Source organism: Nuphar pumila, chromosome 7, assembly GCF_984573655.1.
Source record: "Nuphar pumila chromosome 7, dmNupPumi1.hap1.1, whole genome shotgun sequence".
Taxonomy (NCBI): domain Eukaryota; kingdom Viridiplantae; phylum Streptophyta; class Magnoliopsida; order Nymphaeales; family Nymphaeaceae; genus Nuphar; species Nuphar pumila.
The window spans coordinates 20857336-20929424 of NC_143255.1; the positions used below are offsets into that span (position 1 = coordinate 20857336).

Here is a 72089-nt window from a genome sequence, read left to right on the forward strand (position 1 = left end):
TGGTCAAAATCTGAATTTTCATGAAAGTGTTGCTAATTTTCTGAAATTAGGACAAAGTTGCCCTTTAAAGGGAACGTTTGAAAGTAAGAAAAAGGTAAGAAAAGTGTAGGTAGGAAAGAAAAAAGTAAGATTTTTTTTTATCATTCCAAACAAGAGATTTTTCTCTGAGTTTTTTTTAAAGTGAAAAAATATTTTCTACCAAAAAAATGTTGATTTAACACACACTCCCCACCACTCCACGGGGCCATAAGCAAGCAGCCATCCCCAAGAAGCAAGCTCCCTTTACAGGACACAAAATTTTGTTCTAAGAGAGCTTCTCTCAACTTTGTAAACCATGCTCTTGGTGACTGTTTCAGGCCATAAAGAGCTTTTTTTAGTTTACACACCATACCAGCCTTTGGCGGGGCAACACCTGGAGGTGGTTCCATATAGACTTTTTCGAGTAAGTCTTCATTTAGAAATGCATTTTTTACATCCATCTGATATGTTTGCCATCTCTAATTAGCGGCCACAGACAATAAAAATCGAACTGAAATCATTTTTGCTACAGGAGCAAAAGTTTCATTATAATCAATGCCTTCAACTTGGGTATATCCCTTTGCCACAAGCCTAGCTTTGTATCGTTCTACACTGCCATCACTTTGATACTTTATTTTATAAACTCATCGACATCCTACTAGTTTCTTATCTTTGGGAAGTTTCATGAATTCCCAGGTATTATTCTTCTTTAAAGCTTTTAACTATTCTTCCATAGCTTCCTTTCACTTTGGATCCCGATTGGCTTCAAGAAACGTTCTTGGTTCAGTTTGGTTATAGATTTGGGTAATATAAGCGTAGTACATGGGATTCAATCGGTCTAGCTTGACATAATTTTCAATCGGGTTTGAAGTCTGGAGGAGGGCTGAGCAATGCGAGTGGACCTCCTGAGGGGTGCAACATCAAAAGGAGGAATTTCACGGGGAGTATCGCATGAATCATTGGGGCTCTCGGTTTCATGGTTTATGGGTGAAGGATTGATATTTTCTTCAGCATAGAGGTTTGGTAGCACGATCTCAGTTTCATGATGTGAGGTCTCCCCCTCACGGTTAACTTCACCATCGAACACGGATGTAAGAGGGATGTCAAATAATGGTTCTTGTTCATAGAAATGAACATCACGAGAAATGTACCAGGTTTTTGTGGAGGGGTCATAACACTTAAAACCTTTTTTTATTGAAGAATAACCGAGAAACACATATTTTACGGCTCTGTGTGACAGTTTGTCACGATCCTTCTGTTGGAGATGAACGAAACATTTACAACCAAATACTCGAAGATGGGTAAGAGTTACATGTTTATTGTAGAGAACTTCCATGGGCACCTTGTCCACAATGGAGTTGCTTGGAAGACTGTTGATAGAGTAACATGTCGTGGATATAGCTTCAACCCAGAACTCCTTAGGTACGTTCATATGAAACATTATGGCCCGGGTTACATTTAAGAGATGGCGATTTTTCCTTTCAGCAACCTCATTCTGTTGGGGCGTTCCTGCGCAAGTATTTTGTGGAAGTATTCCCTTTTCATTGAAAAATCACTCATCGTGGCATTGATGAATTCACCACCATTGTCGGATCTGAATGACTTGATCTTGATGTTAAACTGAGTAAAAACCATGTCATAAAATTCTTTAAAATATTTGGCAACTTCATGCTTATGCTTTAGAAAATAAACCCACGCCATTCGAGAATGATCATCAATAAAGGTAAGAAAATACATAAAGCCAGCATGTGACTTAACTGGTGTTGGGCCCCAAACATCACTATGTATCAACTGAAAAATGCTATCAGACTGACTTCCTGATTTAAGAAAGCACATTCTAGTAGATTTAGAGTATTCACATGCATCAATTGACTTATTATTTAAAACAGATTGTGAAACATGTGGGAGACGACTTTTCAACACTCTTATTAATGGATGCCCCAGATGCTCGTGCCACAACACGCTATCATCCTCTTTTGCCGTAAGAGCCTGAAGATCAGAGTCCAAGATATAGAGCCCATTGTGTAGAGATCCTCTACCAATCACTTCCTTCGTCACTCTGTCATGAAACTCCATACCGTCAGCAGAAAAAATAGCTATACAATGATGATTTTTTGTGAGTTTGTTAACCGATAATAGACTGGCAGGAAATGCAGGGACGTATAAAACTTCATGTTTTTTATTCAAGAAATTGATTTCATCGGTTCCCAAAACGGATGATTTAGACCTGTCGGCAATACAAACAGGTTGTTTATATGTTGGTCGGTAATTTTTTAGAAGTGTCTTTTGCCCTGTCATGTGATCAGTTGCTCCCGTATCTATAATCCAGAAATCTGAGTTAGTATGAGCAGTCATGGCGAGATACGTACCTGATTTTTCAATAACTTGTTGATCGGTAGAAGTAGTCGTGGCCAGACTCGCTTGATTTATGTTTTGGAAAAACTTTTCTAGGTCATCAATGCTTATGGAAGCAATATTGGCTTGCTTAGCTGATGAGAATGAAGGTTGTGTAGCTCTCGGCTTCGATGGACGCCTGTTGAGATCCCAACACCGTTCTCTAGTGTGCCCGACCTTTTTACAATAAGAACATCTCATTTTTGGGCGTTGATGGCTCGACATCTGAATTTCACTGAAGTTTGGAAGTTTATCACTGATGTTGAAATCACGTTTGTTTTCAGCCTTGCATGTCACAGTTTCATGCATCTGATCCGGTTCTTTTGCTTTAGAAGATTTACCCATTACTTGTCTCCTAGTTTCCTCTCTTTGAATAACTTGACAAACAGAGTTGAATGAAGGAAGGGTTTGTGACATCAAAATATGACTTCTAATAGTGTCAAAATCCTCTCGAAGACCCGCAAGCATGTTAAAGATTTTATCTTCTTCTAACCTTCTCTTAATCACTTCAGGATCGATCGATATTGGTCGATATTGAGACATCTCATCCCACAACCCGGGAAATTGGCCGAGATACATATGATACGACTTATCGCTTTGTTGAAGGTAGGCAATATCTTGTTGGATTTGATAAATCTGAGCCAAGTGATTTTGCTTTCCATACACTTCCTTGAGACTAGCCCACATTTCTTGGGTTGTTTCAAGGAATAGCACTCATTCCACAATAGTTGGCCCAATCGAGTTAAGAAGCCAAGACATAACGAGATAATTTGAGGATTCCCACTCGTCATAGCTATAATCATTAAGATCAGGTTTAGAGATTTTACCATTCACATACCCGAGTTTCCCTTTTCCACTAAGAAACAGACTTGCAGCCTTCGACCACCCAAGATAGTTTGATCCATTTAGGGGAACGGATGTGATCTTCAAAGTGGGATTTTGATCATGAACGATCCACCTTGCTGATGATAACTCGATGTTCGAAGAGGAGCCGTCAATCAACTGCGGATTACCGCTGCTACTCATCTTGAAGAAGACGAACTTCCCTTTCGCCGAATGCTCTCAAGAGCGCTCTGATACCCTGTTGAAGATTTGGTTGCATACGATGACTATCTCAATAATCAGAAACAAAGAAGAAGAAAAGAAGATACGTGGTTCGGTCATGGTAGACCTACATCCACGGGAACAGTAATGCTATTTTTCTCATATTCAATGGAGGTACATCAACCAAAATATAAAGGAGGGTCTTTCCACATTTGATGGACCCTCTTGACATATCGGATATTAACAGAAAGGCATAAAGTATACCAATAACCAAAAATATCTCCAGCACCAAATCTGGAGGAGATAAACCAGCACACCAAAAGATATCACGCCATATCTGTTATATCCGTTAATAGGATGGTCCTCCCCAGAGAGGGGACGGCCTTGCGATCACCGTCCAACTCAGGAGCCCTGCATTCACGCCGCACCCACTCAGGTTCCCCTGCACATCCCTCACCACCTCCTTCAACCCCCTCTCCGAGACCCTCAAGCATCCTTCCATGTCCAGCCACGCCAATCTCCTGCAACTCCTCCCCAGACCCTCCAATTGCTCGTTCGAGAAGCCCAACCCACCCGCGTGCAGTATCTCCAACTCCCCCAATCGCCCCCCACACCACTAATTCCCAAGCAATTGTGCACGCTCAATTCCTCAATCTCGCTGCAATCGGAAAAGCTCAACCCTGCCTCCAAACTAGCACCTTCCATACCAATCTCTTTCAGATTGGTGGCATTCGTCAAAATAATATGAAAGTTCGGGTCGTGAGGTAATGACTGGTATTGATGAATATACTCCACCACCATCCTTCTTCTCTCTCTTTTTTAAACATTTAATTTTTTATTTTTCTCATTCTACACAAAAGTGTAAAACTTTTATTAAAAAAAAAATCATGTTATCAAAACATCTCATAAGCAAAGTTTTATTTTTCTATGAAAACATTTCTTGCTTCCAAACGTGCCCTAGCGAAAGCTTCCCTCGTGACTATTTCTTTAACGTAACAAGCGGGAAAGCCCGAGGCGTTCGCTGCGTAATGGTCCTCCGTCACGCGACGTGGTAGTCAACAGAGAATGGCTTGATGTAGAGAGCTACAAGAAAATTATTTAATTTCACGACCGGAAAAGTGGCGCGCCTGAGCGAGTGTCAGGAAAGATCCACCTGCGGCTAGATTCGGCGTGCACGGACGGACCACGCTCACATTTACTCCAACACATCTCCTTCTCGGAGTAGCCGTTTTTTTTTCCAAAATATTGTTATCGTACGTATTGTTGTGATGCAGATTAAGAACAAGCTGTGACTTTGGCTCACTGGACCCGTTTGAATCCATCTTAGTTTCTCAATCCAGTGACCAAAAGGGACCTTTGATTAAAAATAAGTCCGGTAGTAATCACTTTAGGGAGAACATCGTTATTTCCACCAAACTAAAGGGTATTTTCATTATCAGATCTCTCTCTCCACGTGAAATGCCAAAAAAAAAAAATTGCAAAAGAAAACGTCAATAAAACATTTATTAAAATATCCGTTGGTCCAATCTCTCTCTCCTGCACACTCGCACTCACGCTCTCTGAGACACCTCTGCTTGTGTCCGTGTGTGTGAAGAAACAAAGAAGACGACGCTCAACAAAGAAGGAAGAAGGAGAAAGGAGAAAGAAGAAACAAGATAAAGAAATGGGAGCTCCTAAAACCCTCTTCCTCTTCCATCACCTTTCCCTTTCCTTCTTCTTCACCTTCACTCTATTGGCATCTCCCTCCCATTCTCTTGGCTCCGACTTTGAGGCCCTCATCTCCTTCAAGGCCACCGCCGACCCGTCCGGGAAGCGCCTCCCCGCCTGGAATCCGGCCATCCACTACTGCAACTGGACCGGCGTCGTCTGCACCGCTCAGGGAGACCGTGTCTCCCGCCTCGTCCTCGAGGGCCTCAACCTCACCGGCGCCATCCTCCCGCTCGCCTCCCTCTCTCACCTCCGCGTACTCAGCCTCAAGCGCAACGCCCTCGACGGACCCATCCCCCACCTCTCCAACCTCACCTCCCTCAAGCTCCTCTTCCTCTCCCGCAACCACCTCTCCGGCGCCCTCCCGCCCTCCTTCTCTCTCCTCACCCACCTCTTCCGCCTCGACCTCTCCTACAACGATCTCTCTGGCGCCGTTCCCACCTCCCTCAGCGCCCTCACCCACCTCCTCACCCTCCGCCTGGAGGGCAACCGTCTCTCCGGCGCCATATCCTACCTGAATTTCACCTCCCTCCGCGACCTCAACGTCTCCGGCAACCGCCTCGCGGGACCCATCCCGGAGTCCTTCTCGGGGTTCCCGCCCTCCGCCTTCGGCCTCAACCCGGCACTCTGCGGCCCGCCGCTACCCCGCTGCAAGGCCATCGTCAGCGACCCGCTGTCCCCCTCCGCCGCTGGCCAGATCCCGGCGATAGTCTCGTCGATGCCGAGCACAAAACCGGGCGGGAGCGTGGCCGGTGCTGCCGCGAGCGCGGCTCCGCCTCCCAGGCATGGCGGCCGGATGAGTCGGGCGACATTGGCGTCCATAGTCGCGGCCGACCTGGTAGTGCTGGTGGCGGTGGCGGGCGGGGTCGTGTGCTTTATGTGGCGGAGCTACGCCGGGAGGCGAGCCGGGCGGAGGGTGCGGGAGGGGGAGAAGATCGTGTACTCGTCGTCGAGTCCGTGCGCGCGGCTGGGGTCGGGTGGTGGGTTTGAGAGGGGGAGGATGGTGTTCCTCGACGGGGCGAGGCGGTTCGAGCTGGAGGACCTGCTCCGGGCCTCGGCGGAGATGCTGGGCAAGGGTGGGCTCGGCACGTCGTACAAGGCCGTGCTGGACGACGGGCAGGCGGTGGCCGTGAAGCGGCTGAGGGAGGTGCAGGTAGGTTCGAGGCGCGAGTTCGAGGAGCGCATGGAGGCCATCGGTCGGGTGCGCCACCCCAACCTGATGGGCCTCACCGCATACTACTACGCCCGCGACGAGAAGCTACTTGTCTCCGACTACCTCCCCAACGGATCCCTCTACGCCCTCCTCCACGGTGAGCCGCTAGCGGTTTCCCGGCACCCGGAAAATCGTTCCCCTTTGTTTTCTATTTTTTCCGGTTTCTTTGTTTTTTCCTGGTCCCGTCTTGTCAGTTGAGACAACCTCGGTATCGGGTCATAATGACGAAAATATCCTCGTCACGTGTTTGCCTCCCCTCCGCATCTCGTCCACTGTCACCAAATCTCGTTTTCGAGAAAAATTTCCTTAAAAAGATGGGATTTTATCGGGAAAATATCGATACGGAAAAGATTTTAGTGTAAATATAAAAAACGATACAAGGAAAATAACGCTGGTTTCCGTTTTTCCCGGCAGGTAACCGTGGGCCAGGCCGGACGCCGCTAGACTGGACGTCGCGGATGAAGATCGCCATCGGCGCAGCCCGTGGCCTGGCTTTCCTCCAGCACGCCTGCCGCTCGCCCCGCCTCTACCACGGCAATGTGAAGTCCACCAACGTCCTCCTCGACCGCTCCGGAAACGCCTGCGTGGCGGACTTCGGCCTCACGGCTCTTGCCACGCCGGCCGTGGCCGCCCGCCCGACCGGCTACCGCGCCCCGGAGGTCACCGACGGCCGGAAGGCCTCGCACAAGGCGGACGTCTACAGCTTCGGCGTGCTCCTGCTCGAGCTCCTCACCGGGAAGTCACCGGCCGCTCCACCGGAGGAGGGAGGCGTCGACTTGCCGAGGTGGGTGCAGTCGGTGGTCCGGGAGGAGTGGACGTCGGAGGTGTTCGACCTCGAGTTGATGCGGTACAAGAACATCGAGGAGGAGATGGTGGGCATGCTGCAGATCGCCTTGTCCTGCACGTCCGTTTCTCCAGATCAACGGCCCAAGATGGCCCACGTCGTCAGGATGATAGAGGAGATACGGGGAGGGGAGCAATCACCTTCCCACGAATCGTTCGACTCGGTCTCGTACTCGCCCTCCGTCTCGGAAGACAATGTCAGCCACGAGTGATTCATAGCCCGGTTCGAATCGGTTCGGTTGGGTTCTTTTCTTCCCCTTGGATTTTCTTTTTTTTCTCTGTTTTTGTGAGTGAAGAATTAAGGATGTACATTAGAAAAGTTTACGGATTTTTATGAAATTTCTCAGCATGGTCTTTCTGTTATTGCTTTTTTCAGCATTTGTTTTCCTTTTGTTATTTGTATATTTCTTTTGTTTAAACCTTAAAAGTTTTAGAAGCTTCAGTTTCAAGTTATATTATCTATCAAATTAGAAGTTTGATATCGACACAAGATGGAAATGAGAAGTTTAGGGAAATGCTTTGTTATTGGCAAAAAACGATCATTTTTCTGTGGTTGGTATTTCATATTTTGCAAAAAAATTGTTGTTATATATAGTGTTGGTATCTTAATAATTTTGTACTTCTTACACGTTGTTAGTACAGAGGAAAAAGGGCTTCATTATTATACCACTTCTCTTCTTTTTAGGCAACTCCATTAGTACCTTGATTAATAATGAAAACTACAATTAATGGTTCATGAGGACGGAGTTAATACTCCTTGATGCAAGTGAGAAGAATAGATTAGTGGTCTTCTGAGAAAATGCTGTCCTAATAGTAGAGAGGTTCACGAGGAAGAAGCTGTTTCTCTTAGCACACCTTTAGCATTGGCAATATGTAACAGTTTAACAACCGAAGTGTGTTGCAGGTTTCTACAGATTTTGAGGGTTTCATTTTTAATATGAGGCTGCGAAGAAAATGAAATCAAGAAGGGCAGTTGTTTATACCTATCGGGCTTGAAAATGTTTGGGAGAGAAAGGTTTAGAATGGTTGACAAATCTTTTTAACAAGATTTGACGGATAAATAAGATACCTAATGAGTGGAGGAATAGTATTTTGGTGCCTTTATATAAGAATAAAGGTGATATACAAGATTGTACAAACTATCTCATGAGTCATACTATGAAATTTTGGAAGAGGGTGATTGAGTATAGGTTGAGGAAGGTTGTCATGATATCGGAGAATCAATTTGGTTTTATGCCTAGAAGATCAACTATGAAAGCTATATATCTTCTTAGACAACTTATTGAGATAAATAAAGAGAGGAACAAAGATTTGCATATGGTTTTTATTGATTTGGAGAAGGCATACGATAGAGTACCTAGGGACGTTCTCTGGTGAACAATGATGAAGAAAGGTGTTTCTCTCAAGTACATTAGTATAATTAAAGATATGTATGAAGGAGTAGCAACCAATGTCCGCACTTGTGGAGGGGTGACAACCAATTTTTCTATAACAGTTGGGTTAGATCAAGGATTTGCTCTAAGTTCTTTCTTATTTGCTATAGTGATGGATGAGCTTACGATAGAGTACCTAGGGACGTTCTCTGGTGGACAATGATGAAGAAAGGTGTTTCTCTCAAGTACATTAGTATAATTAAAGATATGTATGAAGGAGTAGTAACCAATGTTCGCACTTGTGGAGGGATGACAACCAATTTTTCTATAACAGTTGGGTTAGATCAAGGATTTGCTCTAAGTTCTTTCCTATTTGCTATAGTGATAGATGAGCTTACGAGATTAATTCAAGAAAATGTGTCATGGTGTATGTTGTTTGCTGATGATATTATTTTGATTGATGAGTCTAGAGCTGGGGTTAATGCTAAGTTAGAATTATGGATACATACATTGAAAGCAAGAGGTTTTAAGTTGAGTAAGAGTAAGACAAAATATATAGAATGTCGATTTAGTAAGCAACGAAGTAGTGATAGGAGTGTAGTGAAGCTTGGTGAGCAAGAAATACCGGTGGCTGATTGTTTCAAATATTTGGAATCTATCATTCAAAAGTATGGAGAAATTGATGATGATGTAAATCATAGGATAAAGGTTGGGTGGATGAAATAGAAAAGTGCAACTGGAGTGTTGTGCGATTGTAGAATGCCATTGTGGTTGAAGGAAAAGTTTTATAGGACGACTATTAGGCCCGCTTTATTATATGGTACAGAATGTTGGGCTGCCAAGAGACATCATATTTGAAAAATGAGTGTAGCTGAGATGTGTATGCTGAGATGGATGTGTGAAAATACAATAAAAGATAAGATTCAGAACGAGGAGATACGTAAGAAGGTAGACGTTGCACCCATTGAAAATAAGATGAGAGAGAATCGTTTACGGTGGTTAGGACATATTCGGCGAAGGCCTAATGATGCTCCAGTTAGAAGGATGAAGAAATGAAAAAATATATTAGTTAAAAGAGGTCGGGGTAAGCCTAGGAAGACATGAATGAAGATGATAGAAAATGATATGAATGCTTTGAACCTCACCGAGGACATGGCATTTGATAAAAATGATTGGAGGAGAAGGATTCATGTGGAAGACCCAGAATAAATTTTGTTTTTGATTCATATCGCCGACCCTAATTGTTTTGGGAAGAAGTTGTTGTTGTTGTAGTAGTAGTAGTAGTAGTAGAGGATGATGGTGTTTAATAATTGGGACAACTTCATTCCGGGGCCTATCTTTGACCCCTAATCTCAAAGATGGGCTTCACCTGTGAAATTCCTAAAATGTGTGGTCATAGGTTTCCTGAAAACTGTCAAATGGTTTGAAAATATGATTCTTTTGGTCTGTGTATTGTCATTTGTGATGGAAAAATACTCTTGCATCTTCAGGAGGGAGAAAGAGTGAAATATTTTCAACCTTTGGTTACCAAGGTTATTGTTATAATTTAACTTGGTCTCTGTAATCTAAACCTTTGTTTGGCAGTTTTGAAACCGATATCAGAAAATTCAGAATCGTGAGCCCCATTTCTGATATTAGAGAGTCAATATTGGCCCCTAATTAGAAATTTCCCTTTAATGATTTGTTGCAGATTACTTGTACGTGCAAATGAAACGTTTTGGAATATCACCAAATATAATAATTAAAATAACATGGGTGGCTCCAACTGCAAAATCAAAATTCTAAAAGAAAAGAATAAGATATATGAGAACAAGTCTAGCCGAATCCAAGTTTCTCCTGGTCGGTCAGTCGTCACATCACACCTAAATCCATGCTTCATAATAAAAGTCATATATTTCAGCAAAAAGGACCAGGGAGTCCCTCAGGTCGCTGGATCTCCCTTGGGAGGGTGGGATCATAACATTTAAAAAAGACAAGGAGCTCCCCTTTTTTTTTTTGTAATGTGGCCAGGGACTCTCCCAATTGATGTGGATGTTGTTTCATGATTGTTTGGTCCTTCCGGGCACTAGTTTAGTTTGTTGATTAAAATGATCAGGAGATCCTTATTGTAAAGTAAATGGACCGGAGAGTCCTAGATATATCAATTCAGGATGTCTTTGCTGCAGATGTGTATATGGTATAAACTCATACACATCTGAAGGCCCAGGATCGAATCCCTCTGCTGCACGGGGTGACTGTTGTTTTGGTAGGAGTCCGCCTAACCCCATTGACAACAGTCTTTGGATCATATCTTTTTGACAAAAAAAACACCTTATATAATTGGCCATTGATTTTTGAATAACTAAAAGAGCATGTACACACTAGACACTAGATTTGGGTGATTCAAAAGTCGATCCAAACACATCATATACATCATATGTATAAGGTTAGATTCACTTAAGAACATGAGCAATATATTATTGCTCGTTTCAAAACTTTGATGCCATACGCACATGGGTACCAGAGACGTTCTTAAATCTGCTTGTTCATAAATCTGAATGTTATTCCTTACCACTTGGCCCAGAGAGAGAGAGAGAGAGAGTTGCATGATATAAAACAGTAGAATGAGGTCCCTCTGGCTGTGGGCACTGGACAGCCTGTATTTCTAAGACCAGAGAGAGAGAGAGAGAGAGAGATGAGCTAAGGGTAGTTTTTTTTTTTAACCAGCCGATGTCGCATGCACTAAACAAAACACCGCACGTCGATCGGATGCGATCGAACGGCTGTGGATGCAGCACCACTCTGTGTCTCCTTATTCCAATGTGTTCAGGGTGTCAGATAGGGCAGTCAATAGCTTCAGTGCAGAAGCAACAACCTCCTGATTTTAACCGGACTGTATTATGTTTGGAACCCCACAAGTGGGCCCTACAGCCTTTTGTCTAGTCACATAGAAGGGTTGATGTCTGCTGCGTGCTGAACTCAAAGCCTCCATCTGGATATCCCTTACTTGTCCCCATGCTCGAAAACAGAATGCATTCATTTTATCTGGTACATTTGGAACTAGGCCATGTGAAATCCTTTCATCCTCCAACCCAAGTTTTCTCGTCACTCTGGTTTACTAGCTGTGAACATTTAATCATTTAATTCTTCAACTGGACCAGTTTGAATCAAATACTCATATCTACGAGTGTCAATAGCTCAGGTTTGTTTAGGACTCAGGTAGAACCAGATTTGGATCAGATTTTTGGGTATGGTATTGGGTTCAGACACAGATTTTAATCGGATCCACTATACAAAAAAAAAAAACGTACCCAAACCCGATAAGAACTACATGAACCAAACCCTGTAAAACCATATTTTTAACCATTTTTACATCGCAAAATTGTGGGTCTTAATCGGAACTCGGGTCAGGTATATATAAAATTTCACAAACTATACCTGGGTCTACGTATTAATCGGACCTTAGAGTCTTGACCCGAGCCTTTTTACTTATCACCATACCCGGATCCTATAGAGTTTGGTTCGGGTAAAGCAGGCCCGTTGACACCCTTACTCATATTAATGGTAGGCCAATTTGGTCTTCTAAAACGGACTAATCAAATGATTATTTTAAAATATATTTTAAGAGAGCAAAACAATTGTTTAATATTTCTTATTGTTTAATAACACTTAATCTGATGGTAAAAGCTTGTCGATTCACAAAGGATTCAATTCGATTCGATTATTATTCTTAGGTTTTTTCAAGAAACCAATTTACCAAATCAATTTTAATAATATTGGTACTTTTTCCATTGTGTTTGACATTGCAGCGATGGATGCAAACTACAGGTATCGAGCTTGCGACGTCCTTTAACTTGAATGTTTTAAGCCTATCCACCTAGTTACCTACTTTGGAGTGCAGAGCTCTTTTTTGCAATGTTCAGTATCGGTGCTTATAGGCCGATACATATGGTATCGGCAGAAAATCGATATGATAATGACATGAATAGGCAATTTTTTAATAAATATAAAATTTGTTTAAAATTAAATTTTTATATTATTTTAATGGTTTTAACATGTGTCTCTTTCTGATTAACACAAAACATTTTTTTATTAATTTTTAGCTGATTCAGAACCATTTACTTGAATCGGTGTCGGCCTAGGCCGATTCAACTGAACAAACGATTCAGGGCTGATACCGATACTGAAAACATTTGTTTTTTTTACATTAATATCTTTGTTCTTGTTTTTCAGATAACGGGGGTAAACCTCCTCGCTCACGGAAGCGGATCAGGTCATGCTGAACATGAGCGTTTTTGCTCATGCCGACATCGTGGCCGTCTGTTTGCATTTTGGATGAATGCCACGTGGATTTGTTGACTTTTGATCTTTTTAAAATGCAAATCGGATGGCCACGATGTCCGCATGAGCAAAAACGCTCATTTTCAGCATGACCTGATCTGCTTCCGGAACTCATTGGTGTAGAAACCTGATGTCCCCGCTGCCTCTTTGGGATATAATTCAAGCACTATAGTTCTGTTTGAGAGACTTGAATTGGAGGTATTTGAAAGTTTCCTCAACAATTGTTTGGGAGTAGGAATAGCAATGAACCGGGATGGGTGTGGGGCACAAGGTTTCCATCCCTGCCCCATCTCAAAATAGTGACCTCCATCCCCGTGGCGAGGGAGCGGGGCTTTGGACCTCCACCCATCCGGTCTCAAATTTACCCTCCTAGTGTCCATCCCCGCCCCATCTCAAAATAGTGACCTCCATCCCCGTGGCGAGGGAGCGGGGCTTTGGACCTCCACCCATCCGGTCTCAAATTTACCCTCCTAGTGTCCATCCCCGCCCCATCTCAAAATAGTGACCTCCATCCCCGTGGCAAGGGAGCGGGGCTTTGGACCTCCACCCATCCGGTCTCAAATTTACCCTCCTAGTCTCCATCCCCGCCCCATTCTCGCATCCAAATATATCCAAATATGACTTTAGCTAACCAAAATTTGAGTAATCCATCAACAATTGTTTTGGGATGAAGGCGTAGTTGTTGTTGTTGTTGTATTAACATCGCTACAAATAAAACTTATCCGGTAACATATAGTCACCACACTATTTACACCAATGCTGTCAGAACAGGTTTCTGAATGGAATCAGTTTTCCAAGTAAAATTCTGAATAGGTCCGAATCAAATCATTTCGAATGGTATATTTAAAAAAAATGGTCTTTTTAATTCAATAAAATCAGAAAGCAAAAGAATTTAATATGTAGGCCGACTCAGACACAATTAAGGCCTTATCGGGCCGATTCTGCCTGATTCAAGCTGATTGGATATCCGAGTCTGAATCAGCCCCGGAATTCGAATTAAAACATGGCCGATCCGATTTGATTTTGATAAAACTGATTCGGACCCTCATGAAGACAAGTGCCTGTGTCCCTCCAAGATCCCCAAGATGGTGTCCTTCAAGTTTGGCCTGGCCACTGTGGGGCCCCTTTAAGGTCCTAAGCCCATGTGGTAGTGCAGTGAAGGGGCATGCTACTTGCTTCCTTTCATCTTCTCATTTATTAAAATTTAGGTGCCTTTGGCTGTACTGGAGGGAGGCACATGCTTTCTGCCGTCATGCTGGCTGTCTCAAGTGGGCTCTTTAATGACAAAAAATGAATCTCTTGTACTTGTACCATTTTAGGGTTTTAGGAATTTAGGAAAACCTCAAATTTTCTCTGATACCTAAACTGCTGGGTTGTTGTCCTCTGATAACTGAAAATTGGACAGGATCAAGAAAAAAAATATTTTATGGTATCAGTGCATGATACTGCGTCTTCACCTGTCACATGCATTTGGCTTTGGTTACATCTAATGTGAAGAACCTAGGCGCAGCTACTAAGTCTAACATTGTTTATTTTGCCATGTTTAGGACATTGATCCTGACCGTTGGATTATTATTCCATTTTCAATATTTGCAAATCCAAATAAAAACCTATGCTGGATTACTAGCCATGCAACCGTATCCATTGGATCCTAGCAGTTGAGATGGCGAGGACACTGCAGCCCATACAGTCATGGTACTTTTTATCTCAACTAGGTAGTTAGGGATGGTAGTGGACCCGGGTGGGGGTGAGGGACAAGGTCTCCAGCCCCACCCCATCTCAAAATTATGACCTCCATCACCGCCTCCATCTCTGCACGGGTTTTGATTTTAACCTCCATCCCTGCCTTCATCCCCGTTTCATGTCTTCCATCCCCGGTTCAAACAGGGTACGGCGAGGCGGGGCAGCCATCCCTAAAGGCATTTTAGTTATTTTACTAATGGAGATCGGGGACAGGGTGGGGGCAGGAACGAGACGAAGGAAAGTGTACGTCCATCCCCGCCTCCATCTCCATTTCATGTCCTCCATCCCTGGTCCAAACGGAACGAGGCGGGGCAGGGCCCCGTTTTCCCCTGGTCCACTGCCATCCCTATAAGTAGTGTATTATCATAATTCATTTGGTCTAAGATAAGGTTTGAACCTTTACAATAGGGAAAGCCTTTGGTGCATACCATATCGATGAGTTGAGACTAGTGACTGCAAGTTGTTTCGAGCCAATTTGACCTGAAATGTGTGTTCAATACAGTTGATTTGTTAGGGATCAACCCTTGGATCATCTTTTTTTTTTTTACAAATAAATATATTCTTAAGTCATAAAAGTTCAATGCATTTATAGCCATCGATTTCTGAATCATTGGAAAAACTTGCACACACTTTTCAATTTCGGTGATTCATTAAGCGGACCATGTAGATCACATCTTTAGGACTAGATTCACTCTAAAACACGAGCCATAAGAAATGGCTCATTTCCTTTCATTGATACCATATGCGCATCCACAACAAAGACTTTCCCTTTAAGCTGTGCATCAACAAAGAAAGAAAATCACTGTAGCTTGTTGATGCAAATCGAGGGCGGGAGGCGATCTGTGTCCACAAGATCTACCTAGATCCATATTGTGTTTGAATCTTTTGGTCTTTTGTATTTGAATACTAAATTCATATATCTAATTCATATTGAAAAATAGAAAGCATTTCAAATTTAGGACTTTTAAGACCAGAATTAGAACCGCTCTTATATAAGAAGATGATAGATATTAATTAGTGACATGAGGTAAAAAGTTAATGGTCATGGGACAATTTCTAGCTTTTGTTATATCCTTTTATTTTCAGTTTTCTAAGATAAGTTAGTTTCAAAGGTTGGCTTTGGAATCGAATCTGCAGGTTCAGGATAAGCCTTCCTGCAGCCGAAAATCACTTGCAAAGCATATCTAGTACCAAATAGAGTGACTAAATTCACATACATCACATGCAATCTATGTGATAAACTTTATATTTAGATCATGTCATCATATATTGTTTAGGGGACACAGTGATGGGGCTTTGTTAATAATCTCCAATGCCATTTTTCAATGAAGAAATGTGTCCATGCTAAAATTCAATTCAGCTAAAGTAATCAATTTCCTAGTGGACTGGCATCAGAATGAGGGGTTACCAGACCTTGCAGCTTAGCATAGGAGAGACTGGGAAAGGAGACGAGCTGCTCATGACTCAGCTTGTGTTCAACGTACAAAGTGCTCAGTTATAGTCATAAAATAGGCTAAAATGAGCCGAACATGAGCAACAGATGTTCAGCTCAGCTTACATATACTTTACATGATAGTGTCACGGGCTGGGAAGCGAAGGCCCCCGTGACGTAGCTTCGGGCAATCACACACACCGAAGGCAGGCCTTTTAAGCGCACAAGCAACGCACAACACACACGCACGAGCGGAAGCAAGAGTATGCGTATGCACAAGCACAAAGAGAGAGAGAGATGCAAAAAGTTTTTTTATAGATACTTGAAAGCAAAGTACATCAAGAGGAGAAGAGAGGGTCCGAATACACTGGGTACTTAGGCCGTAAGGCCTTGTGGGGCACTCTAGAGTGCCAAAGAGGTATATACATCAGATTAAAAAGGTGAAAAACATGGCAGTCTGGAACACACTCCCCCGCCTAAGTTGGCGCCGTCCTCGATGCCAATTGTTCATGGTAGCCTTCTACAAGTTGTCGATGCTGAAACATGCTGCTGACTTTCTCCCAGGGGGCTTCACATTCTAGCAATCCTTTCCACTGCACTAAGTACTTTTTGACTTCCCCTAGATAGTTGTTGGAATGGTTGAGAATGATATCTGGATCTCTTCTTGGTACACTAACTGTTGAAGGATCTCGTTGCGGGATCGGAGCACGTTGAGGCATGCTTCGTTGAGGATCTCCTTCATCTTCGTGGAATGGCTTCAGGTTGCATATATGGAATACCGGGTGCACTTGAAAGTTTGTTAGCAAGTCCAACCGGTACGCCAAGTTTCCCACACGTTTGATAATGGTGAAGGGGCCATCATACTTGGGAATAAGGCCTCGGTGGTGGCCTCGAAAGATAGATGTGCGGTTAGGAAAGAGCTTGGCCAACACTTTGTCTCCAACTCAAAATTCTGCTGGGCGACGCTTCTCATCTGCCCATTTCTTCATGTGCTTGGTTGCCTTGTTTAGATATGTCTTCGCCAACTCTGTCTGATCTTGCCAGTTTCTGACAAACTGGTATGCATAAGGTGCTTTTCCACGTCCTCGCGCAGCAAGGGAGTGCGGAGTCTGCGGCTGTTGTCCACTTGCGACTTCAAATAGACTATGGACGGATGACTCGCTCTTTTGAAGGTTGTAGCAGAATTGAGCTGGAACAAGTAAATCAACTCAATCCCTTTGGTTGGCACTGACAAAGTGCCGCAGGTATTCCTCCAGCATGCCGTTTATTCTCTCTGTCTGTCCGTCGGTTTGGGGGTGGAAACTTGTGCTGAAATGCAAGTTCGTCCCCATTAAGCGAAACACTTCTGGCCAAAACTTGCCAATGAAGTGTGCATCACGATCACTGGCGATGCACTCTGGAATTCCCCAATGCTTAATTACGTTCCGCACGAATAACTTTGCAGTATCCGCGGCTGAGCAGGTGGCAGAGGCAGGCACGAAGATAGCATACTTCGAGAACCTATCCACAACCACATGAATTGAACTGCAACCTTGTGCTTTCAGCAAGCTTATAATAAAGTCTATGGTTATGCACTCCCACGGGCGACTAGGCACAGGTAGGGGCTCCAGTAGTCCACCGGGTCTCTGATTGATGGGCTTGTCTTGTTGGCAAATCAAGCAAGTCCGCACATAGGCATCTACGTCATCGCGCATCTGCGGCCAGTAGAATGCACATTCCAACAATGTCAAGGTCCTTTGTTGTCCTGGGTGACCCGCCCAAGTAGTATCATGACACTCGTGCATTAAGCGCATCCTCAAAGTATCTTGTCGCGGAATATATAGACGATCGCCCGCAGCGCGGAGCAACCATCCTCTAGCCAGAATCTCCGCGTCTTTCCTTACTTCACCAATGCAATCAATTGTTGAGCCATTGGGTCACTTTTCGAAGCTTCTCGCACTTGTTCAAGAAGATCGCTTGTTGGTTGGCTCACACTGCCCTCCTAAGCGAGCAAAGCTGCAAGTTCCGCCTTTCGACTCAAGGCGTCAGCCACAACATTGGTCTTGCCTGGCTTATACTCGAGGACCATATCGAATTCTGCCAACGTGCTTGCCTTGGAATCAGCTTCTTCTGAGTTTGGAAGTAGCTTGCCGCAACATTGTCAGTGCGCACAATGAATTGTGATCCCAAGAGATAGTGTCTCCATGTGCGGAGACAATGCACGACCGACAACATCTCGCGCTCGTGCACCGTGTATCGATGTTCAACGTCGTTCAACTTCCTGCTTTCAAATGCGATGGGATGTCCTTCTTGGAGCAACACCCCACCAATAACAAAGTCAGACACATCGGTCTGCACTTCAAAGGGTTGCCAACAGTCAAGCAACTTCAGCACTGGCTCCTCTGTCAAGGCATGTTTTAACCCATCAAAAGCCTTCTGGCAGGCATCAGACCATAGCCATGGTCTGTCTTTCTTCAACAGATCTGTGAGCGCAACCGCAATCTGCGAGTATCCCTTGATGAAGCGTCGGTAATAATTTGCAAGCCCCAAGAAAGAGCGCAACTCAGGAACCTTAGAGGGCGGCTCCCATGCTTGAATAGCTCCAATCTTCTTGTGGTCCATTTTGAGAGTGCCTCCTTCCACAATATGCCCCAGAAAATGGACTTCCTTCTGGCTGAATAGGCACTTCTCTCGCTTGATATACAATTCGTGGTCCTTCAAAGTCTGAAACACAATCTGAAGGTGCTGAACATGTTGCTCCATCGAGTCGCTATACACCACTATGTCATCCAAATACACGACGACAAACTTGTCGAGGTGCGGGTAGAAGATCTTATTCATTAGGGTCGAAAAGGTAGCGGGCACGTTCGTCAAGCCAAAGGGCATGACAAGGAATTCGAACGCCCCATATCGCGTTACACAAGTAGTCTTTGTCTCATCCCCTTCTGCAACTCTCACTTGCCAGTAGCCCGATCTCAAATCCAACTTAGAGAAGACCTTTGTCTTTCCAAGTTGATCAAAAAAGTCTGCGATCAAAGGAAGCAGGTACTTGTTCTTCACCATCATTTTGTTCAGTGTCGTATAGTTGACGCACAATCGCTTCGACCCATCGTGCTTTGCTTGAAAAAGCACGGGCGCTCCAAAGGGAGCTTTGGATGGTTGAATGATTCCTGCTTCAAGCATACCATCCAATTGTCTGCGTAATTCCTGCAGCTTAGGAATTGCCATGCGATAAGGAGCCATTGCGGGTGGCCATGCTTCTGGTATTAATTCAATCTGATGATCTACCTCACGCCTCAGAGGTAGCTTCTTCGGCATCTCGGCGGGCATAACATCACCGAACTCCTTCAATACTGGTGCTAAGGCCTCTGGGACATCCGTGACTTTTTCTACCTCATCTGTAGCACGGATTGTGACAAGAAAAGTCTCGTCACCACTTTTCATGCCTCTCTTCAACTGGAGCGCAGACACCAAACGCTCACAAGGCTTCCCTGTCATCGCAGTAACCATGCAGGGCTGACTCTCACTCTCAAAGCTGACAACATTGAGGTGGGGCATCGGCACTGCCCTATTGCTTCTTAAGAATTCCATCCCGAGGATGACTTTAAAATCATACATGGGTGCGACTGATAACGCGATCCTTCCTGACCAGTTGTGGATCCGCACTGATACATCCCGAGCAACGCCATAGATGGCTTTAGCCTCTGAATTAACCGCTTTCATGCAGCTCTCTTTTTGTTCCCACTGTAATCCCAACCGTTCTGCTTTTTCACGCGAGATGAAGTTGTGTGTGGCACCCGTGTCTACCAATGCCTTGGTAAGTCTTCCGTTGAGCAAAAGTTCCAAATACATCAATTCTTTGCATATCGTCGATTCCACACTGGTTGTGACCTTTACTGCATTCATCATCTGCATTGCGCCAACTGTTGGTGCCTTTGCAAGTTGATCCTCTTCCTCACCCTGAACAACATTCACAACTCGGGGTGCGCGGTTATCTCCATTCCCTTGACCGCGATTTCTATTGGGACATGTATCCTGCCAATGATCCCCATGGCAGATGTGGCAGTCACGGCGACGATAATTACCACCTTGAAAGTTATTCCAATTCTGATTATTATTTTGGCCATCTTGACGGCCATGATTCTGCTAGTTTCCCTGACCAACATTTTGTCATTGGTCGTTCCTTTGATTGTCTCTTCGATTGTTGCGATCATTTCCATGTTGTCTGCCTTGAAATGCAGGGTCATTCCTATCCAGCTCGACAAGTTTCTCTGCAACCGCAAGCGCCTCAGCTAGTGTTGCGGGGTCATGCCGAATGAGTTCTTGGTTTGCCCATCCTTGCAACCCGTTGCCAAAGTAAAACAACCGATCCTCATCATCCATTCTCTCCACTTCCAACATTATCGAAGAGAATGCCTTGACATAGTCATGTACTGACCCTGTCTGTTTCAATGCCAATAACCTTTTGCGGGCCATTTTCTCTTGATTTTTAGATAGAAATTAGTCTCGCATTTTCTTCTGGAGGTCTTCTCATGAGACTATAGCAACCAATCTCCGTCGAACATCACCTAAGCGATGTCTCCACCAAAGGGTTGCTTCATCTGCAAAGTACATTATTGCGGTACGCAGCCTATCTGCGTCCTCCTCTATCCTCATAGCTTCTAGAAATTGGTCCATCTCATAGATAAAATTCTCGAGATCCTTTGAGTCCCGCGTGCCTGTATACTTTGCAGGCTCAGGTAGCCTGTAACATGGTCTATCCACATATGTCGCAACATCGCCAACCGGAGCAGTTCTCAACTGCCGCTCTAACTGTTCATTCTTTTGTCGAACAACATCCAATTCAGCAACCATGATATTGAACCTACCCAACAAATCATCAAATCTGGTGGAAAAGTCCTCCACTGAGTAGTTAAGTTTAGTGGCAAGACTTTCCACCGAGTCTTTCACTCCCTCTACTGATGTCTTGATCTCTGCATTGAGATCTCTAAAAGCGACACAAGTTCCATTAACCAACTTCTCCATGTTGGTCACTGACCCAGTCAGCTCCGCCACATCGCGCGAGATGACTGACACCAGATCATCGGCCATGAAGTCCTCTTCAGCAGGAACCACACTGCTTGAAGGAGTCATGGCAATCTTCTTCGGCGCCATTGTCACTCCCAATGTCGACAAGGCTCTGGTACCAACTTGTCATGGGCTGGGAAGCGAAGGCCCCCGTGACGTAGCTTCGGGCAATCACACACACCGAAGGCAGACCTTTTAAGCGCACAAGCAACACACAACACACGCGCACGAGCGGAAGCAAGAGTACGCGTATGCACAAGCACAAAGAGAGAGAGATGCAAAAAGCTTCTTTATAGATACTTGAAAGCAAAGTACATCAAGAGGGGAAGAGAGGGTCCGAATACACGGGGTACTTAGGCCGTAAGGCCTTGTGGGGCACTCTAGAGTGCCAAAGAGGTATATACATCAGAGCAAAAAGGTGAAAAACATGGCGGTCCAAAACAGATAGAGTGTAGTGTATTAATTATTAAATGACAAATGTTTCGCATACAAACAACAGGTGTACTGTTTAAACATTTTTTTAAGAGGGTCTACAACTTACATCTTGTTGCTTCCAGCTTTGAGACAATGCGTTTATGTTATAAATTAGTTACTTGGATCTCAAGTTAATAGATTTGGAGTTCAAATCATATTACTTCCAGCTATTTTCGCTATTTCTTGTCAGAAAGTGTTGCTCTGCGATAAAGGCTATATTGAAGTTACCAAATTTACCAAAAAATTGTGGATAAAGTGGTGTATTGGATTTGATGCAAGTCAACTATACTACGATAATCAGTTTGTCGTATATTTGAACGAGCAATGTTGCTTATCATGCTAAAATAAAACATATAGACATCCATTATCATTGATCAAACATTGTTGATAATTAGCTAATGAGTTTAAATATGGTTTGTATCAAGGTGGAAAAAAGAGACAAGGAAGGCTTTATGAGGGCTTGGTAATGTGGAGGCATATATATAATCAATTAAAGAGAAAATCTCCTTATCAGTCAGGAAAGAGAGATTTTTGCCATCTTGGAGTTTTTCACCCAACTGGGGTTCCAGACCCATGTGGATAAGTCCAAATAGCTAGATGACATATTTAAAGTCGATTTATAATAATTAATAGATTATTTATTAATGTTCTAGATTATAAATAAAAGGAAAAAAATAACCTTATCTTTAATATTATAAATTATTACAACTCAGATCAGATGATGAGAGGCCACACGCAAAAGTACTTTTCAAACACGAAAAAAAGGAGAAAAATCCGATAGGCAGACAAGGAAGAAAAGGTGAGAGGCTACGCAAGGTGTGGGAGATGCATTCAAAACTTAAGAAGGGAGACACCATAGCTTTGACTGGACACATGGGACTCACTTGAAGCCATTTTCCTTTGGCTCCAAGGAGATCCCAACGTATTGGGGCTTTCTCTCTGAATTTTTGAAAACTACCTATGTGAAGGTATTTTGGAAACACACTTTAGTGGTGGTAATTGGAAACCCATATGAGAGGGTGGTTCCAACGTTGATCTTTTCATTAGAGGCAAATAAAAAAGAAAAAGAGAAAAAATAAGAGAGAGAGAGAGAGAGAGAGAGAGAGAGAGAGAGAGACTTTAGGGTTCTTGTATCCAAAGTGACAGTTTGTTGGGGCTTACAACAAGAGAGAAGAAAGAGGGACGGTGCAGTCACAGCTATCACTCGAAGGTTTTGATTTGCCAGGTTGAAGGTGCCGACTTGTCAGATTGAGGTAATCGGTATTGGCTTCCTAATAATCGGTATTGGCTTCCTAATAACGAAGAAGAAGAGAAGATTGTAAAAAAAGATGGTCAACAAATTCTCCTTTGACGCCCACCAATGATTGAACCAGTTGTTCGATTTATAGTTATCTCCATGAGGTAGGAAGGAACCAGGAAAAGTTTTCTATCTAACACATGGCAAGAATGAGAAGGCGGCCATGTGTTTTAGCACAAGCTAAAAACAAAGGCGGAATGTGCAAATCTATATACGGAGAGCGGGAGGACATTTTCGTCCAACGCATATCTATCTTACAGGAGGACATTTCCATCAAAAGCATATCTACCTTTTTTATATGTTATTTTATTATAAAGTCATCGTGGGCAACATTGGAATATGAATTATTGCGGGTCCCAAGATATTTCTCCGTACACACTAGAACACGCGAATTTGTGTTCCGGGAAGAACACACAACACCCTCTCTATTTCTTGGGATAACTGATACATGCAAGCAATGATGAAATAGGAAACCTTCGGCTATCTTTAGCTCCATGGAGTTTTAGGAGAGAAATACATAACCAGGTAATTATTAGACTCATTCTACAAAGGTGGGATAATTGGGATCAGTTTGGTTTTTTTTCGTGTAATATATTCAAGTTTGGATTACCCGTCTGAGCGACTTCCCTTGTAGTGGTGTCCTCTACCATGAAGGAAAATCACATGATGGCAAGCAAGTAGTGCACAAGCGAAGAGATAACAAGTCCACGTGCCGAAGAAAATTGCAAGCTTTTGGCGATGAAGATCTATGAGTTGAAAGGGCAGGAAAATCCTGGTGGTTAGGAGATCACGAGCATGCGGAAAGCAGGTTGTGCATCCATGTAGAGACAATAGCAATGGCACAACATTAGCAGAGAGGGTGACCGCTTGTGGTTGATGGTGCAGAGTATTGATATTGTTGCAACCTTGCTGTACTAGAGGGGAGAGTGACTGACTATTAGAGAATAAATGGCATAGGTTGGTAGAACCACGATCCAAGCGGCAGCCCAAAGGAGAGAGCCCAACGCTCAACAGTGTCCCCCCTGCTCCAATGCCATCTTAAATTTAGAAAATGAAAGAGTAAAGAGTAGAGTTAGAGAGAGGGAGAAGAAGAGGAGAACAACAAATTTACGTGGTTCAACCATGCTTATGTCCACGGTGACTACACTTAAGGCAACTCCTCTATTCACCACCATTGTATAACCTGTATCCCTCACCCTCTTCCCCATGTTGTTGGAAGTGGGAGGGTGAAGAGGCTCTCATTTAAGAAAAAAAATAAATGGGGAGTCTCTCCCTCTTCCCATGTATTTAGAGATAGGGAAGGAGGAGAGACTCCACACTTATTAAGAGTGTAGTGGAGGAGGGAAGACGTACCCCATGGGTGCTATATATACCCATGGGACCCCTCTCTCATCTCCTCCATTCTTTATTTGAGAGAGAGAGGGACGTGAAGGAGAAGTCAAAGAGAGAAAGAATTTAGAGGAATCGGGAGGTGTCGCCCGACAGGGAAGAGACACCGACAAATAAGCCCTCATTTTCTCGTTTAAATTAAGTATAAGAGAGAGAGAGAGAGAGAGAGAGAGAGAGAGAGAGAGAGAGAGATGAGGCTAGCAACCCGGGGTGGTTGCCAGTGTCGTCCGAATGCAAGAGGAAGAGGGTGGTGAGACAAAGGGTAGCACCTCTATCTCAACCACCGATGTTAGTCACCGTGGAGTAGGTGGCGAGACAGAGGGTGGTGCCTTCTATCGCGACCATCGGCATAGTCGCCATGAGTGGGATAGGAGCGAGACAGACTGGTGACACCGGTCTTGAGGAAGAGGGGGTGAGGCAAAGGGTGACACCCTCTATCTCACTCGTTGGCAGCCACTCTGGTTGTTGGCATCCCCTCCAAGGGAGGGTATGGTCGGCAAGCAAAGGGTGTGCATGGTTGTTATAACAGCACAAGATCGACTCGGTCTGGGTCTGAACCAAACCAACTTGTCCTAGCATAAACCCAGTCCGACTCGGTCTAGCACAAACCCACACTGAGTTTGGTTGGAATGTTTACGGACCAACTCGGTATGGTGTGACTCAGACTGAGACTAGTCAGAAATATATATATATATATATATATATATATATATATATATATATATATATATATAGAGAGAGAGAGAGAGAGAGAGAGAGAGAGAGAGAGAAAACCAAGACATAAACTCTCTCAATTTCCTGTCATGAACAGTAACAGCCGAACGAGTTTGGGTTTGGGTCAAGATTGGATCAAACCCAGACTATTTTGGGATTGGGTTTGGTTGGACCAAAACTAAACCAAACTGGATATGGATTTATTCTATTTAATTAGAGAGAGAGAGAAACAAAAAATGGGTTAGGATCAGTGGGTCTGAAAAGAAGTAAGAAAGACAATGAGAAAACGGGTTGGACTCATTTGAGTCGAGGTGAACCTTATCTTAATACATATTTATATATATGTATATATATATATAGAGATATTAGAGGATGAGCCTTGAGTCAACTAGACCTGGACTCGTTCAGACAAATCTAGACTGAACCGATACTGAGGATTTGGACTGAGTTAGGTCAGACCCATCAACTTTTACTATGAGACTCTATCGCAGGTTAAGAGTTCAACACGTGCGTTAGTGGTAAGGGATATTATAAGTATATTTAGTTAATAATAAACAATGTTTTTATTTGCATGTATGAGATAATTACATAAAATTATATATGCTTGAGAATATAGTTTACATGTTATGTAGTTGTATTCTTAAAAATTATGCATTTTTGAGAGTTAGAATGAATGTATATGAGTTAGCTACCATGTAGAAAATAATTTATTGGATTCCTAAGCTTTAATATGATATGCATGATTAGATAAACGTTGTATTTTAGAAAAAAAAATACATATGTTGAGCTTGAGAACATAGAACTACATACGTGTAAATAGAACTAAGTATTTGAGTACTTTTCTTGACTCTCTTCCTTCAGTTATGCTTATTACAAATTAAGTTATCTTAGCATGTTAGACTTAACCACATAAACCTTAAAAGAGGCGAAAGATGAAAATGGATACCTGATAGCTATCAAAGTGAGAGCCATCATCCGCATAAGCCACTAGTGATTTAATGATATAAAGACACTACATCGTCTTCATGCTTAGATGTTTGTAAATATCAGAACCCTAGAGAATATTTTGAAACTTATTGGAGGTAAAGAGAAAATAAACTTGAGGTAGTCCACGTGGAAAAGCAAGAGTTGCATAATGTATCCTAGAGGTTATGTTTCATAAAATGATTTGGGACTTTAGGTAGATTAGGAAGTAGTATGAGCCCAAACCGTAGGGGAATGTATAGCTCTTCAGTCTAACTCTCTCGCTAGCTACTAGTGGGTCCTCTTTCACTGTAGTGCCTAGTGATCCCAATGAGGATTGCTTAGAGTGGTTCATAGTTTGTCCTACATCATAGAATTAGGGTATTCTGTATAGGTTGTTATACCCATAATAGGTTATTTTCGGTATAGCTAATCTAGAGAAATAGTTAGCATTGAGTAAATGCTAAGTTATGAGTTTTGACATCAATAGGAGGTTAAAAGACACAAACATTTGTTTTATTTGATAAAAAACTAAACTAAGATTTGGCGCTTAGAGCCCACTGCAGTTGTAAGTCAAACTTTAAATTGCTTATACGTATTTTTTAGTGAGTTGTAGACTCACCCCTTTAATAATTACAAATATAGTTTCTAAAAGATCGACCAAAGACTGATCGGCATAGATGCGGCTTCAATAGATGTTGATAGACAGCTAAATGGAGATGGGAATTTTCTTTTATTGAATTCTTGATATGTATGAATGATTTAGCCTGTGAGGGCTTTTGATTATGTTATTACAATGTTTTATTCAAAAAAAAATTATGCCATGGTTACACTATGCTTACTTTATATTTTTCCTTCTGAGAAGTAATACTTACAAACCTAGACTTGAGAGGTCCCGGATCGAGGTGTTACAAAGTGATATCAAAGCTAGGTTGGCATAAAAGATACATAATTTATAATTGGTTCAATAAAATACTAAGTCTCCAGTAAATAGAAACATATTAACTAGGGTTATTCTATTGTTAAGAATATTGAGTCAAAACAACAATGGTGCGCCTAACTAACTAGATCATATTGCTGTTGTGGTGACACTTACAACCCTGACAATGTTTAATATAGGGCAAGTTGTTCGAGAAATGGCACGAGACCAATTGAGTGATCCACTGGTACTACCTCTGACACAAGAAGAGAAACCACAACCCAAAGCTCGGAGAAGGCACCAATGTTATTGACAGGGCATGTGAGCAATTCACATTGACATAGTTAGAGGCTAGGTACCTGCCAGAAGAGGAGTTGTACATGAAATTAGGTGGGCCATGAAAAGTGCACAAAGATGCCATATGTCCCAAATAAGCTAAAAAGTAGCAATGAGAGTACAAAGCTAACTTGAGTTGGCAGCTGCCAATAGAGAGGTGGCAGCCATGGCTATAGAGGTGCAATCTGAGAAAAGAAGAGTAGCTGCAACATGAGCCATTGTACCTCCTCCTTCACCTACCTTTGTGTATGCTAGGAAAGGTGGTCATGTACCATCCTAGGTGATGGTAAATCAGAAGAGCTCGTCGAGCACACAAAGAAATAGAAAACCCACTTACAACCCAGATTCTTCTTACTACACTCTGGTTATGCCCACTTATAGCCCTATTAGGTCCTCAGAGAGAAAATTTGAGTGATTATTATATGTAATAGAACTTATATTAGTGTCCTTATGTATTAGCATCTAATACTTTCATTTATGTATGAATTAAAAATAAATAAAATGCTTATTAAAGAAATCTCTATTATGTTGCATGTGTGTGTTATATAATCTGCCTCGAATAAGCAAAATTGACTGAATAATAAATCATGCATGTAACAAATTGCAATATAGTACATTATGGCCACTAGTAAAGAAACTTTATACTTGTCAAGAAGGACTTATGCCATAAGGCGTGAAGCGCCACATTTAGATGCAGTATAGGTAGCAGTAAGAGATGTGCATCATTCAGGAGAGCATCTTCTTCATCCCGTATTCTTGGTAGTCATACTCCACGTAGTAATGGAGCAAAGAGTCGGAAGGCTCCATTAACAACTCCCATGGGAAGTCCCATAGGAGTGAATACAAGAATACCTCAAGAGTATACCATGGATCATATCCTATACGAACTACTGCAAACCATGCATGTACAATAGGGACAACCACAAACTATCATCTCAGGTGTTACTTCGTGGGCTAAAAGCTTCAAGAACATATAACCCTCTCTATATGATGACACCCTTAATGGTATGGTAGTAGAAAACTGGTTGATGCAAGTAGAGAAAACCTTGGATGTTATTTGGTGCCCAAAGGATCAATGAGTTTGGGTAGTAGTGACGAATTTAATAGGCAACACAGAGCACTTATGAAGATCCATCCGAGATACCTTGGAACCAGACACTTATTTGTTTTGGTCTAAGTTCATAAAAAGATTCCACAAACAATTCTTCTTGAGGGCTAAGAAAATAGAGAATGAGAATGAATTCAAAAAACTACGTCAAGGGCGCATGATTATGGCTCAATACACTGCTCGATTTAACTTGCTTGCTTGTTTTACAAAGTCCTTGGTGGCAATTGAGAAAAAAAAAGTGCAACCGCTATGAGAGGGGCTTGAGGCCCGAAATCTTGAGGTTGGTGGGACCGTTGGAGATCAATAAGTAGAGTCGGCTTGTGGATCAGGTTTCAAGGTATAAGTTTTGGGATAAGAGGGCAAAAGAGAAGCCCAAGACAGAGGAGGAGCCAAGATCTAGTAGAGCACGCTTGAGACCTCTCATAGAGTCTCGGTATAATAGACGTTACTGTCAGAAGTATAAGAAACCCTTGAGAGGTCAAGATGATAGGCATGACAACAAACAAAAGGATAATACTTTAAACGAACATCATGCAAAGAGGCAGATGACGCAAGACCAAACCCATCTTAGTGACAAGTGCAGAACTTGTGGCCTGCAAAAGCATAAAGGTCTATGTGAAGTAAAGAATGTCAAATGCTATAATTGCAATCAGATGGGTCACTACACCAACAAATGTCCTCAATCTGACTGAAGGGAAAGCACAACCTAGAAGCAGAAACCAGCAGTTTCTTGCTGAGTGTATGTTGTCACTCTCTAAGAAGCCCTTGACAATCTTGATGTGGTAGAAGGTACACTCTCTATCTTTAAAGTTTTTTGCATATGTGTTGTTTAATTATGGAGCCACACATAGTTTCACCACCTCATCTTTTGTAAAACTTTTACCAATTGCACTATCACATTTAGACATTCTTTATTGAAATAAAACACCTATAAGAGATTCTGTTATGGTAAACATTGATAATATGAATTGTATTGTATGTATAGACAAACATGAGTTATCTGTAAACCTTCTGTAATTATAATTCAAGAATATAGATATGGTTCTAGGCATAAGCTGGTTGTCTCACTAGCATGACATTATTGACTGTAGAAGGAAGTGCGTTAGTCTTTAAAACCCCCAGACTTCAACATTAACATTAGGGATGGCAGTAGACCTGGGGAAAGCGGGGCCCCGCCTTGCCCTATTTGGACTGGGGATGAAGGGTATGAAATGGGGATGGAGGCAGGGACAAAGGTTAAAATCCATCTCCGTTCGGAGATGGAGGCAGGGATGGACTTACACTTTCCCCCGCCCCGCCCCGCTCTATCCCGGTTAAAAAAATTACTAACTTACTAAGTTACTAACCCTAAATCATGTGCAGCAGCAGCAACACATTCGTCTACCATCAACCCTCTCTCTCTCTCTCCACCATCGGCAGCCATCATCGTCGATGTTCGTCGAGGGACGGAGGAAGCGATGTCGGATGGTAGCAAGAAGGCGTTGCTTTTGAGGATAGAGGACGATCGCGATTGCGAGGAGTTGCGGACTTCCACCCCATCTGTCGACGGTGGCAATGGCCACCAATCACCATGTCCTAAAACGGGCGCCACCATTCTAGAGACTCGTTCTTGGGCATTTCGATCGTGACCCGACTATGCTAGCTCCGGTGAAAATCACCCTGCCCCGACGACATCTGCGACGACACCTCTTGGCAAATCCTACCCACCGGCACCCGATAAAAGGGAAACTAAAAAAGGGTAATCTCTATTTTTTTAATATTAGAAACATAAATACAGACGGGACGGGACAGGATGGGATAGGGATGGGGTGGGGGTGGGATGGAGGTCCAAAGTCCCTCCCGCCATGGGGATGGACCAGGGATGGAGGTTAGCTTTTTGAGACGGGGCGGGGGTGGTGACCTTGTCCCCCGCCCCCGCCCCAGTCCACTGCCATCCCTACTTAACATTTCAAGGTGTTAGGAAGTTAGCCAAACCAACAATCATATCATACATTAGAGAATAATGTATTGAAATTCTAGCTTATATAAAACTAAGGAAATAAACAACCTCATAGTAGCAGGCGTAGAGGTAATGTGATAGTATGCAGATGTATTCTTTATGGAACTTTCAAGTCTTTCTCCTCACTGAGAGATTGAGTTCAAGATCAATCTTGTTCTGAAAACAACACACATCTCCAATGCCCCATTTTAGATGGCCACGAAACTTAGGCAACTCAAGGAGCAACTTCAGGATATATTGGACCTTTAAAGATACTTAGGAGGATTGGCCCAATAGCTTACCGTCTAGCCTTTTCTCCGTTCTTATCTAGAATGAATAATGTTTTTCATGATTCTATGTTATAAAAGTATGTGTCAAATCCCTCACACAAAGTGGATATGATTGAGTCAATGTTAGAAATCTAGGATGATTTGAGCATTAGTGAAAGGCCCATCGAGATTTTTGACTTGAAGGAACAGAAGTTAAGAAACAAAGTCATACTACTAGTGCTAGTTATATGAAAACATCAAAACAAGAATGAGGCCACCTGAGAGCATGAATTTTACATCTATGTATAGCTCTCGCATATGTTTTTAGGTAAGATTCAGGACAAATCTTCTTTTAAAATAAGTAAAATTGTAAACCTTGTATCCCTCACTCTCTTCCCATGTTGGAAGCAGGAGGGTGAGGCTCTCGTTTAAGAAAAAAAATGAAAAGTCTCTCCCTCTTCCCACATATGTAGAGGTGGGGAATATGGAGAGTCTACACGCTTATTAAGAGTGTAGTGGGGGAGGGAAGACCCCATGTGCCCCATAGGTGATATATAAACCTATGGGCTCCCTCTCTCATCTCCTCCATTCTTTGTTCAAGAGAGAGGGACTAGAGGAAGATGTGAAAGAGAGAAAAAATTCAAAGGAATCAAGAGGTGTCGTCCGACATGGGGGAGTCACTGGTAGGTAAGCCCTCATTTCCTCTTTTAAATTAAGTATGAGAGAGAGGGAGATGAGGTCGGCCACCCAAGGTGGTTGTCAGCATCTTCCAAATGTGAGAGGAAGAGGGTGGGCAAGAGAGAGGGTGGCCCTTCTGTCTCACCGACCGGTGTCGGCCACCGTGGAGGAGGTGGCAAAACAAAGGGTGGCACCCTCTGTCTCGGTCATGGTGTAGTCGTCGTGACTGAGAAGGGGAGAGACAGAGGGAGCCCACCCTCTGTCTCAGTCGCTAGAAACCACCCAAGTTGTCGATAACGCCCGTCTTGAGGAAGAGGCGGCGAGACAGAGGGTCACCCACTGACAACCACTCTGATTGTTGGCATCCCCGTTAGGGGAGGGTATGGTCGGCAGATAAAGGGCGTAACCCTTTGTCATGGCTGTTATAATAGCACTGACCGACTCGATCTGGCACAAACCCAGACCGAGTCTGGTTGGAATGTTTCCTGACCTACTTAGTCTGAGTGCGACCCAGACTGGGACTAGTCAGAAATATATATATATATGTGTATATATATATATATAGAGAGAGAGAGACTCTCAGCTTCCTGTACGTCATGAACAGTAACAGCGAAACTGGCTTGCATATTAAATAGATACACATGTTAATAAATACCTTCTGAGCTTTTACCTTAAAATCTCTCCCACACTCTCTCCAAATGTTTATAAAGCAAGAACAAGAACAACTCTGCTACTTTGTTGAATATCTCTACCTTTCTCAGTCTTTAGCCAAATTTAAATTACAAAATAACATTTATGACAATTTGATTGAATACACCAATTAACAGTTTTTAGGTTTTTCCCCAGTTTTCTTATGCCAACAAATTAAACTTCTCTCCCACTCTCATACACATACATACAAATTAGATCCTTCTCTGTATGCAACCGTTAAATGTAAGGAACGTCATCACTCAAAAGACCAATCAAAACTCTCTCTCTCTCTCTCTCTCTCTCTAAAATCCCAAAACCTTGGGTCCAAACTTCAGCAGCCTACCTAAAGCATTAGGGGGGAACTTCCTAGCAAACAAGTAGCAGACAGTTGTCTCCTGCCCATTGTATGTGCACTGGCTTCCATCTCTCATCTTTCTCAGCAACTCCGTGGTCACATTCCACTGACTATAACTGGCTGGATGAGGCCCACGCTTGGACCAGTCAACCCAAGTCACACTCCTGTTTGCATTCCATGCCCCGAACTCTATGTTCACAAGCGTAGGGATGTAGTGCTCATCAGGGTAACATCGGCGCCTGCAGCGCATCACGAACACTTGGTAGTACTTCTGATCAGAAATCACCTCTAGTGCGAGTTTTCGATCCATCTCGAACCATTGAGATCCTTTTCGCCATTGTTCACTCATGATCACTGGCCACATTCGCCGGTTATACCGGCCACGGCCAGTTTTACTTGGGTCGTCATATACTTCTACAAAGGACTGCCTTGAGTTGATTAGGTACTCATAGGTGGTGGTGAAGGAGAAGATGGGTATGCAAGACTCAGACAGGAGCACGAACCTCTGGTTAGAGAAATCAAGCAGCGCGTTTGCGAGAAGACGCCGTTCTGCTTCCAATTCGCTAAGCGTTCCCCATCGAACTTGCTGCTTCAAAATCAAAACCTTCTGTCAGCAAAAAAAGAAGGCAAAGATATGATTGCATACTCTTAGGGTGCGTTCGGGTGGCTCCACTAGCATGGGATTTGGAATCAGAATGATTTCAAAATCATTCTGATTTCATTCCCCAGGGCAACCCGTTACAGTCTGCCTGAAGAACATGAGATTTCAGGCTTGAAGTGTGCAATTACATTGCACCCAATCTCAATTCCTGTCCAGCGAGCGATTAAGCAAACACCGTGTCATATGACACAAATAATAAATGGACTGGACTCATGTTGGATATACCAGCTGCAGTTTAGTTGGACTAAGACTCAGATGAAGCAGCAAAGTTCAATGAGCAATTCACTTCCCTATTTCTTTCTAGTCTATGCTGCTTAAAGACTAAGGAAATTAACAAAGAAGAAAGAAAAATCTCGGGCTTTTTCTTAGCATAACTTTGCAGCCATGAAATCATTGTCAATACCAAAATTAACTTGGCATCCAAGGCAAATATGTCTATATATAAGCCCTAATATTGTTGGTGGCATTTCTTAAAATAAATCTAGAGCCCTCTAAATCTAATATATTAGCTTAAGGTTTTGTTCAACCACAGATGCCACAAGAAATTTACGTGGCAATTCCTTCTAGAGAACAAAGATAGATAATAAAAGTGGTTGCTCTGTTTCTGATGCGATGTGGACTTAACGATTTCTTTCCATGTCTGCTTCTTATCAAACAACTAAGACGAGTTGAACCAATAAGCTGTAATATTTTCCTAAGACTGGTGGTATTAGTCACAGTTAACAAATAATGTAAGCCACTTAAAAGATATAGATAAATTGAAAACTATTTCAGGAAAGAAATGTAAAAGTTGAAAACAGTTAAATGCTTTGCTCCAAAAAAAGTTCAATTTCTTTTTTTATCTTAAAATTAGTGGTTGGGGGGATAGAAAGTTATTAAAAGAAGTTTCTTAGGAAATGATTTAATTTTCAATATAAAAAGAGTAAGCCTGCATGGACTTATTCCAACTTAAAGTAGGTGGTGAACAAGAAATGTCAACCTGCAATAAAAAAAGGGGGAAGAATACAACCAAATCCTAGCTTGAATGCCCTAATCACATATTTTGATAAAGTCATACGGAGACTAAGTTGAGCCTACTTTTCTAGACCAGAGGGTGCCATGACCCAGTTTGCCTGCTGCCAAGCGTGCAGAAGAGAGCCTTTTCCCATACGCCAAGTTCAATGGCTGGACAACAAATTTGAAGATCAATCTAAAAAATTTCAGCTTTGGGATCTTTTGGTGAGAGAAAAACTCGTGATATATTCAATTCATGGTTTTGAAAAATATTGATAAATAATAAAATATAAAATCGTATAAAATACATTGACAAAAAATTTAAAATATCGATTTATTTGCTAAATATCTGCCCCTGTGGTTGAGGTCATCTTGTTTTGAGTTGAGGGACGAGGACCTAGGTGCCGGGTACATCTGGAGATCGAACCACTCAAGGCATGAGGGAAGATCAGATGCAATGTCGTTGCACATTTTTACTGTGCTACTACACCTACTCATCCACCATCTTTGTTCCTCCAAGACAAAAAATAAAACTCATCTATCATCTTTGGGATACATCCTGTCAGCTGTGGGGCTGAACAGCAGATGGTGGGTGATCAGGTGCAGCAGCACACTTAAAGTCTACAATCATATTGCACTTGATCTCAATTCAAGGCATGCTCTGAATGTGAGGCCGAATTTTACTTTAACCAAGGGCAGAGCCACGTTGTGGAGAGGGTGGGCATCCCACCCTCACCAACAAAAATCACACTATAAAGATGAGGGTTAATAGTGGTGACTCTTTAACGGCGATAAGAATTTTTGCCGCTATTGATCAAGCAATAATGGCAAGATCATTATCTCCGCTAATTGATTGGTAATAGAAGAGACAAATATATCGTTGTTATTACTCTACTACAGCCATGAATGTCACCGTTATAGCTTATCAATAATGACAATATTTATGTCCCCACGACTGCCTTGCATCTGCACACATCTCACCATTAAAGACCTATGAATGATGGCAAGATTTTTTGGCCTTAAAACACATTAACGTATATATTTAACGACTAGAAGATCTCCTCGTTATTGATCAATAAAGGCAAGATCTAGCTCTTGTCGTTATAGGGTTGTTATATAACGGTGATATTTATGTCACCGTTATAGAGTGAGGTCAATGCTCCCATTTCACTAACATTTGGGGGGAAAATTTCAGAGGGGGCTCCCACTACAAGAAAAATGTTACTTAGCGACGGAAATTGGCGACAAATTTTTTCCGTCGCCAATTTGCGACAGATTAGCGAGCGAAAACTATTTGTCGCTAACGTTTGAAATATTTGCAAAATTAGCGACAAAAATATCTTCGTCGCTAAAGCCGTCGCTAATTAGCGAGGGATTAGCGACAATATTTTTTCGTCGCCAAAAACGTTACAAAAAATGCTAATTAGCGACGGAATTAGCGAGAGAATTTTTCTGTCTCTAATCCGTTGCTAATTAGCGATGAATTAGGGACGGAAAAATTCCCTTGCTAATTCCATCGCTAATTTTCGTCCCACCTGAGGCACAAAATTTTCCCTCCCTCCATTCAAAATTTTTCCTTCATTTGTTTTTCCCTCCCGTTCGATTTAAACCATCCCCACTTGAGGTGCTTCTCAGGACGCCATAAGCCCCGCTGACAACGTTCACAAAGAGTCGATCCCTACCTATGGAGAAGTCGCAGATGGAGCCGCCGTGGCTTCGCCGGAGCCGAGACGTCAAGGGGGCGACGAAAAGGAGGCTGCTGTTGGGGAGCCACTGGAGCCTGCCGGAGTCGTGAAGATCCGCGCGGAGTCGTGAAGAGCTTGCCGGAATCGCGAAAAGCCTGCCGAAGTCGCGAAGATGTCGTACTCGTTGCTCCTCCCCTTGCAGCTCACGAAGATCTGCGCGGAGTCGCAGTTGAAGCTGATCGCCCCCACCGTGAAGCTCTTCGGCTGGTTCTCATGGCAGACCTGTGGAACTTGAAGAGGAGCTCCCCCCGGAACGCGCCCCCGCCGTGAAGCTCTTCGGCTGGTTCTCGTGGCAGACCTAGAACTTAAAGAGGAGCTCCCCCTGGATCCGTGCGGAGTCGCAGCCTGCCGGAACGCGTCGGTTCTGTGCAAAAAAAATTGCTCCTTGTCGAAGAACGCGCTGGCAGCGAGCAAATTTTTTTATTTTTTTTTTAAATTTAACAACGGATTATCAACGGATATTATCCATCACTAATTTAAAATAGCGAAAGACTCGCGATGGATCATATCCGTCGCAAATTAGCGATGGACTTAGCGGCGGATAAGTTCTGGCACTACTTAGCGTCGAAAAATTCTTGATGAAAGTTTTTTGTCGCTAATCCGATGTTAATTCATCGCTAAATAGTTTAGCGACGGATTAGCATTGGATTAGCAACGAATTTAGGTCGTCGCTAATCCACAGTTTTCTTATAGTGTCCAACGGGGTCCTCCCTCTCTTTCTCTCCCTACTATCTTGTCTCTCAATCATTGCACACTTCGGTGAGTCCATCCTTTTTTGTTGCTTACTCTGGTGACCCCTCTACCCGGCTCCCTCCCCCCCTCTTCCTCGTTGCTCAATTCGGTGAGCCCCTACCCGAAGTACCCTCTCTCTCTCCTCATCACTTCTAGCTTTTGGGTGAAGACGCAATGACTGTTGAGGGTTTGGACATCTCCTCCATTCATCGACACGCTGAAAGCCCTCTGTATTGTCTGCCCTCCCTCCCTTTCTCACACTTATTTTTCCTTTTGTCTTTCACATATATATCAGCTTGCACAACCCAGCCTACCGCTCTCGCTCTTTTTTTCTTCCCTTCCATGATCAAAGTTTGCAGTCTTGTTTGTTGTTGGTGCACATAGGGAAGCAACTTTATAGTCTTGCTTGTTGTTGCAAGGTAGTCTCTCTCTATGAATCCTATGGTATATATTTTTCAGACTCATGCATGTATGATTGAATATAGTTTTTTTTTTAGGTTTTTTTTTTCTATTTTCTTGATGATTTCTTGTTGATTTAGATTTCTTGTAATCTTGATCTATGTTCTATTTGTGGTTAAATTGCTTCTTAATTTGCATTCTAGTCGTGGTTAATACTGATCTGACTCTCTTTTGTCATATTTGGTTGATATAATGATTAATTTGAAAATTAGGTATCTCTTTGCCTTTGATGGTAACTAAAATATAGTTTTCTCTTGGATTAATTTGGTTTCTATCAATTGAAGTATGTGATCAGGGTGTTGCTTTGTTAGTAGGTTTCTCCATCTCACCATACATTGATGTAAATCATGTGAAAAGCATTACGTTATGTTTCAACAAAGAGCAAAAGTCTTAACATCTGAAGATTTAATTTTGGATATGTGTTAAGCTTCTCTCTTGATCAACATGATTAGCTAAGAATCTGTATATCTTACTCATGGTAAACCTGAATTAAAATAGATTTTTGGTCAGATGGATATCCAATTTAAACCAGAATAATTTTCATTGGATATGCCCTTTTTGTTAATTAGGCTATATATAAATTATGTTTGCTAGGATTTAAGGTTCTAATTTGGTTTTTTTGTAAAATGACATAAATGTTTAGTTATGGTTTTAGGGTTTTCCTATATATATATTTAATTCATGAAGCCATAAATAATTTATAATTAATTTTTTCTTTTGGTTAAAATGTTATGGGTTTTTTATTTTTTTATGAATTAGTATAAATGCATAATTTATGATGTTTGTATGAATTTGGGTTTGGATTTGGTGTTTTTCAAAATAACATGAAAGTTGAATTATGCTTTTGGGGATTATGTATTGTTTTTTTAATTATTATTAACCATTAATCCATAAAGAATGAATACTTGATTTTGGTTAGAACTTAGAAATTAGAATATTAAGGGTTTTGTTTGTTATTTTATCAATTAGCATAGATGCGAGATGAATGATTTTTCTTAGGATTTAGGTTTTTGATTTGCATCATTTCAAATGATATAAATGATTAAATTATAACTTTCAAAACTTTTTATGTATTTTTTTTCTTTTTAGTTGGCATTTTGATTAGTAATAATGATCATTCGATGTTTGATTTCTATTAGGATGGGGTTCATTTGTGTTTTTTAAATAGTAATAATCATGATTCTATTTTTTATTTTTATTATGATTTTAAGATTTTTTTTTTTTTTTGTTGATTTATTTTAGTATTTGATATATCTATATTTTATTGAGATAGGTTCACCATTTAAGTATATTTGCAATGTAAAACATTGGATTGATATTTTATACTTAGAGACTTCTTTTATTAATAATTTATTTTTCACAATGCAATTGTGCCCACCCTAGTTTAAATTCCTGGCTCCGCCTTTGACTCTACGTTTCAAAACAATTAAACAATCATTATTTTAAAAGTACCCTTACATATTCAAGTGCTAGATCACCATCTTAAACGACAGCATGAGATACGCCCCATTGACAAAAACTAGCGTGTTAAATTACACTCTGGATTTCAAGGCAAGGGATGCCTGTTTCTCATGCCATGGCTGACCTATTCCACGAAGTCTTTGTTGGTTAAAAAAAAGAGGGATGATGTCATGAGCATGGTGTTCATTTACTTTTGTGGGGCCCTCTTCTAGACCATGAACCCACTTTTTATTCCGAAACGTGGGCCATTTGAAAGTAAAGTTTGCCAAACTTTGAAAATTCAATCGAAGGGCAAGGGTCCCAGCCTTGTGAAGCTGAAATCAAATTGATGATTTAATGCCAGATGAAAGCCTGAAACTTTGATCAAGAGCTACAAAAGAGACAGATCAGTCCACTTCGTATATGACCAATTCTTCAGTTATATTCACTGCCAAAACTGCACATCTCACTTGATCAAGATGTACATGGCCCCTACTCTCCTAGTTTTTCCAAGCGAGATGCACAATCCCCAAGTAGGGATGCAAATAGGTCCGATCCAAGATAGAGGTTTTGTAATTTTTGGCTGTTCCGACTTTGATTCTGATCCAAATCCCCATGTATTTAACTGTTCCGAATCTGAACCATTTTCATTCATCCTTGTTCCCAAGTAAGATGTGCGGTGAAGATAAAATATCACAGTTGATTGCCATGCTATACAATGCACCAAAAATCTAATTATGCATCACAAACAGACTATCTATCACATGTTTTTAACTAGTCAAATCATGTACCCTCAAGGGGTTTGGTGTAGTTGAAGGGGTTTAGCCATTAGACCGGTGGTCACGGTTCCATTCCCAGGAGCTTCAGCCCCTTGCAGTAATGAGGGCAAGGGATAAGCCCCTGTTCAACCGAAGCCTGGTGACTCCCTGAGGCTAAGGGGTGCGGCACGGGTTTACACCGTTGGGATACCGATAGTAAGTATGGCAGACTTAGCCAGCGCGACTAGGTTTCTGATTTCAAAGTGTGTTTTCCCATCCTTCATTGGAAAAAAATAATCAAACCATGTAAATGATATCTATAAAGCTTGATCTGAAAAAAAAAAAGAGAAACCGAGAGAGGAAGAGAATGCTGGAAAACAGGTAATGTTTTAGTGGAGAGTATGGTGTTGTCTAGTGTAGCCAACGTTACCCCTATATATCATGCCAAATACAATCTAAGCAAGCTCATTTCAAGAAATCAAAAGAAGTTATTTGTTCTCGTACCTTGCTTGGTATTCTTCTTCCATAAAACACCGATTTGTCTGGCACTGATCCGTTGTAGGAGGGGCTTGTGTGAACATAAATCGTATATTTATCTTCATGTCCCTTGAAGAATCTCTCCCACAAGGGTGCCAAGGGAAGGGGTCCCTTTGTCAAGAATAGGAAGGCAATCTTTGGGACTCTCTCGTAGGGGTACCCACTAACCTTGGGAACCATGGATGCCCTCCATAGCAATTCATCGTCTACCATGCTATGCATCACAAAACTGGGTTGTACCCAATCCTTGATTCCAATTCTGGCAGCCTCCTCCTTTCTCAGGTAGTCACAACGCGCCATAAGCTGAGAACTGCTAGAAGAATTCATGGGTTGTGGATCAACACCAGCGGTGGGATCATGTGTGCTGTTCTCAACTACACGAGGAATAGACTCACATGAATTTAACTTGGATGGTGAGCTGGTCGTGATGCAATTGTGTTCGTCTGCAAAATCTCTAACAGGAATAGAGGAAGCAATAGAAGAATTGTTGCCATGATTCAGATCGATGCCGATGGAATGATTTGTGGCACACTTGAGAGGAGGGAGGGAGGAATTGGAGTTTGTTTGATTGAATATGGGGAGGTAGTTACTGATGTGGAAGCTAGCAATGACACCAAAAGTGATGCCCAAGGCAAAGAGAACAAAGTGGGAGGTAAGGTTAGACGGGTACAACTGAAACTTGAAGAAGCTTATGGAATCATCAACTTTACGCTGTTGATAAGGTTTCTTCTTCTCCATGGTAGCGGCAATGGTGGCAGAGATGACTCTGATGTTGCTCTAGTGCTACTTCATGGTTTTGTCAATATGGAGTAGAGGCTAAAGTTGTCTGGGAGGGGAGGGTGGAATTTTAACTTTTAGGGTAAGGTAGATGCTGATGCAGTTTTGCATGTGTTTATAACCTGCTGACAAATTAAGGAAGCATGGCCACTGGATAAGAGAGAGAGACCCCTTCAGCTTTTGAAGGTCTTCTTTCCTCGAGCATCTCAAAGATTCTAAGCACATATATTATTTATTGTTTTGCCTCTATTGGTTCAAAACATGACTTGAGAACGGGTTTACATATTAGAGAGAGAGACCCACAAGCGACAAAAAATATGTTGAAATCAAGTGATTTATGAAGGACCGACTCAAATGACCCACAATGTGGAAACCTCATCTAAAGAAGTTTGAGGCTGCCATAGTGGTTGTCCATAACAAAAGTCCTTTTTTTAATGATATTTTAATCAGATAACCCATAAGATGCACTGGTTTCATGGTTTGGTGGCATCCATGATTTTTTTTGTCAGAGCCACGGTAAGCAATTTGATATATATATATATATATATATACCAAGATTTTCATAGTTTTTTTGCAAATCTAACCCCAGATTCATTCGTTGTAGTCCATTTGCTTGAAATCGACTATTGAATTATTGTACTTTGATTAAGAAATGTGATTTTGTATGCTTGAATATTTACAAAAATTTTGAGCTATTGATTTTTAAGTCCTAAAAGATGATTTTTATACATCGTAATCAGATGATCTGAGAGACTTTCTATAAAACCAAGCCATATGGTGAAATTTTAGAGAAAAAAAAAACTATGAAAATCTTGGTACCTACCAATTTACATATTTGGTTGATTTACATATTCCAATTACTCTCTCTCTCTCTCTCTCTCTCTCTCTCTCTATATATATATATATATATATATATATATATATATATATGTATATATATATATATATAACCCGTATCTTTGAACGGGTTTTCTTTTCAACCGTTGGTTCACGCAGTGTAATGCAATGCCGTGCAACTTTTTTTTGAAAAAAAAGACTTTTAGCAACATTTTTGAATAGCCACTAAATGTTATGTTTTTTCAAACTTTTAGCGATGATCATGACGGGACTAGCGCTAAAAGTCTTGAGCGCACAAAAAAATGACTATGCTGCATCCAAGGTATCTTCAAACACTGCATTTTGGCAGCTTATAAAACCAAAGCCTCCCACCATTGAAGATCAAAGCATAGACGTGTACCAATAGTACATCAAGATGTCTAGCATTGAACTATTTTCAAAATGTTTCTCAAAGCATAGATGTCTACCAATCAGGTCATGGATTAGAGAGAGCAGGTCTAGAATTCAAGACACCCACACAAAGAAGAGTTTGTGCACACGATCACTCACTGTTTGCAACAGACCATCTTGGTTCCAAAGAGCGGGTATATGCCATGGCATATCACTACAACAAAGCAGTAGATTAGCGACGACCACATTCCGTCACTAATCCGTCCCTAATCCGTCGCTAACATGGTTAGCGACGGATTAGCGACAACGAGGCGACAGCATGCTTACGTCGCGAATATTTCGACGCTACTGGCGATGGAATAATTCCATCGCCAGGTCCGTCGCTAATTGCGACGGAATAACGAGCGCTATATTCCGTCGCCAATCCGCCGGTACTAAACGGCGACCACGGCTTGGCGACGGATTTACTTCCGTCGCTATGCCGTCGCTAGATTAATATGAATAGCGACGGATGGTTCCGTCGCTAATCCGTCGCAAACACGAAAAAAATTAAAAAAAAAATTATTTAAAAATTAATTACCGAGAACTGTACAATTTCTATTTTCTGTACAATTTATATTTCCTGTAAATAAAAAACAAACCACACAAAAAAATTCATATAACAAGAATCTACAACAATTAATCGTTCCACCTTAAAATTAAGAAGTTTAATTATTTACAATTCAACAATTATAATTAGGAAAAATAAAAAAAATAGAACTTCTTCAACACAGTCCTCTAATCATCGCCAAAATTTTATGCTTCTTCTTGTTCATTGTCTTTATCTGTCCCTTCAGCTCCACTACCCTGATTATCGCTAGCAGCCTACACAAGAAAAGAACAGTCAGTATTGATAAACAAAATATAATGAAATAAATTACACACTATATGTGATTCTATCATGTGCTCATGTGTGATCTAAGGCAATAAAAAAACTCTATATGTGATTCTATCATGCTCATATGTGTGCTAAGGCAGTCAAAAAATTGAATATGTGATTATAGCATGTTCATATGTGTTCTAAGGCATCTAAAAAAACTCTATATGTGATTCTACCATGCTCAGATGTGCTTTAAGGCAGGCAAAAAACTATATATGTGATTCGATCATGCTCGTATGTGTGCTAAGGCAGTAAAAAAATTGAATATGTGAATATAGCATGCTCATATGTGCTCTAAGGCAGGCAAAGCCAAAAATTTTATATGTGATTCTATCATAAATGATATATAACATGTTCATATGTGTTCTAAGGCAGTAAAAAAACTCTATATGTTATTATAGCATGCTCATATGTGTGCTAAGGCAGTCAAAAAACTGAATATGTGATTATAATATGCTCATATGTGTTCTTAGGCAGTCAAAAAACTGAATATGTGATTATAGCATGCTCATATGTGTTATAATGCAGTCAAAAAAACTTTATATGTGATTCTATCATGCTCATATGTGCTCTAAGGCAGACAAAAAGTTATATATATATATATATATATATATATATATATATATATATATATATATATATATATGTGATTCTATCATGCTCATATGTGTGCTAAGGCAGTCAAAAAATTGAATATGTGATTATAGCATGTTCATATGTGTTCTAAGGCATCTAAAAAAACTCTATATGTGATTCTACCATGCTCAGATGTGCTTTAAGGCAGGCAAAAAACTATATATGTGATTCGATCATGCTCGTATGTGTGCTAAGGCAGTCAAAAAATTGAATATGTGAATATAGCATGCTCATATGTGCTCTAAGGCAGGCAAAACAACTTTATATGTGATTATAGCATGCTCATATGTGCTCTAAGGCAAACAAAAAAACTTTATATGTGATTATAGCATGCTCATATGTGCTTTAATGCAATAAAAAAACTCTATATGTTATTATAGCATGCTCATATGTGCTCTAAGGCAGTCAAAAAACTGAATATGTGATTATACCTGAGAGGGACCTGGAATCGAAGATCCCCTATCCTGAACAACGGCCTTGATCTCATTTCGGAGAAAGGGGGCGACGGTGTATTGAAAGTAGTTATTCAGTGATTCATTAATGATCTAGCGTACATCATCACCGGAAAGAATAGTCGGCTGCTTGAAGCTTATGTCGGTGCAAGAAGTCGGTGAGCCGTAACTGGAAGAACCAATAACTGGTGAAGTGTTCATATTACTCCCAAACCCGAACACGCGACATTTTTTGGGTTCACCTGCTGCAGTCACTCATGCTGTAGGATCAAATGATGGATGTTGAGTAGCGTCATCGCCATATCGCTCTACCATCTGTTGCTCATATGCCTCCTACAAAATAATGTTTAAAGTATTCATTAATAATTAATGATAACATTATGATAACTTGCATATATATTGTAATGATTATTAATAGAATTAATACATACCGTTGTCGTTCTCGCCTTCTCTGATACGAAGACTCCCGTGATCTTTCGTTTATGTGTTTCTACAAACACATCCTTATATGGTACACTGCCTCCTTTTTCTGCTTCCTGCGAAGTTAAATGACAAAAGATTTAGTACACAAGTTTGCAACAATACTTATAAAATTAATATTATATATTGATGAGTTACCATTTTCTTTAGGTGGCTCCCAAATGTCTTAGATCCACCTGTGTGTAGATGGGCTTCGGGCATCTTCGATCGATTTTGTGCAGCCTTCGCAGAGCGATTTTTAAATGCATCTCCCGCCCACTTATCGCACATTTCATCCCAGTAATCTCTCCTGATAGTAATAGGACCATGGCCCTTCCACAGTAATGGATCATCTACTACGCCAGATGCTTTTTTTGCTGCAGTCTTCATAGTGTGCAGCATGTCTGCAAATCGATTGGCAGCCACCTTCTGCCACACCTTCCTTGCATCATTTTCTTCCACCGTAGTTGCGAAGCGATTCGAAGCCTACAAATATTTTCAGAAAGTTAGTAGACATTGCTTAAATAAATTAAATATGAAACACATTAACTATGAGGAACAACTGTATACCATGAATGAGAACCACAATCTGTCTAACACCTCCTTTGGGTACTCTTTCCATTGAGCAACTGGTCCTGGTAGATGTTGAAGAAGTGAATTCCTAATCTCCCGTACTACTTTTTGTGGCTCAAACCTCGTGCTGCACATGAATTGTTACACAGTAAATATCAATATAAAATATTTAAAAGATATGCAATAATTGAAAACAAAATACTTACGGTCGATTATCGATATACACTATTCGAATGAGTCTTCTTGTGCCAGCCTGAGAAGACCCTGTTTCCTGTGTTGGCTGTTGACTTGTGTGATCAACTGGTGTAGGTGGGTCGTGTACAGGCGCAACATCATCTGTAAAAAAATACATTAGAAATTCTCAGAATGTGCATTTGAACTAATCAAGCATCTAATTAGTTATATGATATACCTATCACAGGAGCCCGTGAAGATGAAGGCTGAGCCTGGCTACTACTGGATGAGCGACCACTATAACCTCCATGAACCATATTCTAACAAATAACATATGTCATACAATACATTCAAATAATTCACATCAAGTATTACAATGCATTCAAGTCATTCACATCAAGCATTGCAATGCATTCAAATAATTCAAATCATTAACATCAAGTATTGCACTAATTCAAATCATTCGTTAATTGCATAAATTATAATACATTCAGATAATTGAAATCATTCACATCAAGTATTACAATGCATTCGAATCATTCGTATCAAGTATTACAATATATTCAAATAAAATTTTTAATCATTCACACCAAGTATTGCAATACAACTCACATCAAGTATTACAATACATTTAAATAGAGGTTTGTAGTATAAGATTTTACTCACTAGCTTGAGAATTCTTCCTCGTCACTAGTTTGACTTTCTTCTTCTTCTTCTTCTTCTTCTTCATTGTTTGCCCATCCACTTGGTACATCATTTGGATCACATTCCTCTATAAATGTTTCATCGGCCAATGGAGATATGACATGCATATCATGCGCAACATTGTGACCATAAGCGAAGTCATAGACATCATCTGATTGATAGTAATCACTGTCTTTAGCTAACTCATCTTCCTGTAACTGATCATACTCGGGGTATAGTTTGGATTTCACCTTGCAAACTGCCCACCATTCATTTCTATCTGACTTTTTTATACTCGGATATGAAGTATAATAAACTTGTTGAGCTTGCGAGGCTAATATGAATGGTTCATATGTTCCAAACCTGGATTTATGATTCACCTCCACAATGCCTGAAGCTTTGTCGAGTCTTGTTGCAGTTGGATCAAACCAATGACACTTGAATATCGTAACCCTGTTATTCATGCCTAAGTAAGTCAACTCCATTATTTCCTCTATAACACCATAGTAATCATGTTCATTTTCACTGTAGCTGCTACCCTTGACACACACGCCACTATTTATCGTTGATTTGTTTATACCGTAGTCTTTTGTATGGAATCGATAACCATTTACGATATACCCGTTGTAGCATTGCACAACTTTGGTCGGACCATTTTCTAAATCACATATTCCTTGATCTTTAACATCACTATTGCGAACCTACGCACAAACATAAACAATGATTGTGATCACGATCAATTAAGTAACTTAGTGTTGTTTATAAGTACAAAATTTATGTTAGCTTCTTTACCAACTGTTTCAACCACTCCACAAACTTAGTTTCACGTTCTTTTTGTACTTCTGCATCAGTGAGATGTGAAACTTCATTTTGCAACTCCAGATCAAATCGTCTGCAAACCACAAATACTTATATTATCGAGCCATGTATCCACATATAGAACATAAAAGGATTTATAATTGAGTTGCATATACATATACTTACTCGATGTATGGGTCGATCGCTGAGCAATTAAAAAGAATATAGATGTGTGCTGCATCTTGCTCTCGATCTGTCAATAGCTTTGATCAGCAACTACCAAATGCATGCCCAAGTGGTTGAAATATCGACAGCTTGTCAGCTACAGTTACTTGTTCTCCATCATCGTTACGGGGCGGGCATGTGTAACGTGTTGGAATATGAGGTTCGAAGTACATAGATGAGAAATTTGAAATCTCTTCTAAAGTGTACGCCTCACAAATAGAGCCTTCTACTCTTGCTTTATTACGAACCTTTTTTTTTAGGTCGAACATGCATCTGACAAGAATATACATTTCAAATTTTAAATATCTGTCATTAAAGAGACAAATATAAAAAAACATATACCTTTCAAATGGGTACATCCATCGATATTGCACAGGGCCACCAACCCTTAGTTCATATGGCAGATGTATGATCAAATGTTCCATAACATCGAAAAATGCTGGCGAAAATATCTTTTCTAACAGACAAACAGTGGTGATGACAGAGTCCTCGAGATTCTTTACATCTGATACAACGACCTCCGATGCGCACAATATTCTGAAAAATCCGCTCAACTCAGACAATACCCTCCATATAGGTTTGTCTAACATATCATGGAATGCTAGGGGTATCAATCGTTGCATAAAGATATGACAATCATGTCTCTTCAACCCATATAACTGTCTATCGTCAATCTTCACAGCCCGAGCAATGTTAGAGACATATCCATCTGGAAATCTCAGTTGTCTCAACCATTGACATACATGTTTTATTTGATCAGGTCCGAGCACGTACTTCGCCTTTGGTTTCAGTACTTTGCCATTATACTCTTTGAGTTCCAATTCTGGTCTTTTACATATTAATTTTAAATCCATACGGGCCTTCGGATTATCCTTTGTTTTTCCTTTAATATTCATTACTGTATTGAACACATTATCAAACACATTTTTCTCTACATGCATCACATCCAAATTATGTCGTATCAATAGGGTCGGCCAATACGATAGTTCCCAAAAAATAGATTTTTTCGTCCAATTGTGATCCTTCCCAAATCCACGGAAGGGTGTAGGACTGCGGGCATCTGTTAATACATCTGGAAAGTATCGCAATCTTCTTAGAATCTCTATGCCAGACAATCTTGAGGATGGACCTTCTGTTTCAGTTGTGCCTGCTTTAAATGCATTCTTTTGACGTCGGAACGGATGATCGCTGGGTAGAAATCGACGATGGCAATCAAACCAGCAAGGCTTCCTTCCATGCCTCAATCTAAAAGCTTTGGAATCCTCCATGCAGTACGGACAAGCCAACCTCCCATGTGTGCTCCAACCAGATAACATACCATATGCAGGGAAGTCACTGATTGTCCATAGAACAACGGCCTTCATGTTGAAATTTTGTTTTTTGTGGGCATCATACGTGGTAACACCGTCATCCCACAGTACTTTTAATTCATCAATCAATGGCCTTAGATATACATCAAGATTTTGGCCAGGTGAGGTCGGACCAGGGATCAACAGAGACAAGAAAATATTTGGACGTTTCATACACAAGCTTTGTGGAAGGTTGTATGGAGTTACAAATACTGGCCAGCATGAGTATGGAGTTGATCTACCCCCAAATGGATTAAATCCATCTGTACATAGACCGAGTCTAACATTTCGCACTTCCATTGCGAAGTTCTGATGAGTACGATCAAAGTGCTTCCAAGCTTCAGCGTCAACAGGATGCGTGATCTTATTTTCATCGTGTCAAACTTTATTTGCATGCCATCTCATGTGTTTAGCTGTCCTTGAAGACATATACAATCGCTGCAATCTAGGAGTGATAGGAAAGTAGCAGAGCGACTTGTATGAAACTTCCTTTGATCTCGTGCTACCATTGCCTCTTGTCTTTGGCTTGAACCGAGGATGCCCACATGACGGGCATGATATATCGTTTTCCTGCTCCTTGAAATACAACATGCAGTGATTTGGACAAGCATCAATCTTTTTGTAACCCATACCTAGAGCGTTGACCATAACTTTCGCACGATAGAAATTTTGTGGCAATTTCTCATCTTTAGGCAACATACTCTTCACAATCATGCACAAACGGTCAAAACATGATTGACTCAAATTATACTCGGACTTCAAATTCATTAGTTGAAGAACTGCAGACAAGATAGTGTGACTCTCACAACCATTCCAAAGTGGCTCATCAACATCTCTAAGTAAATCATAAAATCTACTAGCTGCATCGTTTGGTGATTTTTCATCTACGACAGTTCTTACATCACTAGAACTCATAGCAGAACCCAGTTCTGTTCCTGCAGCATCAAATATCAAATTCATATATGGATTATCGTGCCCCACATTCACCCGTGCATCAAAATCGTTTCTAAATTCTTCTCCATGAAACGTCCAGTTCTGATAATCACTCACAAAACCCTTCCTGTATAGGTGATGTCTAACGCCATGAGGTTCTACAAATCGATTATTCTTACAAATCTTGCAGGGACACCTAATCCGACCTGTGGGATCTACCGTACTGACACTTGCCGTTGCAAATTCAATAAAACTATCGACACCATCCATATATTCATGCGATAACTCATTGTCCACTATCCTACGGTACATCCATTCACGGTTTGCAGTCATTCTGTCGTATGATGTTACGAATAGTATCCTAACCAGTTAAAAGAGAACCATCAAAATGCTATGATGAAGAAAATATCAAATTTATCATGCAATATATGATGTCATACAATCACAAGAATTATGATGCATGCATTGATAACTTAATATTTTCATGTGCAAACTATTCATGACACGATATATTCATTTGAAGCATGCTTTCAGTATACAATTTCACATGGAAGACATAATCAAATTGAAAGTAACTACATGTAAGCATGGATACAATCACATCAAACATTGCAATACATCGAAATAATTCATATCAAACAAATGTCAAACATGTACCTGCAGCAAACACACTTCAATATCTCACTAACTACTACCATGCATAGCATGGACTCCGTACTCCAAAAATAAGAACACTTCCATATTCATACATTAAAATCATGCTCAGCATGATCTCCGAACTCCAACAAAGCAGTCCTAGATATCAACAACTAAGTGAGTGTGTGAACAATAAAGTGTTACATTCAATAAACTAAATAACATGTGATGCGCTTGCATCACTTACTCACCACGGGTATTTACCCGATTTGCATTGTTTTTGTCACTTACTTACCACGGGTGGCGAGGCACAAGCGAGTTCCGTTGAGAAATCTGCAAAAAACACTGTGTTAAAATGAATATTGAAGCTAATTGGGGAAACACAAACACTTATGCAATGCAAAAAACAACTAAACTGTTGATGATATATCTAATGATGAAATGCGATGAAATAAAGTGAAAAAGAAGCATTGAACATCATGGAAAAAATGAATTAAGAAGAAGCAATTCACATGTGGAGGGATTGTGATTTCTACCCTGACATAGCAATTGATACCTTATCGCATAGGTCTCTTATAAAAATCAGCAGTGACAAGGATGAGTTTGAAATGCATGACCAAATTATATAGAATTATAGAAAAGTCTTTATTTCTAACTTGTGTTTTAATGTTCTGATATCCAAGATATATTTAACTTGAAAGCAAAGTTACAATATTAGCAAATTGATGTGGTTTCTGATCCTCGATTTCAAATACCTACTCTACCTGATTTGTATCAAAAGTTGGTTACAAGTGGAAAGTCAGAAAGTTATGTCATACTAACTAGATTATTTTATTTTGTATTGACATTACTAGTTTCTATAATCACTACAGAATGAGCATTTTCAGTGATGAAGCATGTAAGATGAAAATTCGTAACAAAATGGACGACGATTTTCTTACTGATTATATGACATTCTACATCGAACGAGAATATACTACGACTTTAGTTATAGATGACTTTTATGAAAAAAAAACAGCTTAACCAGGAAGAATAAAATTCCTATCCTTTTCGATAGGAGTTTAGAAACCAGGAATTTGGGTAATTAAAGATTGGAAAACAAATTTCAAATAATGAATCAATAATATCCCAATCACACATAGTCATGGAATGGCATTTCTAGTACCGAAATCTTATGCAATCCAAAACCTCTAAATCTGCAACTATTGTTTTGAAAGAAAAATATAACAAACTTTTTTGAAAGTTCCTCGATCACTTTCACATTGCACACATGGCAGAACCATGATGCTCAGCACATCACTTGCAGTTAGCAAATTCCACTGATCAAAAAACACCCAAAAGCACTTGAACCATGTAAATAGGAAAAGCCTAATGCAGATCATATTACTCAATTATGACTTTCTTGGAAGTATGGACTGAAGAAGGTCTACTAGAAATAAAATGACTGGTGGATCAGCTTTCTCATCTAGACCATTCAACTCTCTACATGGATATCCACCTGACAAGGAATGCATCGGTCAACCTTTCTTTATAAAATGAAAGTATTCAGAGCAACCCTTAACTAGAGAAGAGAAACAATTTATCCTGAATGGTATTTGCTCATAGATGTGAGAAGACAAAACCAAATTTGTGAAATGATCGCCTGACTAACTTTTAATCACCTAAACCAGACAAAACCATCAGAATGGATAAACACAACAAGGTCATCAGAAAAGAGGTGGAACAAAGAGGCAAGAACAGGACAGGGTTTCTCACAGCAGGAAAGGAAAGGAATGGGTCATTGGATTTCGTACAGTTGGAGATAGGCACACAACTAGGTACTAATAGCTGAAAGAAATTGCTTTGATTTGAAAAATTACGGCAAGAAACGTGAACGTGCTTACCTCTATCAATGGCTCTGATCGTGGCCTTTTAATTCCCACCTTCCTCCAAAACTCGTCTTCAATACCCACAAAAAACTAACGCTTTCTTCAATTACCACCACAAAATCGCAGGCCGTCCCTTCCTGAAAAAAATCACGACATTTAGGGATTAAAAACGATGAAATATCTTAAAATCTTTCTCTTAAGGAGAAATCTCCAGAAAAAATCACAAGGATATTCTAGTTGTTTCAAGTACTGCTCTCCGAAAAAGGGACAAGGAAGAAAAATCTATGAAGAAAATAGTCAGGCCTGAGTATGCAGATGAGGAATCGGAGGCTGCAGATGAGGAATCGGAGGAAGAAGAAGAAGAAGAAGAAGAAGAAGAAGAAGAAGAAGAAGAAGAAGATGCAAGTGATTACCTGCGCGTCGCCGGGCGGTGGCGGGAGGCTGACGGGGAGCGGCAGCTGGCGAGCGGTGGACGGCTGGCGAGCGGCGGCTGGCGAGCGGTGGACGGGGAGCGGCGGCTGGCGAGCGGCGGCTGGCGAGCGGCGGCGGCCGGGCGGTGGCGAGAGCCGACGAGCGGCGGGAGGGAGAGGGCGGCGGGCGGGAGCAAGACAGCGAAACAGGAAAAAGAGAAAGAGGGATGGGATTAGGGATTTACGCGACATTTAGCGACGGAAAAATTCCGTCGCTAAGCCGTCGTAAATCAAAATACCAAAAAAGCGACGGAATATATTCTGTCACTACGTCGTCGCTAATTAGCGACGACAGAGTTCCCTCTCTAAATCCATCGCTAAAATGGTGTTCTTGTAATAAAAATTAGCGACAAAAAATTGCAGTCGCTAAGTAGCGACAGATTAGCGATAAAAGTTGTTTCCTCGCTAATCCGTCGCGAATTAGAGACAGATTATATCTCTAGCTAATCTGTCGCTAATTAGCGACGGAAAAAATCCATCGCAAATTTCCGTCGCTAATTAACAATTTTCTTGTAGTGTATACCAGCTTGCTACGTGTAATGTTTTTTGGAAAACAGGAAAATAAAAAGAATGCCTCCCCATATTGCCCTCATATAAAAAAAACAAGAGATTTCTATAAAACATTTTCTCTCTGGGTTGATTCATCGCAACTGGCAGGACTGGTTCTCTGTTGGTTGATAATCTGGCAGCAAACAGCCAGACTGCCTGAGCTGAATCAACCAAGAGAGAGAGAGAGAACATTTTTCTCTCTTGATTGTTGCCGGAATACTGGCGGGCAGGGAACCAGTCTAACAGGTTGAGCTGAATCAACCGCGTGCGACGATGATGATGTTAATGTTTGGTAAAGAGGAGAAGAGTTGTAGACGATGAAATTGGGATGACATTTTCATTGGAGTTTTAGTTAGAAGGAGGATGGGCTGAGTCATGCAATGGCAATGAAGAAGGTGAGTCATGGCTATCGATGGTATACGTTATATACAATTGGAAGTAGGAGCTTTTGGGGGCACCTCTTCACTCTGCTTATCCGTCATTGACGAGAGAGAGCTCTCTTTTTTTTTATGAGGGCAAAATGGGGAGGCATTTTCTCATTTCTCAAAAACATTACATGAAAATTCAAGTTTATTTATGTGACAAAATTCACAAGCATTACACTTATGTCCCTTGTTTAGCTACAAATTTATTAAGTGTTGGTCAACTTGTGTAAAAAGTATATTCACTTAATGACCAATGCACTATAGTTGACAAAAAAAAGTCAACAAATAACAGCCAAAGTGAAAATGGCCACTAACAAAGTCTTTTCTTTGACTATGAATTCATGCAAGGACAAACTCTGAAAGCTAAAACTTTAAATGATTTAAATTTTGGCATTTAAGATTTGGTTATTAAATTATAAAAGCCTGAAATTGTTAAAGCAGAAAAATATGGTGATTGGCCTCTCCTATATCAATGAAGAAAAGAAAATATGTAAAGTTTAGATTGTCATTCTCAAACTCGTCCTCAAAGGTGAAGCATCTATTGAAATTGGTCAATGTAGACATTTATGGGTCATTGCAAACAGAGTCTCACAGTGGAAGGAGATATTTGTTGCCCTTCGTGGATGGTTACAACATGATGACGTGGGTCTATTCTCTCTAATAAAATTAAGTCCGAAGCATTTTCTATCCTCAATAAATTCAAAGCTTATGTGGAGAAAGAAATCAGTAACAAGCCGAAGAGATTAAGGATGAATTATGGAGGAGAGTTCACATCCAATGAGTTTTAGGACTTCTACAAAAAGCACGACATCAAGAGACAACTAAGTGCATCAAAAACACTGAACAAAAATGGTGTGGTTGAGCGCCAAAATAGAACTATTGTCGAAATGGCAAGAAGCATGCTCAAAGGAAAGATTTTCCCCAACAATTTTTTGGATGAAGTATAAACACTATGATGCATATCCTTAATAGGGCTCATATAACATCCATTCACAACAAGACTCCATATGAAACTTGGTATAAACACAAACCAAAAGTTTTTTGTTATGTTGATTATACCAAAAAAAAAATCAAACTAAAGAAAAATTTAATAAAAAATGATGAAAGCTCATATTTATTGATTATAGTGATACTTTTAAAGCCTATCATCTCTTTAACCTAAATTCAATGAAGTTGTTGATCTCGAGCGATGTGATCTTTGATGAAAAAAGTGAATGAAACTGGAAAACAAGCTCAATACTGTAACCAGAATATAAGAAGGATCTAAGTGCAACAAGTTCTCTAGCAAGTAAAGAAGATGTCAACTCAAGCGACTCAGAATTTGAGACTTCTCCAAAAAAAGTCAGATCTCTTGGAGATATCTATGACATACAAATTTGCATTATTTTCTTGTGAGCCACAAAATTTTGAAGACGCTATTCAAAATAAAGTTTGAAAAACTGCAATGAATGAGAAAATCTATACAATCGAAAAGAATCATACATGGGAGTTGGTAGAACAGTTAAAAGGAAAAGATGTGGTTGGCCTAAAATGGATTTTCAAAATAAAGTACAATGAGGATGGCTCAATTCAAAAGCACAAAGCTCGACTTATAGCAAAGGGTTATTCTAAAAAATTTAGAGTAAACTTCAATGAAACCTTCTCTCCAATTGTGAAAATTGAGACAATTCGAGTTGTACTTATCATTATTGCTGAATTAAAATTTTCAGTATACCAACTAGATGTGAAATCAGCTTTCTTGAATAAAGAACTCAAATAAGAGGTTTATGTTGAACAACCTCTTGGATTTGAGAAGAAATGAAGTGAAAAAAAAGAAGTTTACAAGCTAAATATATATATATATTATATGACCTAAAACAAGCATTGTGAGCTTGAAGCATGAAATTAGATTATTATTTTAAGAAGAATGAATTTCAAAGAAGTCCAAGTGAACCCTTAATATATGTGAAAAGAGACGGGAAAGACTTTAATGTGCTTATATGTGGATGATTTGATATATGTTGGATCAAATACAAAGATGATTATAAAGTTTAAAGAAGTCATGATAAAGGAGTATGAGATGACAGACCTGAAAATTATAAAATGTTTTTCTTCAATTCAAAGTAAAACAAAAAAGGAAAAAATTTCATTTCTCATGAAAAATATATTGAAGATTTGTTAAAAAGATTCAACATGATGAATTGCAAGCCAATGAGCACACCAATAGTTGTAAATGATAAGTTATCAAAAAATTGATGGTGCCAAAAAGGTGGATGCAATAGTATATCAAACTTTGGCCGGATCATTACTTTACCTTATTAATACAAGACATAACATTGTAAATGTTGCAAGTCTTGTATCGAGGTTCATAAATGAATCAAGAAAACTCCATCTAGCAATAACAGAAAGAATTTTGAAGTATTTGTAGAGAACAGAAAGATTTGAAATAAGTATGTTGTTGAGAACAACTTAGAGTTGGTTGGTTACACCGACACTGACTGGGCAAGATGGATCGATCAGAGAAAAAAGCACCTTAAGTTATGTTTTTTTGCCTAAAAATTTAAGTGATCTCTTGGTGGTCGAAGAAGCAAAATCCTACTGCATTGTCTTTTGCCAACGCATAGTACATCACAACCAGTACCGCAACAAGTAAAGCAGTATGACTAAAGAGAATTCTTTTAGACTTGCAGTAGAAGCTCGAAGGACCAACCATTATCGATTGCGACAACAAGTCTACTTTTGCAATAACGAAGAATCCAATATTTAACAGACAATCAAAGCACATTTAGATTCACCACTGTTTCATCAAAGAAATGGTTGAGAAAAAAGAGATTTTGCCCAATGTTCATGACAGTCAATGAACAAGTAGCAATTATCTTCACCAAACCATTGCCTGCAGGTAAGTTTAAGAATATTTCAGATCCTTTTTTAGAATTATAAATTAAGGAGGATGCTAAAAATAATAATTTCTAATTGGATCTCAACCTTGTTTTGGATCTAAAACCCAAGTAATGTCGGTATGTCATATGCAAAAATTAGGTAGGTCCATAGTGGTCTCACTCTTGCGACAACAAGTCTACTCTTGCAATAACGAAGAATCCAATCTTTTAACATACAATCAAAGCACATTTAGATTCACTACCATTTCATCAAAGAATTAGTTGAGAAAAAAGAGATTTTGCACAATGTTCATGACAGTCAATGAACAAGTAGCAATTATCTTCACCAAACCATTGCTCGCAGATAAGTTTGAGAATTTCAGATCGTTTTTTAGAATTATAAATTAAGGAGGATGCTAAAAATTATAATTTATAATTGGATCTGAGCCTTGTTTTGGATCCAAAATCCAAGTAATGTCGGTATGTCATATGCAAAAATTAGGTAGGTCCGTAGTGGTCTCACTCTTGTTCCTTATCTTCATTCTAAAAAGGGAGAAGAACGACTCTAGAAGATTGGTTAATTTACCAAAGAGTCCTCTTGGTTTTTACCATGGTTGGATTTGTCGCCGAGTTGACTCAGGACTTTGCCGAGTCAACTTCTATCGGAGCTAATTCGAGTCAAGAAAACGATATAACTCGTTTTATACAAAAGATATATCGATTCAAAGCCAAACTCGGGTGACTCGGCCGAGTTACGAGTCAACTCGTTCGAGCTAGGTTTTAAAATACTTTGCATTTTGAAAAATGAAAACTAAAGTAAAAAATAGTGAACAGTTCACTCGACTTCACTCAAACGAACGAAACCCTAGCCTTGCCCGTCGCCGGCCCCTCTCTCCACTGTCACGGTCTGTCCCTTCGTCCCCCTCCGGCCTCCAAGGCTCCGCCTTGGCGCCACCATTCTAGGCTGTTTTCGGCGACCGGCGTGACACGTTTGAGTTTCCGGTGACGATGAAGGAGGTCATCCATCATCAGGTACCCGGTCTCTCTCTCGCTCTCTCATCGGTGACTCGGTGGTGGGGGAGTCGAACTTGCTGTCGAGGTTCGCGAGGAACGAGTTAAACGCGAACTCGAAGGCGACCATCGGGGTGGAGTTCCAGACGCACAGCATGAAGATCGAGGGGAGGGAGGTGAAGGCCCAAATCTGGGATGCAGCTGGCAAAGAGAGGTTCAAGGCCGTCACCTATGCCTACTACAGGTGTGTCGTCGGTGCCCTCATCGTCTAAGACATCACCCGGAGGACCACCTCTGACAGCGTTGATCGATGGTTCGAGGAGCTCAAGAGTATGGTTTTCCCCTGCCTCTGCTCTCTTCCTTTCTTCTTTTACTGAGGGATTGGGAAATTTGTGAATTTATTACATATGCTTTTTGGGTTTTACATGTTTATTTTATAGTGCAAAGCATTCTTGGTTGGTTTCTGTTTACTCTCTGGAGTTTCTCTTTGTGGGGCCTTGTGAAATTTGTTCAATGAAAAGGGTCAGTGAGAATTGATCTCCATGGTTTGTATGGGAACTCATTTCAGTGTTTCCTGGGTCTACATTTATTTGATTTGTTTCCTTTTTTCTTTTATTGAATTTTGAGAGATTTTTCTTAGAGGTTGAGATTAGTTGAATTATAATGCTTAGCAAACATTTTTTTTGAATCATCAGCAACTTTTTATTATGAATGCATATGTAATAAATATAGGATATTGCATTTTAGATGTTAAAACTAGCTAAATATGAATCCTATTTAACACAACTTGTTTTTTCTAGTGTTTATGGTTGATTTAGGACCTTACGTTATTTGATTTTTTAGTATAAATTCATAATACATGAGTTTGTTATATTTTTTAATAAATAAAAAAACCTTGACTCGTACCGGTCACCGGGTTGATTCGTCCCAGTCACTGCATACTGAATTCGCCAACCATGATTTTTATCAAGACTCTTTGGTTATCGTGCCTATTCCTAAATTAGAGTGAGACGGTTTTATCTCATCCCCTCCTTTGGCTCTGTGTAAATCCCTTCTTTGAAAATCAAGCAATGAAGTAATGTTTCTTGAGTGCAAGTGTGTGCCTCCTTGGCATCTTCACTTGAGAGTGTGTAAAAGAGAGATTAAGTGTGCACCCAAGTCTTTTTGCCTCACACCTCCTTCCTACTTGTTCCTTGTTGGTCGTACCAATTTCCTCTGGTTAATTGAGGCTTCAAAATCCCAACATTCTCCGTTTCACACCCATTGTACCTGCACCATATCTGTTTAGAGGAACTGAATCATTTTTTAATGCATTTATCTGAATCTGTTCTATGGCTTCTGCAAACCGAATGATTGAACCTATTGTGGGGGCATCTAACTCTTGCAGCATCAATGAAATTTCTCAGTCTTCGTGGAATTTAATATTATGCTAGTCTTTGTGATCTACTCAGATATGGAGTCGATATTTTGCTGTATTTTCTCGAGTTTTACTTTTCTTCGTCTGGTTGTTATTCGTCTAGTAGAGTGATTTTGTTGGAATTATAAGCTAGACTCTTCGTATTCCTCCCTCATTTTTGGGAAACTCGTTTTACATTAAAGCTTGTTGGAATTATAAGCTAGACTCTTCATATTCCTCCCTTATTTTAGGAACTCGTTTTACATTAAGGCTATTTGCAGTTTTCTATGCAATCTCTTTGGGTTCCTCTCTCATTTAATTTTTCTCCTTGAAAATGTAATAGTCTTTTAGTTTTTCTATGATAGGAATTTACTTTGTAATCAAATTCTGGTTGGGCTTGAATGCTATATATATAGCAGCCATGTATCATCATTTTGACAAGTCATTGGAATGTATTGAAGCCTTTTGTAGCCTTCTCATTCTCTTGCATCATTTCTGTGTGTTTTTCATTCTAGAAAACAATCTTCTTCTCTAATTTGTTGTTTTATTTCCAACATAGTGGTATCAGAGGTAGGATGACTTCCAACAATATGGTGCAACCACAAGTTCCTTGCTTTGCTGAAAAAAATTATAACAAGTAGAGTATTCAAATAAAGACGTTATTTGGTTCTCAAGATCTATGGGACATTGTTGAAAGTGGCTTTGATGTGATGGACAATGTAGAGGGCATCACTCCACGACAACTAACTGAGTTGAAGGAAAACCGGAAGAAGAACAATAAGGCATTGTTCTATATTTATCAAGTTGTTGATGAAGACATTTTCGAAAAGATATCTACGGCGGAATCGACAAAAGAAGCATGGGATACTCTCTATACAACATATAAAGGAGAAGACAAGGTAAAAATGGTGAGACTCCAAACTCTTAGAAGTGAATTTGATTCTTGAAAAATGAAAGAATCTGAAACTATTGAAGTTTTTTTCAATCGAGTCTTCTCCATTGTTAATCACATGCGAGTAAATGGTGAAAAACTTGAACATCAAAGAGTTATTGAAAAGATATTGAGAAGCTTAACTCGCAAGTTTGAACATATTGTTGTTGCTATAGAAGAATCTAAAGACTTATTTACCTTGTCCATTGATAGTTTAATGGGATCACTTCAATCCCATGAACTTCGTATAAAGCAATTTGATCCTCCTCCAATCGAGCAAGTTTTTCAGACATATCTCTCTATTCGTGGTGGTGCTCGAGGATGAAGAGGAAGAGGATATGGAGGTGGTAGAAATCAAGAGACAAAAGAAATTGATTGTCATTCATCTTATTCTATGCGAGGAAAAGGTCGAGGTCGTGGTCGCTCTCTTTCACAAGTTCAATGCTTTCATTGTCAGAAGTATGGTCACACCATAAAGTTCTGTAGAAAGAGATTGACAAAAGAAAACCAAAAGAAGGTAACTTTCATGCATGAGAAAAATGAAATTCTTGATGATGATATTCTCTTTCTTGCTTGTGATACCAAAGAAGAAACACATGATAAAGTATGGTATATTGATAGTGGTTGTAGTAACCACGTGACTGGAAAAAGAAAATTATTTATGAACTTAAATGAAATGGTCCAAACTGAAGTTAGAACATGTGATGATAATAGGCTTGCTGTCAAGGGACGTGGTGATATTCTTGTTAAAACTAACAATGGCAGCAAGCATGTCACCGATGTTTTCTATGTTCTAGGCCTCAAACACAATCTTTTGAGTGTTGGGCAACTTATTCTAAAAGGATATGATCTTCATTTCAAAGGAGAAATATGTGAAATCAAGGACAAGAAGAATACTCTCATAACCGAGGTGAAAATGACTCAAAACAAAATGTTTTCATTTACATTTCAAAGTGTTGTTCTTCCTTGCTTCAATACTATTATTAAAGATCCATCATGGTTATGGCATCTTCGATATGAGTATTTGAATTTCAGTTCTTTATCTTTCATGTGCAAAAAACATATGGTTAGAGGCATGCCTAACATTCATCTGCAAGACTAAATTTGTAAAGGTTGTGTTCTTGAAAAACATCACAGAGACTCTTTTCCTGATGGCAAATCGTGGCGAGCATCAAAACCACTTGAGTTGGTTCATTTTGATCTATGCGGCCCTATGCGCACCACATCTATTGGAGGTAATCGTTACTTTTTAACATTCATTGATGACTTCAGTCGGAAGACATGGATTTATTTTCTAAAAGAAAAACCTGAGGTGTTCAAATATTTTAAGCAATTTATGACATTTGTTGAAAAGCAAAGTGATCTCTCTATTAAAACCTTGCGTACTGATCGTGGGGCTGAATATATGTCCAATGAGTTCGAGGAATTCTTGAAAAAGAAGGACATTCGTCATCAGTTGACTACTCGGTACACACCTCCACAAAACGGCGTTGCAGAAAGGAAGAATCACACAATCATGGAGACGGCAAGAAGTATGTTGAAATCTGAAGGTATGCCTAATATATTCTGGGCTGAATCAGTGGCATGTGCTATCTATCTTCTTAATCGTGCCCCCACTAAAAGTGTTCAAGACCTAACTCCTCAAGAAGCTTGGAGTGGGCAAAAACCATGTGTTGCTCATTTGAAAATATTTGGCAGCATATGTTATTCTCATATTCCCGATGAACGGAAGAGCAAGCTTGAAGATAAATCTGAAAAATGTATCCTTGTTGGGTACAGTGAATGCTCAAAGGATTATAAGCTTTACAATCCAATCACCAAGAAAATTATCATAAGCAGAGATGTAAAATTCAATGAAGAAGAATCTTGTTATTGGGATGGCGAAAATGAAAATAAAAATTCACATTTCATCAATAAGGAGGAGAGTTATGAACCTAATAGTGATGGTGGCGAAGGAGATACTTCACTCTCCTTTCCATCTGCGCATTTATCACCGTCTTCCTCATCTTCAAGGAGTTCTGAATCTCCTCCTATGAAGACCAGAAGTCTTCAAGAAATTTATGAAACAACAAGAAGAAATCTTGAGGAAGATTTGGTGAATTTTGCTTTCTTTGCGGACACCGATCCAATTACTTATGAAGAAGCATCTCAAGAAGAAAAGTGAAGAATTGCTATGAATCAAGAAATGGACTCCATTGAAAGAAATCATACTTGGGAGTTGACTGAGCTCCCAAGAGTGCACAAATCTATTGGCGTCAAGTGGGTATATAAAACAAAGTTCAACTCAAATGGAGAAGTTGAAAAATGCAAAGCTCGGCTAATGGTAAAAGGTTACAAGCAAATGTATGGCATCAATTTTAATGAAGTTTTTGCTCCTGTAGCTCGCCTTGAAACAATTCGCATGGTGATAGCTTTGGCTGCTCAAAGAAAATGGAAGGTCTATCAAATGGACGTTAAATCGGCTTTCTTGAATGGTTTCCTTGAAGAAGAAGTGTATATTCATCAACCTCCGGGTTATGTGAAGAAGGATGGAGAAAACAAAGTGTGTTGATTGAAGAAGGCTTTATATGGGCTAAAACAAGCACCAAGGGCTTGGTATAGTCGCATTGATGGTTATGTCTTGAAGAATGGTTTCAAACAGTGTCCTTTCGAGCATACTCTCTTCATCAAATAAGGCAATCATGGGGAGTTCTTAGTCATATGCTTATATGTTGATAATTTAATAATTACCGGCACTAGTGCAAGCATGTGTGAAAATTTCAAGAAGGATATGATGCACGAATTCAAAATGACTGACATGGGGCTTCTCCATTTTTTTCTGGGCATTGAAGTAAAGCAAGTCGAAGATGAAATATTTATATCTCAAAAAAGGTATGTTGAAAATATATTAAAGAAGTTTAGAATAGAGGGTGCTACACTTCTTAATACTCCTATGGAAGTTGGATTGAAACTTAGCAAAAATGATGGTGAGAAAAAGATTGATGCAACTCTCTATAGAAGCCTTGTTGGTAGTCTTATGTACTTGACTGCTACAAGACCTGATCTTATGTTTCCTGTCAGCATGATTAGCAGATTCATGAAATCTCCTTCTAATACTCATTGGGACATAGGCAAAAGAAATTTGAGATATGTGCGTGGCACTATCAATTATGGAATTCATTATAAATGAGTCGAAAATTCAAAATTGGTAGGTTTTTGTGATAGTGATTGGGGTGAAAATAGAGATGATAGTAAAAGCACTTCAGGTTTCGTTTTTTACATTGGCTCAGGTGCAATCTCGTGGGCATCGAAGAAGCACGTTGTTGTTACTATCTCCACAACCGAAGCTGAGTATATTTCATTAGCTCTTTCTAGTTGTCAAGCTCTCTGGCTAAGGTGGATTCTTCATAAGCTGAAGCATCTTCAATGGAAAAACAATTCTTTGTTTTGTGACAATAGTTCAACCATAACACTCACAAAAAATCTATTTTTTCATGGCAAAGCAAGCATATTCGAATCAAGTATCATTTCATTAGAGACTTGGTCAAAGATGGAGATGTCAATGTCAAGTTTTGCAAGACCCAAGACCAAGTGACTGATATCATTACAAAAGCATTGAAGAATGAAACTTTCAATAAATTGAGAGAGAAATTAGGTGTCGTTATAGTTTAGCTTAAGAGGGATTGTTGGAATTATAAGCTAGACTCTTCGTATTCTTCCCTCATTTTTGGGAAACTCGTTTTACATTAAGGCTTGTTGGAATTATAAGCTAGACTCTTCGTATTCCTCCCTTATTTTTGGGAACTCGTTTTACATTAAAGCTATTTGCAGTTTTCTATGCAATCTCTTTGGGTTCCTCTCTCATTTAATTTTTCTCCTTGAAAATGTAATAGTCTTTTAGTTTTCTATTGTAGGAATTTACTATGTAATTAAATTCTGATTGGGCTTGAATGTTATATATATATATAGCAGTTATGTATCATCATTTTGATAAGTCATTGGAATGTATTGAAGCCTTTTGTAGCCTTCTCCTTCTCTTGCACCATTTCTGTGTATTTTTCATTCTAGAGAACAATCTTCTTCTCTAGTGTGTTGTTTTATTTCCAACAGATTTCTCATCACCCTGCTTGTTTATCTCTTTTGCAAATTCTTCCAATATCTGAATAAATTACATTGCTTTATAAAAGAAAAGCATATTAGGCTATCACTTTGGGAATCAAAGGGGTCAATGTTTGGTTTTGAACTTTTGATTTAAGTTCAATCATGAGAAATGAGGCCAAGTTATAAACATTATAGTTTACTCAAACTCACAAAGTTGTCATTGATGTGATGCCAAAGGAGATGAAAATCTTGAACTTTGAAATTTTGAAACAATTTCATAATATGTCAGTTGCATTGGTGCGTCCAACCTTCCCTGGTGATATTATGTATGGACATTCGGGCCAAATAGTGAACTTATCAACGGTGAAAGATTGCCACTAATTTCATATAGTAGAACAGCACCTCCCTGAGTTGCGAATCAAACTCCTCCTTTCTTAATGACTCATTGGGGAACCCAGTGCCTTAGCATGGATGAACATGTTGATGGCCTTGAACATGAAAACCCACTGTTTCGATAGGGAAAGATAATATGTTTGTAATTTTCTTTTTTCTTTTTTTTTCCTTGATTTTGGTGTTAGGCAGAACCCTAATATGTTTGTAAATTTTATTGAACATAAAGAGGCAACCTCTTGAGGTTTGACATGGGTTTGGTGCTCTCTCTCTCTCTCTCTCTCTCTCTAAAATCCTAATGCCTGGGCTCCCAAGTTGAGCAATGTATCTAAAGAATCAGGATGAAACTTTCTAGCAAACAAGTTGCAAAGAGATGTCGCCTGTCCATTGTATTTGCACTGTGTTGCCTCCCTCATTTTCTTCAACAAGTCCAATGTGACATCTGAGCTGCCATAGCTAGCTGGGTGAGATCCCCCTTTACTCCAGTCCACATACGTTAAGCTCCTATTTGCACACCATGCCCCAAACTTCATGCTCATAAGAGTTTGAAAGTAGTGCTCATCCGCACATACAATCTTGGCAAACAAAGGGAAATAAGTCTGATCTGAAACCATCTCCACTGCAATTCTCCTGTGCACCTGAAACCATGAAGACCCTTTCCGCCATTGATCGAGCGTAATAAGTGATGCAATACTGTTATGGTACCGGCTATTGGCAGAGGGACTTGGATCCTCTACATTTACAAAAGACTCGGTGGACTTCATCAGGTAGTCGTAGACAGTGGTGAAGGGGAAGATAGGGATGCAAGCTTCTGATAACAGCAAAAACCATTGGTTCGAGAAATCAAGTAGTGCATTCGCGATGATGCGCCGTTCTCCTTGTGATTGGCTAAATGCTCCCCACCCAATAGCCTGTCTCAAACAAAAAACTGTTGAATAGAATTATATACTTGGATATAACAGAAATGAAGATGATCCCCAGTAATATTTCAATTAGTTCCAGTACCAACCACTCTTGTTTACGGCTAGCCAGTAAGTTCATGTAACAAAATGAAACTTTTAAAACTAGTAAATTGCAGGGTAAGCCAAGCACCATAAACTAGAATAGCATCATTTGCTGCCCTTCTATCTTACTGACAATTTGCCATGGGCACCCCCTAAGCTGATCCACTCCAATTGGGATCCACTCATCCCTATCATCATACCCCATCTTGAGATCCTATAGTTGCAAGTTTTAATCAAATATCACACCCCTTAATGTGATCTATATAGTCCATTTAATGCATATTGGCACTTTCATTGCCAAAATCTAAATTATGTGCAAGATTTTTCTGGTGATTAAAAATCTATAGTTGTAAAAATGCTATTTTTTTTCTAAAGAATTACATTTTTCTAAAAAAGATGCAATCCAAGTGCACTTCCTATAGAAAGAGTTACATTTATGAGGTCAGATTTGATCAAAACAACAGGACAGGTAGCCGGTCCAGCCACTGGATCTTCTCTCTACCGCTCGTACTTATACAATGAATGAAAATCAGGTTTTGGATTGTGTTGTGGCGCAAGAATCAGTGAAAAAACACCGACTTAAATCCCTTTATACTAAAAAATATTAAAAACATGTCATTTTCCATGCTATCCATTTGCCACTAATATCTTTTTCTCCTTTTTATTTTTTACTCTGATTTGATAAGATCTTGTAAATGCATCTTCATAATTCGTGATCAAGTTTTTGGCAAAGTGTAATTAAATAGCTACCATATGCACGATAAACAAAGATTATTTCTTAGAGTATTTCTTGGAAAATAATATCTTGACGTCTAAGCGAAGATGAAAAAGGTGGCTTCAATATTTTGTAGCCGTGTGAAGTTGCGAAAGCGGATCTAATTTGGTTTCACTCATCCTCTGTCATCGTACCCACTGTCTAAGCACTGAACTCCAGAACGAGAGAGAGAATCAGGTACAACTTTAGCGTGCTGCCACACCTGATCACCCTCCATCTTTACAGCCTGTCAGCTGTGGTACCCAAGAAATAATGGAGGGTAGGGGTGGGCAACCGCCCGGCAGCCTGATGAGCCAAGCTGACCAGGCCCCTCATGGGCCGAGATTGAGTCATGGTTTTAGGCTCGGGCACGTCAGGTACCGGGCCGAAACCTGGCCCGTTATATACTTTGGCCAGGCTCGGGCCAGCCCAATGAGCCTGAGTTATTTATTAATTTTTGTAATGATATAAATTTTTTAAAAATTAACTATTACATAGTAACTTTAATAACTATTATTATTTACCTAATTACTTGCATGGAAACTTGATATTTGTTAATTATTATTATTTACCTAATTAGTTGCACTAATTAAGAATTAGTTGCATGAGAACTTGCTATTCTCTCATTAACCCGTAGTTTCAATCAAGTATTTATGTATATTAAGATTGGGTCAGGCCGGGCTGGACCCAACCCGCTTCACATTAGCCCAACCTAATGGGGCGGGCCATAGGCTTCTCTTTAAACCTAAACCCATTAAGAACCGGGCCAAAACTCGGACGGTTATAGTAAACGAGTCGGGCCGTTGTGCCCACCCCTAATGGAGGGTGATCAGGTTCATCAGCAAAAGTGCACAATTATATTCCACATGTTCCTCCCTCGACCAGGTTGGTCGAGTGAGTAGATGTCGGGCATTTAGTAATCGGACTGCCTAACTTGCATGGTACTTGGTCCGGTCACTGGATCTATTCTTGGAGAGTGGGGAATGCATGGCATACTTGGCCGATCAATGGACTTGCTCAAAATGGGAGAGAAAACCTTGCTGACTACTATACAGCTGGTGGTAGACGGATATCTAGGCTGATTCTTTTAGGCTCAACACTGAGTTATTTATCACTTTTCATTTGTAAAATAAAGTAGTTTTTGTCGTTAAAATAAAAGTTTCATTACCACCGAGGTGGTATCCCATGTGGTAAGCGGGGTCCTGTGTCAAGCTGAAGGCCCAGGATCGAATTCCTCTGCCACATGAGCGGCTGTTATTCTGATAGGGGTTCACCTAACCCCAGCTTGCCTTTCCAAAAAAAAAAAAAGTTTCATTGCAAAATTGTCTCAAAGGCAGCAATGAAAAAGAAAAAAAGTAAAAGTTCGCATAGACTTAGTTCAAAAATAGGTGGTGAAGCACGTAGAGATTAGGGCACCTTAATTAAACCTAACCTGAATTTAGCCATGAGTGAGATTAATTACCCTTATATATCAATCTAGGAAACCAAATGTATAGGAAAGACTAGCGTGACCCCATGTGTTTTAGAGTTGGTTTCCCTCCAGAGGTCACTAGTACATAATCTATTATGGACTATTAAGAGAATTTGAAGTGGTGCATGAAATTCCAGAGTTTTCACCAATTCCAAACAGAAGCTAAAATACCATCATCTTACCTTGCTTGGTATTCGTCTTCCATAAAAGATTGATTGTTCTGAGACTGGCTCATTGTAAGAGGGGTGAGCATGAATATAAATAGAGAATTTACCATCATGTCCCTTAAAGAACCTCTCCCAAAAGGGTGCTAGTGGAAGGGGTCCTCTTGTCATGAAGAGGAAGGCAACCTTGGGGACTCTCTTGTAGGGGTACCCTCTAACCTTGGAAACCATGGATGCCCTCCATAGCAATTCATCATCCGTCATGGTATGCACCGCAGAATGAGGTTCAACCCATTCTCTTAATCCAATTATGGCCTTCGCTTCGCCCGCGCTTCCCCTGCACATCACAGCTTCACGAGTAGCAGAAGAATTCTTGTTCGGTGATTCGATATCCTCCTGTCTGGAAAGACTGGAATCAGAAGAATTCAACTTGTTTTCCGTCGACATCGGATCGATGTGAATGCCATTGAATGCATTGGTCATAGAGAGGGAGAGCTGAGAAATTGAGCTGGACTGTTGATTTAATATGGGGAGGTGGCTACTGATATGGAAGCTGGCAATGACACCAACAGTGATGCCAAAGGCAAAGAGTAGAAACTGGCAGATGAGGTTTGATGGGTACAACCGCAACTTCAAGAGGTGTATAGGCTCATCAACTTTATGTTGGTGATCGAGTTTCTTCTTCTCCATGGTGGTGCTGGCCGAGGTGGTATTGATGCTTGTAGTGTTGTGTTGCAGTTGAGAGTAAAATAGAGGGTTGGAGAAAGCAGACAGGGAATTTTTTATTTTTGGAAAGAAAGACTCGGAGAATTTTTAGTTTTGGAGGAAGCTAATGTAGTTTCTCCCAACTCGGAGCCTTAGGCAGAACTTGGGGAAACGTAGAGTAGGCTCGATGGTTTTTTACCTCACTTTGAAGCAGCAGCAGCCTTCTTTTACTCGACTAAATCTCCAAGAATCCTAATATAATACTGGTAATTTTGTTTTTTACGTCTCTGTTGATTCTTTTCATGGCATTATAACGTGATAGTTGTTGACTTGAAACAACAACATAGTATGCTTTAGAAATAGAGAAGGTAACAAGTTGTTTGGACATCGTCTGATCATGCGATGGCAGTGATCGACGGCAGTCAATGCGTCAGATTGAATCCCGCTTCTTAATGACTTTTGGACATATACACGATAATTAATGCCAAGTACTGACTAAATGAGCAAGCAATATCTCGCTGGGGATGGTAAACGAGCCCAATGAATCGAACAGAGGGTGTTCAAGCTCGGCTCTTTTTTCTGGAGAGCCAAGCTGAGCTCGCGCTTACTCATTAACAGAAAAAAAGAAAATTTAAATTAAAAAAGAATAAAAATCTGATTCTAAACCTAGTGAACTAAACTCAAACCGGCTCATTGAGAAAAAAAATCATTGTTTTAAAGCTGTAAGCTATGGGATTTGAACTCTAGAACTTATCGCTTGCAAGCCAAACATTTCAACCATCCACACTCTGTGATATAAAATATATTTATGACTAGATTATGAGCCTCTACCAGTCAGAATTGGCTCATCTCATTTCCCAGCCCTAATCGCTGAATAATCCATGCATGTTTTGTTTCCCCACAAAGCTGAGGGCAGATGAGGTAGCTGATTCGTGGTTTATATTCAATCTCCACAGCACTTCACTTGATTGAGATGCGTGCAGGCCCCAATCTCGTAGTTCCTGAGTGAGATGTGCGGTGGGGATTGATCAGTTGTATTGATTATATATGACCTTCATCTGCACTCCAGTAAACCCACAGCTTATGGATCCACATGATTGGCTGTTAGGAGTTCAAGCCATGCAACTGATCCCGGTCAACTTGCACATCGTTTTGGTTTGCTGATTAAGCGTTGACCTAGAGATTTGTGATATGAGAAGCAGCTGGCATCTCCACTCATCCCCAAACTCTTCCCTAAGGTCCATTCACCAATCAGAGGACAGCATTTTGACTGTAGGGCCCATTGAATGCTTCCATGTGATTGGCGTAACAGAGTGCCATATGGGTCAACTTAAGGGATGGATGGGTCCCCATCGTAACATAGAGCCATCAATGCACACTCCCCAATAGGATCTGTTATTGTTAACTTGATAGTTGTACGAGGTAGTATTTGAATGTTCTAAATGGCAACTTTGGGCACGCTTGTTTGTCCCCTCATGTGATTTGGAATCACATTAGAAGCGGGTAAAAAACTATATCATAGGTATTCTTCATTCTTCAACTTGCTTTCATGTCATGTCCCTTTGTATATAATTTTTAATAGAAAATTGCACAAGAACTCGTGTCATTTTACCCGTGTCCATGTGACATGGACAGGTAAAAGACCCCAACTGTAATTTCAAATAAAACCGCCCTATTTTATCATGCTTGCTTGCATGTGAGAAATGGGAATGATTATATGATGATAGTGAATGAACGATTCTCATTTGGGACCAAGCAAATGTTCCATTAATTGCTACTAAAATTTTAGTGATATTTCAAACTAAAAATGATTGTATTGTACGCGAGATGATTCTTAAAATGCCTTATAATTTTTAAAATTTGCTCGATCTTTAAAATCTTAAATTTTCTCATATATGCGATTTTTCTTTCAAATATCCAAAATATATGATTTTCTCCCAAATATGTCAGTTTTTTACTAAATATATGAATTTCCTTCTATGCATTTACACCCCTTATGTGATTTTATTAAATGAAAGCTTGCACATTTTTTATACATTCACAACTATAATTGTGAAGCTCTCCAAAATGTGTGCACCTTTTTTAACTAAATACTTCCACATTCGTGAATGACCTGAGACACAAATGTCCTCCTCCCTATGCCTCTTATGAGATTTTTGTAAAAGGAGTTCCTACATTTTGGGGACATTTGCAACTCATGGTTGCGAATATCGTATTGTATTTGTGAATGTCAGGACATGTCAGGCAAAGGGTCTTTTGCTTGGTATTTGCAAAAGTATCGCTAAAGGTAAAAAAAAATTAGTGGTGCTTTTGAAGCGCTGCTAAAGCCTTTATCAATGCTTCAAAAGCATCACTAAAGCCTTTATTGATACTTCAAAAGCGTAAAAAGCCTTCTGCTTGGTATTTGCAAAAGTGTTGCTAAAGGTAAAAAAATCCTTAGCAGTGTTTTTGAAGTGCTAAAGCCTTTATCGATGTTGCAAAAGCATCGCTAAAGCCTTAAGCAACACTTTAAAAGTGCAAAGTGCCTCTTGCTTGGTATTTTCAAAAGTGTCACTATTGACAAAAATCTTTAACAGTGCTAAAGCTTTTATTGATGCTTCAAAAGTGCCGCTAAAGTCTTTAGCAACACTTCAAAAATGCAAAGGGCCTCTTGCTTGGTTTTTGCAAAAGTGTCACTAAAAGCCTTTAGCACACTTCAAAAGCATTGTTAAAATCCTTTAGTGATGCTTCAAAAGCACTGCTAAATGCCCTTTGGCTTTTAGCGCGTGCGAGTTCATTGACATCTCTCAAATTTGGGAATATCTTTACACATTTGTAAACCTCCGTAAAAAAATGGCGCATGCAGGAGGACATTTGCAAATACAATGCAACATTCACATATTTGGAAGGAAAATCGCATATTTAAAAAGAATTTTGTATATTTAGGTGAAAATCCCCATATTTGAGAGAAAAATTGCATATTCTCATATTTGATAGAAAATTCCCAAATATGTGGGAAAAATTTACATATTTGGTAGGACATTCACATATTTTGGATATTTTGAAGAAAAATCACATATTTTGTGTAAAAGGTAAAAAGGTCACTTTATCATTGAAAATTTGCAACTTTAGACATTAGGCGCATTTTGAAAATTGTAGGGTATTTTTAGAAACACATTATTTTTGGCATACAGTACGGATCATTTTTGTTTTCCAAAAGTATTGTTTACCTGCTTTTTTTTTTGGACAATCAAGCTGAGGGTGTTTTTCTTACTTTATTAGCAAAGTCTTTGCAAAAATAATAAAAATATAAACCATAAAATTGTAAGAAAAATAAAAATTTAAATAAGGTGAAAAATAAAATAGAAACTAATTAATCTTGCAATAAAAGCAAGATGCTTGCCTTTATGATATTTTGATACTATGTGACATAACAATAACAACAATATCAAGTTTTCTTTGCAGTATTTTCAAAATATCACCAATATTTGCCACACTGTATTTAGGTTTTTTTTACTTGGAATGCATGTTAATGCACATTTTACTATGTTTTCAGAAAATTTGATACGAGGTTTTAGCAAATATTGATACAGTTTCTCAAAGATTGGACCCGAGTTTTATGAATTCATGTAAATATATAAAAATAAATTTTCAATATAGTTTGCATAAAGATACAAATTAAGGATTAAACTATGTCTAAATAATTAATCTACCATTTTCATATAACTAGGTCTTCTTTTCATATAGCGTCAATAGGGGCGTTTACCCAGTGGTACAACATGGCCATCATGTGGAATTCACAATGTAGCTCAGCCCGGATCAGGGCAACTTGTGAACATTGTCAGATTGAGAGACATCACAGGTTAAAAACCCATCGATAGAGTCCCTCGCTAGAGGGTCTAAGCTAGGGGTGTCAACGGGTTTGGTTTACCCGGACCCGATCCGAACCAAACCCTATAGGGTCAGGGTATGGTGTGATAAATGAGAAGACCCGATTAAGACCCGTGTCCGGACCAGAAGGTCCGATTAATACATGGACTCAGGTATAGTTTGTGAAATTTTATACCATACCCGGACCCGACCTGAGTTCCGATTAAGATCAGCAATTTGTCAATGTAAAAATGATAAAAAAATATGGTTTTACAAGGTATGGTCCGGGTTTGGTTCATGTAGTTCTTATTGGGTTCGGATATGGTTTTTCTTATAAAGAACCTGATTAGACCCAAGTCCGGACCCAATATCATACCCAAAAATCTGATCTACTGGTTTCACCTGAGTCCGAACCAAACCCTACCGTTAACACCTAGTCTAAGCTGGATGTACTCCCTGGGTGATTGGGAGGAACAACGGTTTTACCAGCAACAGTTCAACCAAGCTCCGTGTGGTTTAGCAGCTGTCAGTGTACCTCTCTCTGGACGTTGCAGGTTCAAAACCACCCCATGGTACGTTGAATAATAACTGTTGAGGGTCTGCCTAACCGTTGCTTGACTTTAGAAAAAGAAGTGTGTAGTGATGAGGGATTTCTCTTGGCCTAGCAAGAAAAAAAATATGCATCCAAAACTTG

General features: G+C 40.1%; 3 protein-coding genes across 3 annotated transcripts; 1 reads left to right on the forward strand and 2 right to left on the reverse strand.

Moving 5' to 3' along the window:
* Positions 1-4966: 4966 nt before the first annotated feature.
* LOC149831454 (putative leucine-rich repeat receptor-like protein kinase At1g68400) lies at positions 4967-7582 on the forward strand. The gene is made up of 2 exons (XM_090012077.1): positions 4967-6473; positions 6791-7582. Exons 1-2 carry the CDS (start codon positions 5120-5122, stop codon positions 7429-7431), a joined length of 1995 nt encoding a protein of 664 aa, XP_089868203.1. The 5' UTR covers positions 4967-5119; the 3' UTR covers positions 7432-7582.
* Positions 7583-32011: 24429 nt separating this feature from the next.
* On the reverse strand, positions 32012-40366 carry LOC149831455 (glycosyltransferase BC10-like). The gene is made up of 2 exons (XM_090013019.1): positions 39596-40366; positions 32012-32889 (listed from the first exon to the last, which is right to left on the reverse strand). Exons 1-2 carry the CDS (start codon positions 40364-40366, stop codon positions 32251-32253), a joined length of 1410 nt encoding a protein of 469 aa, XP_089869145.1. The 3' UTR covers positions 32012-32250.
* A 23369-nt stretch (positions 40367-63735) lies between these two features.
* Positions 63736-67531, reverse strand: LOC149831456 (glycosyltransferase BC10-like). Its single transcript, XM_090013020.1, has 2 exons — positions 66860-67531; positions 63736-64359 (listed from the first exon to the last, which is right to left on the reverse strand). The coding sequence occupies exons 1-2, from the start codon at positions 67529-67531 to the stop codon at positions 63736-63738; spliced, it is 1296 nt and encodes a 431-aa protein (XP_089869146.1).
* Between the last annotated feature and the right edge of the window lie 4558 nt (positions 67532-72089).

Bases quoted from the DNA above. Each gene is read 5' to 3' on its own strand.
- LOC149831454 (XM_090012077.1), top strand. From the start codon at position 5,120: ATGGGAGCTCCTAAAACCCTCTTCCTCTTCCATCACCTTTCCCTTTCC. The intron at 6,474-6,790 runs GTGAGCCGCTAG...TTTTCCCGGCAG, and splicing joins CCTCTACGCCCTCCTCCACG to GTAACCGTGGGCCAGGCCGG.
- LOC149831456 (XM_090013020.1), bottom strand. From the start codon at position 67,531: ATGGAGAAGAAGAAACTCGATCACCAACATAAAGTTGATGAGCCTATA. The intron at 64,360-66,859 runs GTAAGATGATGG...TGTTTGAGACAG, and splicing joins GAAGACGAATACCAAGCAAG to GCTATTGGGTGGGGAGCATT.
- LOC149831455 (XM_090013019.1), bottom strand. From the start codon at position 40,366: ATGGAGAAGAAGAAACCTTATCAACAGCGTAAAGTTGATGATTCCATA. The intron at 32,890-39,595 runs GTACGAGAACAA...ATTTTGAAGCAG, and splicing joins GAAGAAGAATACCAAGCAAG to CAAGTTCGATGGGGAACGCT.